This window comes from Triticum urartu, chromosome 4A (assembly GCF_056163025.1).
Source record: "Triticum urartu cultivar PI428250 chromosome 4A, HENAU_Tu73, whole genome shotgun sequence".
Classification (NCBI taxonomy): domain Eukaryota; kingdom Viridiplantae; phylum Streptophyta; class Magnoliopsida; order Poales; family Poaceae; genus Triticum; species Triticum urartu.
Window position 1 is genome coordinate 149,179,787 of NC_141876.1, and position 72,089 is coordinate 149,251,875.

At 45.4% G+C, this 72,089-nt stretch overlaps 1 protein-coding gene, 1 long non-coding RNA gene and 1 pseudogene across 2 annotated transcripts; 1 reads left to right on the forward strand and 2 right to left on the reverse strand.

The window, feature by feature from the left end:
• Positions 1 to 21,021: 21,021 nt before the first annotated feature.
• On the reverse strand, positions 21,022 to 21,157 carry LOC125532133 (small nucleolar RNA Z247; annotated as a pseudogene).
• Positions 21,158 to 22,401: 1,244 nt separating this feature from the next.
• LOC147975188 (putative leucine-rich repeat receptor-like protein kinase IMK3) lies at positions 22,402 to 25,239 on the reverse strand. Its single transcript, XM_087518031.1, has 2 exons — positions 23,329 to 25,239; positions 22,402 to 23,246 (listed from the first exon to the last, which is right to left on the reverse strand). Exons 1-2 carry the CDS (start codon positions 25,070 to 25,072, stop codon positions 22,630 to 22,632), a joined length of 2,361 nt encoding a protein of 786 aa, XP_087374157.1. The 5' UTR covers positions 25,073 to 25,239; the 3' UTR covers positions 22,402 to 22,629.
• Positions 25,240 to 35,676: 10,437 nt separating this feature from the next.
• LOC147975189 (uncharacterized) lies at positions 35,677 to 46,272 on the forward strand. The gene is made up of 2 exons (XR_015600573.1): positions 35,677 to 37,351; positions 38,621 to 46,272. It is a non-coding gene; the product is annotated as an uncharacterized LOC147975189 (long non-coding RNA).
• The last annotated feature ends 25,817 nt before the right edge of the window (positions 46,273 to 72,089 follow it).

The window sequence follows — 72,089 nt, forward strand, 5'->3', positions numbered from 1 at the left end:
ATTTAATTGACATTTATAATGCCTTCTAGCCGGATTGTAGATCGTTTGTCATGGCCGACCTTTTCGCTTCAGCCTCGGGACCTGACAGTCCGGAGTGTGTCCGAATTCCCATGCGGTTATATAAGAACCGGGGAATGCATGGAGACCAGGCGTAGGGGTCATTAGTGCGTGAACAGACAAGTGCCCGACTAGTTATGTTATATTACATGGTTAGTAAGAAACATCTTCCAGGGAGAATAGTTAGGTTAGGGGTTCCTTTCCTTGGGAGGCATGCCCTAAAGTGCATGCCCATTCTGCGAAAAAGACGCGGGAAAAAGCATCTGGGGGCGCATAAATAAATAAGTGAAAAGATCATCTTTTAGGTCACCGACCGAATATTCCCTTAAGAACGCTAGCTTTCGGCTTCACCCAGTCTGAGGTACACATCCGGCTGATCCGGCAGTAACAATCGCAGAGGTGCTCCCTTTACCGCATAGCCGAATAATCGGGAACGTAGGGGTAAGCACAGGAGCCAGGCAACCCAGCTTGGCCAAAACTTAAGTCATATCGATGCATATAATGGTGAAATAAAAGGTACATGCGGAAGTGTAACACATGTGTTGGGCATGAAGCCCGTATAAATAAGCTTCTGTTAAAAGAAGCCCCCAGGTTTAATGAGTGCGAATAGCACATCATTTGATGAGCCTTTAAAGGCTATAAGAGAAAGGAAGGGGAGAAGGAGAGAAATGTAAGACAGACAATATATAAAAAATGGATAGAGGAAGGAGACGAACACATAGTCCAGCGCTAGGCATAGAATCTTCGGAGACGTGCTGCGTTCCATGGGTTCGGCTCGAGTCGGTTATCCGATGCATCTCGCAGGCGGTACGCTCCACCAGTCAGGACTTGGTCAATTATGAAGGGACCTTCCCACTTGGGCTTGAGTTTGTCCTTTTCCTTGTCCGGCAGGCGTAGAACTAATTCGCCAACGTTGTAATTTTTGGCCCGTACTTCTCTGCTTTGGTATCTTCGAGCCTGCTGTTGATAGAATGCGGAACGGGCTTTTGCCACGTCACGCTCCTCCTCCAATGCGTCCAAACTGTCCTACCGATCGAGCTCGGCTTCTCTTTCTTCGTACATGCGCACTCGAGGTGAGTCATGAATTATGTCGCAAGGCAAAGCTGCCTCTGCGCCGTACACCATAAAGAATGGTGTGTATCCGGTGGTGCGATTCGCGTGGTCCGCAGCCCCGAGAGTACGGAGTCGAGCTCCTCTACCCAGTGCGTGTTAGATTCCTTGAGGGACCGCACTAATCTGGGTTTGATGCCGCTCATGATAAGACCATTTGCACGTTCGACCTGGCCGTTAGTTTGTGGGTGATAGACGGAAGCATAATCGAGCTTGATGCCCATGTTTTTGCACCAGAGTTTTACCTCGTCGACCGTAAAGTTCGTGCCGTTATCAGTGATGATGCTGTGGGGGACGCTGTAACGGTGTACAACCCCGGATATAAAGTCTATCACCGGTACGGATTCGGCCGTCTTAACAGGATTGGCTTCTATCCATTTGGTGAACTTATCCACCATGACCAGTAAGTATTTTTGCTTATGGGTTCCGCCTTTAAGGGGTCCAACCATGTCAAGCCCCCAGACCGCGAAGGGCCAAGTGATGGGGATAGTTTGGAGGGCGGTGGGTGGCATATGGCTTTGGTTTGCAAAGAGTTGGCAACCGACGCATCCTTGGACTAAGTCCTGGGCGTCTGCCCGGGCCGTCGGCCAATAAAAGCATGTACGAAAGGCCATGCTTACAAGGGACCGAGCAGCAGCGTGATGACCGCCGAGTCCGGCATGAATTTCAGCCAGGAGGTTCCGCCCTTCCTCTTCGGAGATGCACCTTTGAAGGACTCCGGTAGTGCTTTTCTTATAAAGCTCTCCCTCGTGGACTTTGTAGGCTTTGGATCGCCACACTATGCAGCGTGCCTCATTTTGGTCCTCGGGGAGTTCCTACCTAGTAAGTTAGGAGAGGAATGGTTCTGTCCACGGGGCGATGACGGCCATTATTACGTGGGCTGAAGGTGTTATTTCATTGGCAGAGCCTCCGATTGTGTCAGAATGTTTGGTGTCGGGTAGTGTGGTTGGGTCCGGGCTGTTATTGTTTGGCTCCCCTTCCATACTACGGATGGCTTGAATAGCCTTTCCAAGAAGATGTTGGGGGGACTACATCGCGTTTTGCGCCAATGCGTGCCAGGACATCTGCCGCCTGATTATTTTCCTGGGCTATATGGTGAAATTCAAGCCCTTCGAATCGAGCTGACATTTTTAGGACGGCGTTGCGGTAAGCTGCCATTTTTGGATCCTTGGCATCGAAGTCTCCATTTATTTGGGATATAGCGAGGTTCGAGTCCCCGCGCACCTCTAGGCATTGAATGCCCATGGATACTGCCATCTGGAGACCATGTAAAAGGGCCTCATATTCGGCTGCATTGTTGGAGTCTGTGTACATAATCTGGAGTACATATTGAACTGTGTCTCCTGTGGGGGACGTCAAAACGACGCCAGCCCCTAGTCCGGCCAACATCTTGGAGCCGTCGAAATGCATGATCGAATTTGAATATGTGTCGTACTCTTTAGGGAGTTCGGCCTCCGTCCATTCTGCGACGAAGTCGGCCAAAACTTGTGACTTGATGGCTCGCCGTGGCTTATAAGTTATGTCGAACGGGAGGAGCTCAATGGCCCATTTTGCAATCCGGCCCGTTGCATCATGGTTGTTTTATAATATCGTTAAGTGGTACTTCCGAGGCTACTGTTATTGAACACTCTTGAAAGTAGTGTCGTAGCTTCCGGGATGCCATGAATACCGCGTACGCAATCTTTTGACAATGCGGGTACCGTGATTTGCACGGAGTGAGGACAGTGGACACATAATAGACCGGATTTTGAAGGGGGGGTTTGTGCCCGTCCGTTTCTCGTTCGACGACGAGCACTGCGCTTACAACCTGATGTGTTGCTGCAGTGTACAATAGCATTGGTTCGCCAATGTTTGGCGCGGCCAGGACTGGGTTTGTTGCCAATATGGCTTTTATTTCGTCGAGTTCGGCCATGGCTGCATCCGTCCATTCAAAGTGTTCGGTGCGCCAAAGGAGGCGATAAAGGGGTAGGGCCTTTTCTCCCAAGTGGGAGATAAAGCGGCTTAGAGCCGCCACGCATCCGGTTAATTTTTGTATTTGTTTGAGTTCCTTTGGGATATCCAATTGTGACAGAGCTCGGATCTTGGCTGGATTTGCTTCAATTCCTCTACCGGATACAATGAAGCCCAAGAGCTTTCCGGCTGGAACGCCGAAAACGCATTTTTCTGGGTTGAGCTTGATGTCGTATGTTCGGAGGTTATCAAATGTGAGCCTCAAGTTGTCTACTAGAGATTCTACATGTCTTGTTTTGACGACCACATCATATACATATGCCTCCACTGTTTTGCCGATCTGGTTTGCCAGACATGTCTAAATCATGCGCTGATATGTTGCGCCGGCGTTTTTGAGCCCGAAGGGCATTGTGTTGAAGCAGAATGGGCCGTATGGTGTGATAAATGCCGTTGCGGCTTGGTCTGATTCTGCCATCTTGATTTGATGGTAGCCGGAATATGCGTCGAGGAAACACAACGAATTGTGTCCTGCAGTAGCATCGATAATTTGATCGATGTGGGGGAGGGGGAAGGGGTCCTTTGGGCAAGCCTTGTTAAGGTCTTTAAAATCAATGCACAGGCGCCAGGATTTGTCCTTCTTTGGTACCATCACCAGGTTTGCTAGCCAGTCCGGATGTTTTATGTCTTTGATGAATCCGGCCTCCAATAGCTTTGCTAGCTCCTCTCCCATGGCCTGTCTCTTAGGTTCGGAAAAACGCCAAAGAGCTTGTTTGACAGGTTTGAATCCTTTTAGGATATTTAAGCTGTGCTCGGCCAGCCTGCGTGGGATTCCTGGCATGTCTGAAGGGTGCCAGGCGAAAATGTCCCAGTTCTCTCGTAGGAACTCTCGCAGTGCGGCGTCTACATCAGGGTTTAACTGTGCCCCGATGGAAGCTGTTTTATTGGGGTCCGTTGGATGGACCTGGAATTTGACTATTTCGTCCGCCGGTTTAAAGGAGGTGGACTTGGATCTTTTGTCGAGTACCACATCGTCCCTATTCACCGTGGAGCGGAGCGCAGTCAGTTCCTCAGCCGCTAGGGCTTCGGATAGTGCCTCGAGGGCCAGTGCGGCTGTCTTGTTTTCCGCGCGGAGTGCTATGTCCGGATCACTAGCGAGAGTGATGATCCCGTTAGGCCCGGGCATCTTGAGCTTCATGTACCCGTAATGGGGTATTGCTTGGAAGATTGTAAACGCTTCCCGCCCTAGCAGGGCGTGATAACCGCTGCTGAACGGAGCCACATGGAACGTGACCTCTTCGGACCTGTAATTATCCGGCGTGCCGAACACCACATCTAGTGTGATTTTTCCTGTACAGCGCGATTCCCGACTGGGGATTATTCCTCTAAAGGTTGTGCTGCTTCGCTCAATGCGGTTCCAGTCTATTTCCATTTTTTGAAGGGTTTCCTCATAAATGAGGTTCAATCCGCTGCCGCCGTCCATGAGTACCTTGGTAAGACGAAAGCCGTCCACTATTGGACTGAGGACCAATGCGGCTGGTGCTCGGGCTGTTCGGAATTTAGGTTCATCACTGGCGTTAAAGGTAATAGCCGTGTCACTCCATGGGTTTATTGTTGCTACTTAGTAGATTTCGGCAAGGCTGCGGAGTGTCCTTTTTCGCATATTATTTGATGCGAAAGTCTTGAAGACTGTTAATACCGTATTGGTATCTCTGGGGTGGCTTTCTGTGGCCTCCGGAATTAGGAGATCTTCGCCAATTTTGGCCACCTGCCGGAGTATCCAACATGCTATAAGGCTGTGAGTTGGCGTGGCATCCTCTGTACTGTGAATTTTACAGGGTCCATTAAGCCATCCTTCCAGTACGGTTCCATGCTTTTTGGTGTTTGACCCGGGTGTCTGGCGATGATGCACCCTTTTATTTCGGACTGGGTTTGTATTCAGGGCCGGATCGTCCCAAAATTTTATTTCGGTTTTCCAGGCGCTTTCCATCGCACAGTACTTTTGTACAATGGACGCCAAGTCAGCGAAGCGTGTAATATCATAGCGACTTATGGCGTTGAGGATTCCCTTGTCCGTGCAATTATTGCAGAAGATTGAGATTGCGTCTTCCTCGTGGCAGTCCCTTATCCTGTTCCTAACCAGGAGGAATCTGGCCCAGTAATGATGTACTGTTTCTTCGGGCTCTTGCCTGATTTGGGATAGATCGCTTATGTTCGGGTGGGTGGGTGGAATTAAATCCGAAGCCTCACCCAATCTGAGTCTCAGAGGCCGAGGAATTTCCGAACTCGAAAATTTGGATTCCCGGATGTTGTCCAATGAACCAGCCCGTCGCCTGACTCTAAGTTCAGGTCTTGAGTGATATCCTCCCCTCCGCGGGTATCCGGCTTGGAGGGATCGGGAATCCGGACGTAGCTAGTCCTTAAGATAGATGAAGGGTCGCCGCACAGTCCCTCTACCACGGCAACGTGATGGGTGACTTGGGGAGAGTTAATCTCTCTCAGATCGGGTTTAGGCCCAATCTGGTCGTAATACGTAGCGACTCCGAGGGCGGCGATGCGATCCAAGAGCTCGTTTATGGAGGAGAGCTCCATTGGATCTAACTGCTCGGCGAGTTCCGAGCTGACATGAAGATTGTTTTCGATGGCTCGAGAGGTCATCGTCGGCGCAGAAGCCGAACAGGCGGTCATAAGAAAACCACCTAGCCAGAGGGTTTGGCCGACAGCCAAAGCTCCCTTAGAAACGGTGCCGTCTTTAAAGACGGGGCGAGGCATCCTTCCTGATGGCGACGACACAGAGGAACTCTCAATGAAAGCACCAATGTCGGTGTCAAAACCGGCGGATCTCGGGTAGGGGGTCCCGAACTGTGCGTCTAGGCCGGATGGTAACAGGAGGCAAGGGACACGAAGTTTTACCCAGGTTCGGGCCCTCTTGACGGAGGTAAAACCCTACGTCCTGCTTGATTAATATTGATGATATGGGTAGTACAAGAGTAGATCTACCACGAGATCGGAGAGGCTAAACCCTAGAAGCTAGCCTATGGTATGATTGTTGTGTCCTACGGACTAAAACCCTCCGGTTTATATAGACACCGGAGAGGGTTAGGGTTACATAGAGTCGGTTACAATGGTAGGAGATCTACATATCCGTATCGCCAAGCTTGCCTTCCACGCCAAGGAAAGTCCCTTCCGGACACGGGACGAAGTCTTCAATCTTGTATCTTCATAGTCCAGGAGTCCGGCTGAAGGTATAGTCCGGCTACCCGAACACCCCCTAATCCAGGACTCCCTCAGTGACCTTCTTTTCTCAAGCCTAAGCCCAGCCCAAAATTAAGACCGGAGCCCGACCCAAATGTTGTTTTTCGGTGCTCACATGTGTAAGCCTGGCCTAAACCCCGAAAGCAAGGCCTGAAACACTAAAAGGATAAGCCTGAGTCTGGCTCGAACTACCTTCCGGGCTACAAAATGAGGCCCGACCCAGACCTGCCTAGGTATTTCGGGTCGAGTCGTCGTGTCGGGCTGCCCATGCCCGAGACTGCTCTTAAGTACACAATGTTGCATGGGAAAATAGACAAAATGGGGCATAAAACATTTTATGTACCTTGGTGAACTATCTGATGTACATAAAGCAGGTACAGAAGTCACAGCCAAACCTATGAAAAAACATATGCTAAGTTTTTGAAACAAACAAGCAAGTGTCGATGGCTCCCCTATGCAACAAGAAAAGTTTTTGACCCAAAAAGTGATCGAGCGAATGAAATCTATAAAAGAGAAAGCTTACCAAGTTTTTTTCAAATAAACATCAACTTTATTAAATAGAAATAACTATTACATCGTAAATAAGAACAGATACAATATCATCCATAGGCTCGTCAAACCAATCCCTGGTCACAGAAAATTTCGCTAGCCTAGCAGGTTCATGAGTAACCTTATTTGTTTACCTAGTATAATGTTCAAACCTAGTAAGAGGAAAATCACATGCCGTAAAATAGCAATAATCAAACACTGCCGCCGCCGCTCCTACCAATTGTCCTCCATTCTTCTTTGTCTTCGTTACTTCCATATTTTCAGAGTTAACAACGAGATGATTGCAACCCGCCTTCTGTACAAGGACTAAGCCAAACCTTAGAGCCAACGGTTCAGCTGTTATTACATCAACACGCCAATCAATCCTCAATTTCCACCAACAATGAACCTTCCTTTGTCATCTCCGAGGACAGCCCCCGCCATGCCCCTAAGCAAATCATGATCAAAAGAAGCATCAACATTCAGCTTAACAAAAACCATAGGTGGTTTCCTCCATCCCCCCTATTTTACTAGTTGTCTTAGGGGAGTGGTACTAACATAGTTTGTCATTATAGTAGGATCCCCCATCGAAGTTTGGTGTGCATCTTGAGACTTCCCTTCATGAACCAGTTTACGTCTATCCCACCATAAATACCAAGTTGTTATAGCAATCAATTCACGTGCAATCTGGAGCAATACAGATAATTCTTGATTTGGCATAAGGAGTAAGAATTCAAATACCACCTCTCTCGCACGATCGACATCACAAGCTTTGTTGAACACCTCATACAATCCTAACTTGTCCCAAACCTCTTCTCCTTCGGGGATAGAAACAAGATGTGTTTTGTATCTTATGGCTCATTCGAGCATGATGCACAGATGGACGAAACTTTCATGTGCCCATTAGCAAGCGTAACACGACATGGGAGGGTTCCATGCATTGTTCGCCAAATTAATTTCTTTACCTTTGCCGGCAATATAATTTCCGGATCTTACTCCAAATAGGATTAACATTGGTTCTACCCATACCATTGGTCCCATGTTGTTGGTTCCATTTGTCTAAATAAGCCGATCAAACAATAAACAAAACATTTTTTCTGTATAACTCCAGACAATCAAATCCGACATATTATGCATCGGGAGGAGAATCATCAGTACCCTTTGAGCGTCAATTCGCCACAATGTTTGTCTCGGTCTTCATCCCAAGAATTTGTGGTTGGATCAATAAGATCAAAAACCTTTTGACAGAAGATTCCCACTTCTAGGAGTAATGATTTTCCTATTCGCACAATTCAGGATCCATGCATCTCTCCAAATATCAATATTTTGTTCATTTCCAACTCGCCAGATATAACCATTTATTAGAGAGTTAACACCCGCCATAATGCTTTGCCAAGTAAAAGAGGAACCCTTCTTTAGACTTGCATTCATTAAATCACCCTCCATGAAATGTTTAGCTCTCAAGATAGTAGCACATAAAGATTCAGGATTATCAAGCAGACGACATGCTTGCTTGGCTAACAAAGCCAGATTGAAACAATGTATATCTCTGAAGCCCAAGCCTCCTTGGTCTTTTGGGACACACATCTTCCACCACGCCATCCAATGAATCATCTTTAGATTGTCCTCTTCACCCCACCAAAATTGCGACATTGCATCAATGATTCCTTTGAATTCTTTTAGGAATTTTAAAGACATACATGGCATAAGTTGGGATAGCTTGTACAACAGATTTGAGCAAAATTTCCTTTCCTCTTGTAGAAAACATTTTTTCTTTACATCCACTAATTTCTATAACAATTCGATCAATCAAGAATTGGAAATAATCTCTTTCGTCCATACCCACATTTGCAGGCAAAACCAAATATTTGTCATTGAGGCCTTCGGTCATAATACTCAGAATTGTACAAATTTGCGCCTTGTCTCCCACTTTTGTATTGGGACTAAAAAATATACTAGACTTTTCAATGCTCACCATTTGCCCCGAGGCGGCACAATAAGAATCCAAAATGATTTCAATGCCTTCGCTTCCATAGCATTTACTTCCATAAGGATCAAAGAATCATCGACGAAAAGAAGGTTTGAAACTAATGGAGCATCTCTGCTAACCTTTATTCCAGAAATATTACCATTCTCATCCACATTAGCTAAGAGAGCAGTCAGCTCCTCCGTACATAACAAGAATAAGTATGGAGAGAGAGGATCTCCCTGCCTCAAACCTCTAGTAGGTTTAACACTCTTAGTATCTTCGGTATTAAAACGAACCTGGTACTTGATGTGGCTTGAAGCTACTTCAGTATTTCCCCAAAGAGGAAGGGATGATGCAGCACAGCGATGGTAGGTATTTCCCCCAGTGATGAAACCAAGATCATCAAACCTGTAGGAGAACCAAGCAACAATACGTAACCGACACCTACACACAAATAACAAATACTCGCAACCTGACGTATTAAAGGGGTTGTCAATCCCTTTCGGGTAACGGCACCAGAAATTGGCAAACGGACGTGAATAAATTGTAGTAGATTGATAGATCGAATGCCAAAAAAATAAATAAGAATAAATTGCAACAAGGTATTTTTGGTATTTTTGGTTTAATAGATCTGATAATAAAAGCAAAGGAAAATAGATCGCAAAGGCAAATAATATGAGAAAGGGACCCGGGGGCCGTAGGTTCCACTAGTGGCTTCTCTCGACAAAAATAGCAAACGGTGGGTAAACGAATTACTGTTGGGCAATTGATAGAACTTCAAATAATCATGACGATATCCAGGCAATGATCATTATATAGGCATCACATCCAAGATTAGTAGACCGACTCCTGCCTGCATCTACTACTATTACTCCACACATCGACCGCTATCCAGCATGCACCTAGTGTATTAAGTTCATGGAGAAACGGAGTAATGCAATAAGAACGATGGCATGATGTAGACAACATCTATTTATGTAGAAATAGACCCCATCATTTATCCTTAGTGGCAACGACACATACATGCCGGTTCCCCTTCTGTCATTGGGATCAAGCACCGTAAGATTGAACCCACTACAAAGCACCTCTTCCCATTGCAAGATAAATAGATCAAGTTGGCCAAACAAAACCCAAATATCGGAGAAGAAATACAAGGCTATAAGCAATCATGGATATAAGATATCAAAGAAACTCAAATAACTTGCATGGATAAAAAGAGATAGATCTGATCATAGACTCAAAGTTCATCGGATCCCAACAAACACACCACAAAAGAATTACATCATATGGATCTCCAAGAGACCATTGTATTGAGAATCAAACGAGAGAGAGGAAGCCATCTAGCTACTAACTACGGACCCAAAGGTCTACAAAGAACTACTCACGCATCATCGGAGAGGCACCAATGGAAGTTGTGAACCCCTCCGTGATGGTGTCTAGATTGGATCTGGTGGTTCTGGATTCTTCGGCGGCTGGAATTGATTTTCCTCGACTCCCCTAGGGTTTCTGGAGTATTGGGGTATTTATAGAGTAAAGAGGCGGTCCGAGGGGCACCCAAGGTGGGCACAACCCACCAGGGAGTGCCTGGGTCTCCAGGCGCGCCCTGGTGGGTTGTGCTCCCCTCGGAGCAGCCCCGGGTGCTTCTTTGGCCCATTGGTTGTCTTATAGTCCAAAAAATCCACAAAATATTTCGCTGCGTTTGGACTCCGTTTGGTATTGATTATCTGCGATGTAAAAAACATGCAAAAAAACAATAACTGGCACTTGGCACTATGTCAATAGTTTAGTACCAAAAAAACGATATAAAATGATTATAAAACATCCAAGATTGATAATATAACAGCATGGAACAATAAAAAATTAGAGATGTGTTGGAGACGTATCAACATCCCCAAGCTTAATTCTTGCTCGTCCTCGAGTAAGTAAATGATAAAAACAGAATTTTTGATGTGGAATGCTGCCTAACATGTCATCTCGTATTGTTTTCTTTATAGCATGGACATTTGGACTTTTATATTGTTCAAAGCAATAGTCTATTTTTGACATGATAACTTAAATACTCAAGCATATCAACAAGCAACCATGTCTTTCAAAATATCAATGCTAAAATAAGCTATCCCTAGCCCATCATGCTCAATCATTGATCCATTCATGAAATACACTTGCATATTAACTACACCCAATGCTCAAGTATGGTCATAGTGCCTCCTAGTTGGTGCCTTTATAAGAGAAGATGGAGACTCAAATTCAAAAATAAAAATTGCATAAAGTAAAAGAAAGGCCCTTCGCAGAGGGAAGTAGGGATTTGTAGAGGTGCCAAAGCTCAAAGCAAAAATTTAGAGATAAAAACATTTTGAGAGACATACTTTTCCCACCAACGAAAATGAATTAGAGTTCCCAACACTTTCCATGCTAGATATATCATAGGCGGTTCCCAAATAGAAATTAAATTGTATTCCTTTTTCCACCATACTTTCACTTTCCATGTCTAACCGTATCCACGGGTGCCTTCCACACCAACACTTTCCAAGGGATTTATTATTTGAAACATAAAGTAAATTCAATTTTCATTTTGGGATTGGGCATCCCTAATACCTTACCTTACTCTCGTGCAATGACAAGTGAATAAACACTCATCGTGAGAATAACACATCTAGCATGGAAAATATTAGCCACCCCTCACCGCCTCGCGAGTGGTACAAGCACACAAAAGAAAAATTTATTTTGAATATTAGAGATGGCACACATACAAATTTTCTTAGAACGATAAAAGAATACCACATATAGGTAGATATAGTGGACTCATGTGGCAAAACTGGTTTCAAGGATTTTGGATGCACAAGTAGTGATCATACTTAGTGCAAAATCAAGGCTAGCAAAAGATTGAGAAGCGACCAACCAAGAAACGAATAATCTCATAAGCGAGCATTAAGCATAATTAACACCGAATAATGCACCACAAGTAGGATGTAATTTCATTGCATGACTATTGACTTTCGTGCTTGCATAGGGAATCACAAACCTTAACACCAATATTCTTACTAAACACAATTACTCATCAACATGACTCACATATCACATCATCTTATCTCAAAACTATTATAAGGAATCAAGTTTATTTTTTCCAATGATCTTCATGAAAGTTTTTATTATATCCTTCTTGGATATCTATCACTTTGGAACTAATTTACATGTGTTGCTTTTGATAAGCTCAAACAAATATAAGTGAAGATCATGAGCATAATATTTCTTTCTCTCAAATTAATTTAAGTGAAGCAAGAGATAATTTCTTGAAAATTTTACTAACTAAAAAATAAATCTAAGTGAAGCGAGAGAGCATTTCTTCAAAAATACTAAAGCACACCGTGCTCAAAAAGATATAAGTGAAGCACTAGAGCAAATCTATAGCTCATAAAAATTAAAGTGAAGCATAGAGAGCAATTCTAACAAGTCATGGAATAATTTTGGCTCTCTCAAATAGGTGTGTCCAGCAAGGGATCAAGACTTAAAACACAAAATAAAACAAGCAAAGACTCATATCATACAAGACGCTCCAAGCAAAACACATAGTATGTGATGAATAAAAATATAGCTTCGAGTAAAATACCGATGGTCGTTAGAAGAAACAGGGGATGCCACTCGGGGCATCCCCCGCTTAGTTGCTTGGTCTCTTTGGATAATAGCTTGGATGTCGGGGCATACCCAATCTTAGGCTCTTCTTACTCCTTATTCCTTCATCCATCGTAAGATAACTTGGAAACTTCAATCACACAAAACTCAACAAAACCTTCGTGATATCCGTTAGTATAAGAAAGAAATTCACTACTATAAATGTTGTAGAAAACCAATTCATATTTTGTTCTTGCATTATATCTACCGTATTCCAACTTTTCTATGTCAAAAACTCATCAAAGAAAACCATAGAATCATCAAAACAAGCACACAACGCAAAGAAAACAGAATATGTCAAAAATAGAACAATCTATAGCAATCTGGATATTTCGAATACTTATGTAACTCCAAAAACTCTTAAAAATTAGGACGACCTGGACGATTTGTATATTAATCTTCTGCAAAAAGAATTGGTATTTCACTCTCTGGTTAGAAATGATAATTGTTTTCATGAGCGCAAAAGGTTTTGGTTTTCAGCAAGATCAAACAACTATCACCCAAGAAGATCCTAAAGGCTTTACTTGGCACAAACACTAATTAAAACACAAAAAACACAATCATAACAGTAGCATAATTGTGCTAACACTGAAAAATAAAAAGTAAAAAGCAAAAATAAATTTTATTCATTAGGTTGCCTCTCAACAAGCGCTATAGTTTTACACCCTTAGCTAGGCATAAAGCAAGGATCTAAGTTTTGTCATCCTTCTTCTTAATTACCTTAGAGGTGTTTTCATAATGGGGTTTTGTAAAAACAACATAAAACATATTGTCCACAGAAACTTTAGCACTATTAAGTTTCTCATTATCATAACCGCGTTGATTTCCGGCAACAATCCAAGAGTAATGTTGATTAACATTATTAAAAACTTGTTGAATTACATCTAGAATGGGGACTTCCTTTTTAAGATTCTCATCAAAGATTTTATTATCCCCAAGCAAATGTCTTAACGCATAATTACTACTGTAAAGAATTTCATCTATTACGGGCTTTTCACGATTCATTCCATAAAAATCAAAGATTTCCCTACCTTCCCGTATGATATAGTCAAACTCATTCATAAGAATGAGAGTGGCCAACTTTTTAGCCTTAGGATTTTTATAATGGGGAGCTCAAAAAAAATCTTTACAAAGTAGGATGGGTACGGATAAATTTACTTTCAAGTTTCAGAACTAGTGCTGAAATAGCTTCCGCATAAGATCTAGTACTTCTAAGTATAGGAGCATCATCAAGACATAGATTTCCCACATAATTCAAAAATTCTTGGATACGTTCCTTTCCCAAAACATTCCCTTGCCCAAGATAAAAGTTTTAGCATCCAGATTGCCTGAACGTCCAATCTTAGGAGTTAGGCCATCATCTGTTGGTGCCATATTGAAATCACTCATGATCGCCAGCAAAAGATAGATCTGACGAGAAAACGACGAACGAAAAGGAGGGCGAATAAAACATCAATTTTTGTGAAGTGGGCGAGGGAAAACAAGAGGCAAATAGAAAATAATATAAATTGCGAGGAGATGAGATTTGTGATTAGGAACCTGGTATATGTTGAAAATGTCTCCCCGGTAACGGCGCCAGAAATTCCTTTCGATGCAACTTGAAGCTATGTTGGTATTTTCCCCAAAGAGGAAGGGATGATGCGGCACAACGACGGTAGGTATTTCCCTTAGTGAAGAACCAAGCAACAATACGTAAACGACACATGCACACAAATAACAAATACTCGCAACCCGACGTATTAAAGGGGTTGTCAATCCCTTTCGGGTAACGGTGCCAGAAATTGGCAAACAGACGTGAATAAATTTTAGTAGATTGATAGATCAAATGCCAAATAAAATAAATAAGAATAATTTGCAGCAAGGTATTTTTGGTTTAATAGATCTGAAAATAAAAGCAAAGGAAAATAGATCTCAAAGACTAATAATATGAGAAAGAGACCCGAGGGCCGTAGGTTTCACTAGTGGCTTCTCTCGAGAAAAATAGCAAACGGTGGGTAAACGAATTACTGTTGGGCAATTGATAGAACTTCAAATAATCATGACGATATTCAAGCAATGATCATTATATAGGCATCACGTCCAAGATTAGTAGACCGACTCCTGCCTGCATCTACTACTATTACTCCACACATCGACCGCTATCTAGCATGCATGTAGTGTATTAAGTTCATGGAGAAACGGGGTAATGCAATAATAACGATGACATGATGTAGACAGGATCTATTTATGTAGAAATAGACCCCATCGTTTTATCCTTAGTAGCAACGATACATACGTGTCGGTTCCCCTTCTGTCACTGGGATCAAGCATCGTAAGATCGAACCTACTACAAAGCACCTCTTCCCATTGCAAGATAAATAGATCAAGTCGGCCAAACAAAACCCAAATATCGGAGAAGAAATACGAGGCTATAAGCAATCATGCATATAAGAGATTAAAAAAAACTCAAATAACTTTCATGGATAAAAAGAGATAGATTTGATCATAAACTCAAAGTTCATCGGATCCCAACAAACACATCGCAAAAGAATTACATCATATGGATCTCCAAGAGACCATTGTATTGAGAATCAAACGAGAGACAGGAAGTCATCTAGCTACTAACTACAGACTCGAAGGTCTACAAAGAACTATTGACGCATCATCGGAGAGGCACCAATGGAAGTGGTGAACCCCTCCGTGATGGTGTCTAGATTTGATATGGTGGTTCTGGACTCTATGGTGGCTGGAATTGATTTTTGTCGACTCCCCTAGGGTTTCTAGAATATTGGGGTATTTATAGAGTAAATAGGCGGTCCGGGGGGCACCCGAGGTGGGCACAACCCACAAGGGCGCGCCTGGGCCTCCAGGCGTGCCCTGGTGGGTTGTGCTCCCCTCGGAGAAGCCCCCAGGCGCTTCTTCGGCCCATTGGTTGTCTTCTGGTCCAAAAAAATCCATAAAAAGTTTCGCTGTGTTTGGACTCCGTTTGGTATTGATTATATGCGATGTAAAAAACATGCAAACACACCAACTGGCACTTGGCACTATGTCAATAGGTTAGTACCAAAAATGATATAAAATGACTATAAAATGATTATAAAACATCCAAGATTGATAATATAACAGCATGGAACAATCAGAAATTATAGACACGTTGGAGACGTATCAGTACTCCACCGAGGATACACATTGCATAGTTAAGTTTATCCAGTTCTCTTGAAATCAAAGTTTCAGCATAATTTCCTTCAGAAAAGACCACTCTACTCTGTCATATGCTTTGTGCATGCCCAGTTTGATGGCACACAGACCCTCTTTACCATTTATTTTTTTTCTTTATTGTATGGAAACACTCGTATGCCACTAAAATATTATATGTAATCATTCTTCCAGGTACAAATGCACTCTGAGTCGTGCTGATAATATCTGATAGGATTATCTTCAAACGAGCCGCAATCATTTTTGAATCTTATACACTACATTGCACAGACTGATTGGTCTAAACTCAGTTACCTTTTCTAGAGAATTAACCATTGGGATCATTGCAATTGTAGTATCATTCCATCCATCGGGTATAGTACAAGTATTCACCGCCTGGAGTTCCTCTTCGGTCAGGTCATCCCCCAACATAGACCAAAATATCTTTAAAAAATAGTGTCTAGGCCATCCGGACATGACACTTTTAAATCTCCAATATCAAATAGGGCCTTCCGAACCTCCTCTTCCGTATAAGGGGTGAGAAGAGCGTTATTCATTTCATCTGTGACTTTTCTTCTAACAAGAGATAGAACATCCGTGTTTGGTTGAGCAACTTCTGAGGTGAAAAGGTTAGAAAAATACTTCATAATGTGGTTCTTCATCTCTGTATCTTGCACCAAAACACCATTGTCATCAAGTATTTGTTTAAATCTGATTTCTTTTCTTTCTTTCCATTTGTTGCATTATGGAAAAAAGAAGTATTGCGATCATCATGTAACCATCAGAACTCCTCTTGCCCCAACAGATTTTCAATAAGGACAAGAATCTTCTTTTGTCGCACTTGAGAATCTGGCATTCATAGGAACCCGTGCAACTTTTCTAATTTTTTAGATTACTAATTCTTCTTTTCGGTCCTTTGAGTAAATTACAGTCCCAAATATGCAAATCCACGTTCACTGCCCATGTACGCTCAGCGAGAGAAAAAAAACACAAAGGATGCAAGATCAACTTTGAATTCATCGCACTCTTATGCATCAGTTTTGAAGTTTGTAATCTACTCTCTCTGTTCCATGCCTTCCATTTGTTAAAATATAGATGTATCTAGACATGTTTCAGTATATAGGTACATCCATTTTTGGACAAATGGAAGTCAAATATTTTAGAACGGAGAAAGTAGGACACACATATGAGATTGCGTGGGAAGCGTTGAACCCTTTGTCTCGGGCCGCATCTATATTTATAGGAAGTTTGCCGTGGCTTACAAGATTAGAATATCGCTAGGATTCTTCCAGATTACAACGAGAGAGAGATTACAACTTATGGGAGAAGAAAGGATAGCGGTAGAGATAGAAATAGATTAAACAGACAACTATTCCTTCTATCCTACGTATTCTAACATCCTCCCTCAAACCAAACCTAGGGCACCTTGTCTAGGTTTAGATTGTACTTGAACTCATTCAGTCTCCTCGTAGTCAGTGGTTTAGTGAAGCCATCAGCAAGTTGATCTCCTGTGGGAATAAACTTGATGTCAAGTAGCTTACGTTCTACTCTTTCTCTCACAAAGTGAAAATCAACCTCTATGTGTTTTGTTCGTGCATGAAAAACAGGATTTGCTGACAAATATGTTGCACCAATGTTGTCACACCATAATCTTGCAGCTTGTGGAGCCTTGATCCCTAGTTCATATAAAAGAGTCTGGATCCACATAATTTCAGCAGTTGCATTAGCAAGAGCCTTATATTCTGCTTCAGTACTAGATCGTGACACAGTAGCCTGTTTTCTTGCACTCCATGACACAAGGTTTGATCCCAGAAACACGGCAAATCCACCTGTGGACCTTCTATCATCAGCACACCCTGCCCAGTCTGCATCAGAGTATGCACTAACAAGCATAGATGGCGACTTAGTAATCTTGATTCCAAGTCCCATTGTAAATTTTAGATACCTCAAAATTCGTTTTACTGCTATCCAATGAACTGTACTTGGTGCATGCAAATACTGACATACCTTATTGACAGAGTATGATATATCCGGTCTAGTCAAAGTTAGATATTGCAATGCACCAACAACACTTCTATAATTAGTTGCATCATCTGCCCCGAGTAACTCTCCCCCTTCAACTGTAAGTTTCTCCGAAGTGGAAAGAGGTGTACTCACCGGTTTGCAGTGTTCTAGACCTACCCTTCTTAAAACATCCTTAGCATATTTCTCTTGTGTCAGAAGTATCCCATCCTTGATTGGTTTTACCTCTATACCAAGAAAATAGTGAAGATCACCCAAGTCCTCGAGTGCAAACTCCATGTTAAGATCACGAAGTAAACAAGTAGTAGCTTCTGAGCTGGAACTAGCAACAATTATATCATCAACATAGACCAGAACAATCATAGAAATGTTTCCTTTGTTATAAAAGAATAATGAGATATCTGCCTTGCTTGAAGTAAAACCAAGTTGTTGTAACTGAGTGCTCAACTTGGAATACCAGGCTCTTGGGGCCTGTTTCAAACCATATAAAGCTTTATCCAATTTACAAACATAATGAGGTGTGCTTTTGATCTCATACCCTGGTGGTTGCCGCATGAACACTTCTTCCTCAAGAACACCATGAAGAAACGCGTTCTGAACGTCTAGCTGACGTAAGCTCCATCCTCTGGAAATAGCAATAGACAATACAAGCCTAATAGTAGCTGCTTTAACTACAGGGCTAAAGGTATCTTCATAATCAATTCCAAACCTTTGCTTAAAACCTTTTGCAACTAATCTAGCCTTGTATCTATCTATACTTCCATCAGACTTTCTTTTGATTTTATAGACCCACTTGCAGTCAATAACATTCTTTCCTTTTTCTGGTGGAACTAGGTGCCATGTTTTATTTTTCATGAGTGCTTGATACTCATTATCCATAGCCCTTCTCCATTCTTTATGAGCAAGAGCTTCAGTTAAATGAGCAGGTTCCCCAGTACTAGCAAGAAAAGCACGTTTATGAAGATCATACCTTACTGTACCATCTTTGTACTCCTTGGGTTTAAACACTCCAGATTTTGATCTGGTATTGCGCTGAGAAATTTCAGATGTCATATGTGAAGGAGTAGTACCAATTTCTGTAGCACCAGAATCATCCGCAGAAGATCCCAGCAAATCTGCCTCTATTTCTGTGCCTGACGGCTCCTGATCTGAGACCTCCAGCGAGATCTGCGTCGCATCCGGCGCACCAGGCAGAGAGCTCCACGTGGCAACTCCTGGAGACGCGCGACCAGGCGTGCGGGCCGGCGCACTGTTGGCGGGCCCTTCGGCGGTCGGGCTGTCGGCCATAGGCTCGGCCTGCTCCCATGTGGCGCGTGGGGAGCGGCTGCGCTCCACACCATCCGCCCCTGTGGGCTCCGCAATGGGGCCGCGGTCGGCCACGGGCTCCGTGCTGGCCCTGTCACTCGGCGCTGCACGTCCAGGATCAACATCGGATCGCGCGCCCCTCCTGGACAGAGAATCGACCTGGGATCCGCTGCTGCTTTCTCTGTCCTTTTCTGCACACATAAAATCACAGCAAACCTTTGCATTTTTTTCATTAGTATCCATATTTTCTCCTGGACTAGTCACTTGATCATTTTCTATTAACTCTCCCCCGTGATCAGAATGTGTCAAAGGATCAGATAAGAGAGAGATTTTTGCACGAAGAAGTGCTCCCGCATTGGGATGCAACTTGGCAAAAGGAAAGATATTTTCATCAAAGATGACATCCCGAGATATATAGATACGTCCAGTTGAAATTTCTAGACACTTGTAACCTTTATGAAGATTACTATAGCCGATAAACACACATTGAGTAGAGCGAAACTCAAGTTTGTGATGATTGTATGGACGGAGATTAGGATAACATGCACATCCGAAGACTTTGAGGGAATTATAATCAGGTTTTTGGTGGAACAATCGTTCTAGAGGAGTAGTGTACCCAATGACTTTGCTAGGCAAACGATTGATGAGATAAGTGGCAGCAATGAACGCCTCATCCCAATATTTAAGAGGCATGGATGCGTGAGCAAGAAGAGACAGCCCTACTTCAACAATATGACGGTGTTTACGCTCGGCTGACCCGTTCTGTTGATGTGCATGTGGACAAGAAACATGATGTTCAATGCCTATATTTCGAAAGAAGGAGTTAAGTTTTTCATACTCTCCTCCCCAGTCACTTTGGACTGTAAGAATTTTCTTGTCAAATTGACGCTCAACAAGCTTTTGGAATTCTTGGAAGACAGTAAAAACTTCAGATTTGAACTTGAGCAAGTATATCCAAGTAAACTTGCTATAGTCATCAATGAAACTAACATAATATTTCTTTTGTCCAAAAGAATCTCGGGCATGGCCCCATACATCACTGAATATCAATTCTAAAGGAGCATGAGACACACTATATGACTTGGGATAGGGAAGTTGGTGACTCTTAGCACATTGACAAGCATCACAAACTGACTCTTTATTCTCACTACGAGACAATTGAAGATTGCCTTTATTTACGACTTGATCAACTATTTTGGATGAAGGATGTCCTAATCTTTGATGCCACCTCTCTAAGGATGGTTTGACGACGGAGTAGACTTGACAATGATGCTTGCGACTAAAAGCTCTTGATGTGATAGGATATAGGCCACCAACGCATCTACCGTGATGAAGGAGCTCCCTCGTTGCCCGATCCTTAATGAGAAAATAGTTGGGGTGATTTTCAAAGAAAACATTATTATCGGTTGTCAAACGAGACATGGAAGCAAGATTTTTGTTTGCTTGAGGGACATGAAGCACATCTCTTAAAAGAAGACCACGTTTAGAAGTAGGGAGATTAATAGAAGATTGACCAATATGAAGTATGTCCATACCTCCTCCACTTGCAGCAGTGTTTATTTGATCATTGCCATAGTATCTTTCTCTGTTTGCAAGCTTCTCTAGCTCGCTGGTAACGTGATCTGTGGCTCCGGAGTCAGCATACCAGATGGTGTCTCCTCCTTCTTCTTGTTCTCTGATTGCAGCAGCGACGTGGCGTTCTTCAGGCACAAAATCCTCATCATAACGATGCCAGCAGTCCTTCACTTCATGTCCTGGTTTCTTGCAGAGCTGACATCTTGGCCTGGAGTTGGAGTAGGAGGCACCCGAGGGGCGTGGGCCAGAGTTGTTGGCGCGCCCATGCCCGCTACTGTTGCTATTGCCGCGGCCACGCCCTTGCTGGTGACCACGGTGACCACGGCCTCGGCCTCCATTGCCACGACGACGGGTGAGATTATTAACTGAAGATTGGCGAGTATTGGTACCTTGCAGCAGATTCATACGGGCTTCGAAACTCAGCAGCTGATTGTAGAGTTCTTGGACAGTCACCGGCTCAACGCGTGCAGCCAGGGCTGAAATCACCGGATTGTAATCGATGTCCAGCCCTTTGAGCACGTAGGAGGTTATCTCCCCTTCAGAGAGAGGATCACCGGTGCAAGCGATCTCATCAGCAAAAGCCTTGATCTTCGCAAGGTACTCGGACATGCCCAAGTTTCCTTTGTGCAGGTTGGCGAGGGCGATGCGGGTGTTGACGATCTGAGCTTGCGTCTGGGCAGCAAAAGAGGCGTGGATGGCACTCCACACCTCGGCCGGCGTCTGAAGAGTAGCGACCTGCGCAAGAACCTCACGTGACAGAGATCCCATAAGGTATCCTTGTACCTGTTGCTGCTGGGCGTACCAGATCGACCGAGCGTAGTTGAAGACCTGCTCCTCCTTCCCGTCATTAGTGACGGTGATGGTAGCAGGGGGCGCCGGGCTTGTGGCGTCAAGGAAGTGTTCCATCTGTGCCCCCTTGATTTGGGGTAGCACGATGGCCTTCCAGAGGAGGAAATTCGTCCTCGTGAGCTTCTCTGATGGAGGTGAACCAAGGGAGGTGCTGCTGTTGAAGGTAGATGAGGATGCGAAAGTGGAAGGTGAGTTTTGGGTGGATAGGGTGCTCATGGTGGAACCGATCAGGGCAGTGGAGGTGGAGGCGATGGTGGAAGCAGCGGTGCTGGCATTGGTGCCTGCCATGGATTCTCCCTTGATGGTTCTCTCTTGGTCGGTGTCTGTGTTCTCTCTCGATCAACAGATCGATCTCAGGGGATAGCTAGACGTACGAGAGGAAGGGCTCTGATGACCATATGAGATTGCGTGGGAAGCGTTGAACCTTTTGTCTCGGGCCGCATCTATATTTATAGGAAGTTTGCCGTGGCTTACAAGATTGGAATATCGCTAGGATTCTTCCAGATTACAACAAGAGAGAGATTACAACTTATGGGAGAAGAAAAGATAGCGGTAGAGATAGAAACAGATTAAACAGACAACTATTCCTTCTATCCTACGTATTCTAACAACACACATACAACTGGTTCGAAGGAAATAAGGGTTCGATGTCGTGTTTCTCCGAGAACTGGGCTAAGGACACAGTGGTGTTTCCTTGCAGACCGAGGTTCAGACCCCTGTCGGGGGCGAATTTTCGTGATCCCACCCGGACGTGCTTCTTCTATAAAAATATATGTCTTGGGTGTTGGTGTTAGTGACCATGGATCTCTTTTTTATTTATGTCGTGTTTCTGCTGCACTGCTAGTGTGAAAACATCGTATGTACAGTCATTTCCTGTTTTTCTTAAAAATACGCCAAATTATCTGTTAGTTTAAAGTTGCTCATGGACTGGACAGGAGCTGTAAAAATCAAAGAGGAAGACCATTACCAAGTCCTTTCTCGCCATCCTTCGTATTCGAGTTGCAAATAAGACTTGCCTGCTATACAAACCAAACACTGATGGATAACAGTAGTACTACTTTTGCAATTAAATCAAAGAATTTCTTAAATGTCTCTCTCTGGGCTAAGCTAAAAATCGCATCATTTTCTTTCTTCTCCTGGTTTTCTCCGGTTGCTCTGCTCTGCTCTGCCTACTCATTGCTCGCAGAAGCCACGTGAGCTTCGTCGCCGGGTCCCTCCTGCCCAGGCCGGATCTGCTCAAGCTGCCGCAGCACCTCCCGTGCCTCGGGCCGGGCCGACGGCGACGGGTCGACGCACTGCAGCGCGAGCTTGAGCGTGTCCATGAGCTCGTCCCCGTCCGGCCCGGTGGTCGCGTCCCGCATCAGCTCGACGTCGAACACCTCGCTCGTCCATTCTTCCTTCACAATGGAGCTCACCCACTGCGGCAGGTCCATGCCGTTGGTCGTGTCGGCGGGCGACCTGCCGGTGAGGAGCTCGAGGATGATGACGCCGAGGCTGTAGATGTCGGTCTTGGCGCTCGCCTTCTTGAGCTTGGACAGCTCCGGCGCGCGGTAGCCCAGGGCGCCCGCGGCGGCGAGCACATTGGAGTTGGCCGCGGCCGTCATGAGGCGGGACAGCCCGATGTCGGCGATCTTGGGGCTGGACCCGTCCTCGAGAAGGACATTGCTGGCCGTGAGGTTGCCGTGGACGATGCTCGCGTCGTCGTGGAGGTAGGCCAGGCCGCGTGCCGTGCCCTTGGCGATCGTCATCCGCGTCGCCCACTCCACCGGCGTGTTCGGCGCGCGAGCTACAGTCAAATCAAACCAAATGTTCATGTCAGAACCAACGATTGCAGAGTGAAATTCAGCTCAAAGAATTAACAATCTCACCGTGCAAGAAGGCGGAGAGGCTGCCATTGGGCATGTAGTCGAAGACGAGAAGCTTCTCCCCCTTGGGGCCGAGGTAGTATGCCCTGAGAGGCAGCAGGTTGGGATGCCGGATCTTGCCGAGCGCCGCCGCCTCGGCCTCGAACTCCTTGTGGCCCTTGGTGATCTTCTCCCTCAGCCGCTTCACGGCCACCAGGCTGCCGTCCTCCAGCGTCGCCTTGTACACCGTCCCGTACGTGCTCTTCCCCATAATCTCCGCCGTCGCGCACAGCAGGTCGTCGGCGGTGAACGCCAGCGGCCCGTCGAAATGCACCAGTTTGCCGCCCACGTCGCCGCCGGATTCCGCCTCCGACGTTCCCGGCTTCTCGCCTCTCCCGGCCGCCGCTGCGGCGGCACCGGCACCGGCTTCCTTGCTGGACGACTGCTTCCCGCTCCGTGCTCCAGTGCTACCGCTCGACCTCTTCTTCCTTATCAAACAACAGAGCAGGAGACAGCAGAGGGACAGCAAGATGAGGATGCCGAGAACGATCCCCCCTATGATCAGTATGAGTTCCTTCTTTGTACGGCCGCCGCGGGGTCCGGTGGGCTCTTGCCCGGGTGATGCCGGCGCGGGGGACGGCGATGCCGGGCAGGGCGGCGAAGAAGCAGAGTAGCCGCAGAGCAGGATGTTTCCTGCGAAGGATGGGGGCCCAAACTTCTGTAGGAGCGAGGCCGGCACGGCGCCGGAGAGGTTGTTGTAGGAGACGTTGAAGGACTGGAGGGTGGTGGTGAGGTTGGCGAGGCTCTCCGGGATCTCTCCGGCGAGCGCGTTCCCGGAGAGGTCGAGCGCCTTGAGGTCGTGAAGCGAGCCGAGGTTGTCGGGAATGGAGCCGTTGAGGCTGTTGCCGGAGAGGTTGAGATCCTGCAGCTTGGTGAGCCCCGCGAGCGACTCCGGCACTGGCCCGTCGAGCGTGTTGTGCGCGAGGCTGAGGAAGACGAGCTGGTACGTCCCGGTGATGGCTTCTAATTTCCGCTCGTCGGAGGAGGCCGAGGACGGCGCCTTGGAGCCGCTCGCGAAGGCGTCAGGGATGCGGCCGGAGAGCATGTTGTAGGAGAGGTCGAGGAAGAGGAGGGACTGCGAGGCCGCGACCTCGGCCGGGATCTCGCCGGAGATGGAGTTGCGGCTGAGGTTGAGGCGGATGAGCTTGGTGGAGTTGGCGAGGGAGGCCGGGAGGAGGCCGGTGAGGCGGTTGTTGCTGGCGTCGAGGGACTGCAGCGCGACGCAGCGGCCGATCTCCGGCGGGACGGCGCCGGAGAAGCGGTTGTTGAACAGGTAGAGGCCGCGGAGGTCGGGGAGGAAGCCGAGGGCGGCGGGGATGGCGCCGGCGATGCCATTGTCGTGGATGCTGAGGCGGCGGAGGCCCGTGAGCTGGCCGACGCGGGCGGAGAGGCGGCCGCCGAGGCCGCGCCAGGGGAGCGTGATGGCGACGACGCTGCCGTTGACGCACTTGATGCCGGCCCAGTGGCCGGAGCAGGCGCCGATGCCGGTGTCGTTCCAGGAGCGGAGGAAGCCGTAGGGGTCGGAGAGGTCGTGTTTGATGGCCTGCAGGCCCTGGTAGTCGGCCTGGCTGATGATGACGCCGTCGCCGGCCGCGTGGTGGGCGGCGCTGGCCGTTGAGAGGAGGGTGCCCCAGCAGCAATGCAGGACGAGGAGGAGGAGTAGCCCGCGCCGGGCAGCCCGGGCCAGCGGCGGCGGCGGGGGCGGCATGTCTGTCGGCCGAATTGCTCACCAGAATATTCCGAATCAAGAGGAGGTTAGCTGTGGATGGAATGGGTTCGAGGAGGAGGAGGAAGAAGCTGCGAGTGTGGGAGTGGCGAGCGAGAGTGGTGAAGGAGAGGGGATTGGGGTACGGGAGGCAACGGCTAGTAAGACAGAGCAGAAAGGGGAGGCACGAGTCTCGTCCTCGCGAGTCGCAACGGCTAGTTCTGTTGGTCTCGATCTCGACTCTCGAGGCGAGCAACGGGTCTCTGCGGCGTGGGACCGGTTGGACTCGGTCAGGCGTGCTCGCGGGAATCCCGTGTGCGTCTGCCTCGGCCACAGAGACTGAGACAGAGGCAGGCTCCAGCCTCCAGGTGTTTGGTCACTCGGGCCCACAAGCGACACAGGTCGCACGCACCTCTGTTTGCTTCTGAGTGACCATGTGCATCGCAATGGAACGCCACCCGGCGGTCTGTGGAGTCGAGTGGGCTCACTCAAAAGCTCTAGGAGAGCGTGGATCTCACATCGCATCGCAGCCTTTGCGTCGTGGATTTCGTACCTAAAGAATGATGATGGACATCTGCAACTCTATACTTTTTATTGTGCGACCATACAACTCTACTGCATGTATGTAGATACATTTTCGTTTTGATGAGGGGTGTACGTTGATGCATGATATCAGTCATTATGCACATCCATCATCATCATCATCGCACGCACACCCCATGCAAAGTGTAATCTATAAACATGCACATCTACTCAACAAATGGTGCAATTGCCATTCATCCCAACGAGGCACTACAACTTGTCTAAGTAAAACTCTAATTATCTCATCTAATCCACAATTAGTAGTGGCAGAAATCAAATCTAGAAAGAATATAGAAAAACTCAAACAATTATGCAAATTGAAGGGCTTTTAACCATACTTGTTATTCATTTGCCTCTACAGTGCTTGCATATTAAGTGGCGGCATGGAGACCATGTGGCACACATGGTGAGCAACTCAAACTTGATGAAAACAAGTGGGGACCATGGAGGCATTTTCCACTTGCTCAACACCGGTCGACCGATGGTTGCAACAATCTTGATTCACGGCCCAATAGTGTGTGTGAGCGAAAATCTAGTTCACTTGGACTCAACATTCACCATGTGACGTTACTACTGTTCAATTAACCTCCAAAGCGTGTCTTTGATTTGATGTGTGTCCTGACGACCCGGACCTGGTAGGGTTTGTGTCTCTGCATCGAAACTGCAACTTGCCTTAGTCCTGGAGTGGTACTCTGAGAGTCACACTCTGGAAATCTATCATATACAAAATATAACCCCAAATAAATAACCATAACAAGTAACATTCAAATAAAGATGCAACATGAAAATAAAGGCCAATGCATGAACAACGTACTCCCTCCTTCCCAAAATATAAGGCGCGGTTTGACTTTTTTGGTCTTCGTTGCACAACTGTGACTATGATTTTCATCTATTGTATGTCTATAAAATTTATATAAATACTTATGAAATAAAATTGTTTTGCAAGACAAATACGACGATGCCATTTATACATGTTCAATCCATATACTTTGATATATATTAGTGGTCAAAGGCGTGCATCAAAAACCATAAAAAGTCAATCACGCCTTATATTTTGGAAAGGAGGGAGTAAGAAAATACCTTGACACATCTATTAGCAATCCCGACATAATATTCAGGTTATAAGGAGAGAATTAACCAAGGTTGCATGTATGGGTCTAAGGGTATGATCACATAGAGTTTGATTTCAAAAGTATTTGGAAACTAACCAACACAATGGCGGGAAGGGGTTTCCCTAGTTTGTACGGGGTGTGTTGTTGGAAAATATGCCCTAAAGGTAATAATATTGTATCATTATATTTTTATGTTCATAATTAATACTCCCTCTGTCCCATAATATAGGACATTTTTTTACTCTAGTGTAGTGTAAAAAAGTCCTACATTATAGGACGGAGGGAGTAGTTTATATTCTATGCTATAACTACTATGATCCTGTAATATGCGATTCAGTGGAATACTCTTATGCACGTGTAGAATGATAAACGGTAAAATTAGGTTCCTAGTCAACATTGGTTCAAGTGTTGTTGGTGATCATGTTTTTCGTATATTAGGACATAGTCAAGTACAACGATAGTCCGAAAACAATGAAAGTATGACGTTAGTAGAACGATCATATTGAATCTACACAAACTTGTTTGTTATATTTTAAGATAATATTGTCAGAAGTCAATTGTTATAACACGGAGTGTTAACATGTGATTTAGTTCCTTAGACCATGAGAGTATCATAGTCACTTCTTACCGTATGGTGGGCTTTGGGTTGCTCAAACGTCATCTCTAACACGATGATCATAATGACAACCTATAGGTTCATCAAAAAGTTTGACAATGGACTAGATAGCTTGATAGTGGGATTAGCTCCTCCGATGATGGAAAGATATTCTTAGGGCCCTCTCAGTGTGACAACATCCGTCATTGTCTGGCCAGACACAGGTGACTATGTCACGGGGATGCCAGAACATGTCAACGAGAAAGAAGAACAAAACCAGTAACGAGGAGACCGGTATAGTGAGTATGTGTATGACTCAAGAGGATACCAATAAATGTCACTTCGGGTTTTGTAAAGTATCACGAAGCAAAAGGAACAACACATGATAACCAAAGGTTCACTCCAATGTCATTCCTGTACACATAGGGATCAATATGGATGACCACGATTCCGCTATCGGTCACAAACTTAAGGTAATCACGATCTGCTAAGTGTTCATAGGATGGGAGTAACGAGAAAATATTTGTAAATAGTCTAATTAATATTCGAAATAGTTTCTAGAGAACCAGAAGCGTTTCGGGGTCATCGGACGGGTTTCCGAATTTATTGGGCAATACCGGGTATTACCGATAAATTATATATAGATGGAATTAGTTTCCAATGATGTTAAATTAATATTAAAAGACTAAATATGATTAGAAGGCTTTTATATTTATTTTAAATATCAACGGGCCTAAAAAGTGAAAAGCTCTCCCCCCTTCCCCGAGTGGAAGGAAAGCGCGGCGAACTATTTATCGCCTTAAGTGAGACTGATAATTCTCTCACGTAGAGCGAAAACAATATGGGGTCAGCCCAACAACACGGGATCAATCCATGGTCTCCCAGCTAACCATGCACGCTGGTAACCACTAGGCTCACCATGGTTTCATGATTACCTAGTTGGGTGCGGCCTATTTTAGGCCAATCGAGCTAATATTTTTACTTTTTTGGGTTTTTTTTTGTTTTTTTCTTTACTTTTAACCGGGTCTCTTCCTTTCTTACATGTTTTCACCAGTTTTGTTGTTTTTCTTTATTCTTCTCTAGGTTTTCATTGTTTTTTTTGCTTTTCTTTCTTTTTTTATTTATTTTCTTTCTTGGTTTTCATCACTTTTCTTTATATTTTTCATTCTTTTTGCATTTGTTTCTTTGCTATATTATTTTCTTTTTCTTTGACTTATTCTGTTTCTTTTCAGGTTTCATTTTTTTGTTTCCTTTAGTTTTTCATTCTACAATTTTTTGTATATCTCAACAATATTTTTCTAATACATATTTAACATTTTTCCAGTACAAAATTTAAAAAATTAATACATGGCAACATTTTTTCTAATACACACTTTAACATTTTTCAAATGCTTGGTTAACATTTTTCAAATGCTTGATTAGCTTTTTAAAAATACAAGACTAACATTTCTTAAATACTTGGTCTACATTTTTGCTATACACACTTTTAAACTTTTTTCAAATGCTTGATTAACTGTTTTCAAATAAAAAGATTTAACATTTTTTAATACATGTCAGTATTTTTTCTATATACATTTAACATTTTTCAAATGCTTGATTACTATTTTTTATATACATGATCAAATTTTTTCATCATTTTTAATAGATGGTGAACATTTTTCTATACACATTTAACATTTCCAAAATTCTTGTTTAACATTTTTCAAATACTAGTTCAACATTTTTTTTCAAATTATTGATTAACATTTTTATATACGTGATTCAGAAATTTCATCATTTTTTAATACATGATCAATAATTTTTCTATACACGTTCACCATTTTTCGAATGCCTGATTAATATTTTTCAAATACTTGTTGAACATTATCCGAATGCTTAATGAAGATTTTTTTCAAATACTTGTACAAAAAATTTCAAATAGTTGCTCAATATTTTATGAATGCTTGATTAACTTCTTTTCCAATACTTGTTCAACATTTTGAAATACTTTTTCAACATTATCCGAATGCTTGATTAACTTTTTTTAAGTGTTTGAGGAACATTTTCAAATAATTTTGTAGAGCATTTTTTGTAGTATATATATATATATAGAATATTTTAAAAGTAGAAACAAAAGCACAAAAATAAAGCGGAATGTGAAAATAGAAAAAAAGAAAAAAAAGAAAAATGTGGCATCACACGTGGATGGGCCGACCCACCTCGCTCCCGCCTTCAGCGAGTCAGAAGTTAGACTCGATGAAGGCGAGATATAAGGGCGCCTGTCGGTGTCAAAACCGGCGGATCTCGGGTAGGGTATCCCGAACTGTGCGTCTAAGGCGGATGGTAACAGGAGGCAGGAGACACAATGTTTTACCCAGGTTCGGGCCCTCTTGATGGAGGTAAAACCCTAAGTCCTGCTTGATTAATATTGATGATATGTGTAGTACAAGAGTAGATCTACCACAAGATCGGAGAGGCTAAAACCTAGAAGCTAGCCTATGGTATGATTGTATGTTGTCCTATGGACTAAAACCCTTCGGTTTATATAGACACCGGAGAGGTTAGGGTTACACAAGGTCGGTTACAAAGAAGGAGATACACATATCCGTATTGCCTAGCTTGCCTTCCATGCCAAGTAGAGTCCCATCCGGACACGAGACGAAGTTTTCAATCCTGTATCTTCATAGTCTAACAATTCGGCCAATGGAGATAGTCCGGCTGTCCGGAGACCCCCTAATCCAGGACTCGCACAGTAGCCCCTGAACCAGGCTTTCAATGACGACGAGTCCGGCGCGCATTATTGTCTTCGGCATTGCAAGGCGGGTTCCTCCTCCGAATATACCACGGAAGAATTTGAATATAAGGACAGTTTCCGACCCTGCAAAATAAGTTCCACATACCACCGTAGAGAGAATAATATTTCCACAAATCCAATTTGCTGACTTGTTTTGGCAACACGACATTATGTCATGGCCCGATGATTATTCGAACCGTTTCCTTTAACTAGCCCCGCACATAACGCGAGGCAGTTTTTTAACGCGTCTTGTCAAAGCAGAGATCGTGTCCCCTTATCACGGGATTCTCATCAATACAGGCGTGGGTAACCCAACCGCGCCATCGATTATGGTGCTTGGGGGATAAGCGAGTTTTACCAGGCTAGTGGGGACGCATAGTTTCGTCCGCCCATATAAAGGGATAAGGATTCACCTTTTCATCCACGCCTTCTTCCTCCTTTTCTCATCCATTTTCGCACACTCGAACTCCAGCGTCCAAGTCCGCACTTCCCACCTCAACCTTCTCCAACCGTGTCTGGAGCGGGAGGCAGGTGGATGGTCTCCTCCGTCACGGAGGGACACATCAAGAAGCTGAGGAGAGCCGGATACCTGCCCGACGACATCGCGCACCGGCTCCCAGATGAGGGGCAGCTCATCCCCACCCCCAGGCCCCATGAGAGGGTAGTGTTCCTTACCCATTTCCTTCGTGGACTGCAATTCCCTCTCCACCCATTCGTCCGGGGGCTCATGTTCTACTACGGCCTGGATTTCCACAATCTGGCCCCGAACTTCATCCTCAACATCTCGACGTTTATCGTCGTGTGCGAGGCCTTCCTCCGCATCAATCCCCACTTCGGCTTATGGCTGAAGACCTTCAATGTCAAGCCGAAGATAGTGGGCGGTTGCCAGGCGGAATGCAGAGGTGCCATGGTGGGCAAGATGCCCAACGTCACATGGCTCGAGGGTTCCTTCATGGAGACCATAAAGGGGTGGCAATCGGGGTGGTTCTACATCACCGAGCCGCGTGACCCTGCATGGGCAGCGGCCCCCGAGTTCCGATCTGGCATCCCCACGCGGCTCACCTCCTGGAAAGAGAAGGTCCTGTCCTAGGGTAGTTCGGGAGAACTGACCGGACTCCAAACATGTATTCAAAACATGGTGAACAAGAAGGTCAAACTCGTCAATGTAGTCCAGGTCATGCTCATCCGCCGGATCCTCCTGTGTCAACAACGGGCCTTCAACTTGTGGGAGTTTGACCCGGCCCAGCACCAAACTCTGAACAGGCTCTTCGATACAACACACGAGGATGCCTGGAAGGTGCTATTCAAGGGCGCCGAGGTTCCTCCTCCTACTACCGAGGATCGCGGATTCTGCGTGAAGCGCCAAGCCAGCGCGGTAAGCTATTTTATCTCTTACAAGATACTTGTTTTACATAGTTTGACTCTATGTGGGATCTAAGCTCCCGTTCCTTTGACAGGACTGGCAGGAAATGGCCGGACAGATCGACTGTCCGGCTCCTTTGCCCGAAGGCTGTTGACACCTGATTTTGGCAAGATACAGATCGCAATGAAGATGGTCTCGAGTGAATGAGTTTTCAGCATAAAAATATTCACGTCACCGAGTGGAACCACTTTGATGTTTCGGTTATATTCATTCGACTTTATCTTACGGACCGAAACTATACTCCGAGTGGCATAGTTCAATGTTCCGAGTGGTTTTTGGCCAATCATGTCTTCAAGATGACCTTGGATGAAGGAGCACTCTTAAGGAATTGTCTTCGTCTCGTCGAGGCAATCGATTTTGATATATAAATCATCTCAATCCGAGTTCATATGCAAAAGTTAGAGGCAATATACTGCAGACTGAACCTCAACGGAAATATGGCGCGAGGTGCCAGACACTTGTCTGATAGGTTGCGCGAGTAATTCGGCCATCAATACGGCCTTGAATCAAAAAACCTTCAACATGGAAAAGTTTCATCTCGTCGAGCCGATCGATTTTCATATATAATTCGTCTCAATCCAAGATCATATGAGGCCTGGAGAGACAAATCAAGATCGGGCTATGTTTTCAGTCGGAAATCCGAGTGAAAAATTTACCATCCGAGTGAAAGTTTACGGTCGAGTGAAAGTTTACGGTCGAGTGAAATTTTACGGTCGAATAAAAGTTTGCTGACCGGATGAACTTATTATTATCCAAGTGGAAATGTAGTCATCCGAGTGAAAATATGATCATCCGAGTGAAATTGTCGTCCAGGTGAAAATATTCCGAGTGAAAAGATTACCATCGGGACGAAAACTTGCCGATTGAATAAGATAGTGCCTTCCGAGTGGAAATATAGTCATCCGAGTGAATAAGATAGTGCCTTCCGAGTGGAAATATAGTCATCCAAGTGGAAATATAGTCATCCGAGTGAAAGATTGTCTTCCGAGTGAAAAAGTCCAATCGGACGATCCGAGTGAAAATATCTAATATCCGAGTGGATGAGCTCAAGTCCGAGTGAAATTGAACATGTGCTCGAAAGTTTATCAAAATGACCTTGGATGAAGAAGTGTTCAATACAGAAGTTGTGCGTATCATCAAGACAGTAAATTTTGATTTTGGAGTCATCATCATCAGAGATAATATATAGCCTACAAATTCAGTACGAGACTCGAATAATCCAGTCTACTGCAAAACCGAGTCCGACTGGAAGATAAAGATGACCTCGAAAAGTATTCAAGATTGCCTTATTTGAAAAAATAATCAACATGAGAGTTGTTCGTATCGTCGAGGCGCACAAGTTTGATATTTGGGCCGTCTCGATCGGAGATCATATGCAAGCCCGGCGGCCCGCGCAAGAAGGAAGATAGAGTTTGGGCCAGATTCAGACTGAATCCGAGTTGGAATAGAATTAGGACTCTAGGACGTGAATTGATGTAATTTTTCTTTTAAGGAAAGCCTAGATGAATCCTTTACTTGTACGGAAAGTCCAGCCGCCTCTTATATATGTTGGGGGTGACGGCCGATTGAACAACACACAATCGAACAAATCAATATACTACTTTTTCATCTATGTTTTATCTCTCCACCGTTTTTCTATCTCGTTCTTCGCTGTTCTTCGTGTTTGAGAGCTGCGAATCCCGAGGCTCTAGGGGCGAGCGAATCGACCTAGGGCAGCCCATAGCCGCTGCACTCCCTGACGGGGTCCCTCCCGTGGGTGTGGGGTTTTCGGGTCTGCAAAAGCGCCCGTCGACTGTCTTGCGTATCGCGCTGTCAGTCGGGTCTCCTTCGACGTGAGCTGCGGTGCATCACCCCCGGCATCGAGGGTACACGTGACGTGTTCATGTGTCAACAAAGGCCCAACAAACGCTCTCCTGACGGAGATGCTGACTCCGGCTCCTTACAAGGTGCCAAAGAAGACCACGAAGGCCAAGGGAACCCAAAAGAGTTCCCGACGCCAGGTGTTATCGGACTCATCGTCCGATGACTCTGCGGCACACTCCTCCCCCGAAGACGATGAGGAAGAAGAAGATGCTCCCCCTCCAGGTGGGGGAGACAAGAAAAGGAAGGCCTTCCCAACTGGGGGGGCCGAAGGGTCCAAGAAGGGAAGGACTCCCCTTCCGGACAGCTCCACCGCCGCCGCCGAAGGCGAAGACGAGTGGTTACCCAGGGCCAAGCCCCTGGGGAGGTCGTAAGTATTCGAGTACCAGAGTAACTCATAGCATCCTTTGTCGCACTACTTCCCCTAACACCGAATATGATTATGCAGGCCGCCACGAGCCAGTATCGATGTATCGTCGGACGGCTCCCTGGGCTCGTCGGACATGGATAGCGATCCAGTCCCAACCGCCACCTCCCCTCATCCTGCGGACGACGCCGAGGTGCTGTCTCACGAGGCACCGAGTCGAGGGGAGACAGTCCCGGAGGCGCCTCAAGGCGGCCTCCCGGACTCCGGGAGCCGATGTGACAAGGCCCCTGAGAGCTCCGAGTTCGCCCCTCAGCCGAACACCGCGCCGGAACCTCTAGTGGTTCCGGGCTCGGGCAGGCGGCCTCCTTCTAAGAGGGGCGAGATGCCTGTACCGGTGACCTCTGTCCATCCAGAGGTGCCGGATAGTCTGCTGGAAGCGCTTCGCAGCGCTTCCATCGACGAGGAGCACCACACTATCACGAGTGCGGTGATCCAGAAGGTTTAGTCCGACAAGAGCGGATTGACTGAAGCCTGTGCCAGCCTTCTAACAGGCTTTGAGGTAAGTGTTTGAAATATAGGAAAATATTACCGCATAGACAGTAGCCCATGATGCTCTGTTCGGTGTTCACAAAGAAAAGCCGAACAGAGGATCAAACAATATCGCAGGAGTCTAATATGAGTATGTCAATATGCGTATGCAGGCTTCGCTGCTGGCGTCCACCGCACTGACTGCGGAGGTCGCCGTACTGAAGCAGGACCTTAAAGGGTCCCAGGACGAGCTCGGTCTTGCCAAGAGGCAGCTTGAGGAGAACAAAGGTAAGTAGTACCTAGTCTGTGGATATGTATAAAAAGAGTGCGATTGCAAAATGACAGGATCATCGTGAATTTGCCAGGGGCCACGACCGAAGTGGCGACCCTAAAGCAAGTGCTGTCCAAGGCCGAAGATAAAGCGGCCAAGGAGCGCACCGAGCAAGAAAAGCAAGAGGCTCGGGTGGGCGAGGTGCAGCAAGAGTTCCAAGCTCTCGTGACGAAGCACGAGGCATTGGAGCTTGACTCGAAGACGCGAGAGTCTGAGCTTGCCGCGGCCCTCGAGAGCGCAAAAAGTGCCAAGGCCGAAGCCCAAAAGGCCCTCCAGGAGATCGACGCAATGAAGAAGATAGCGGCGGGTAAGGCATTCTATATGCAGAGCAAGCATGTAAAAGTGAATTACCGTTTACTTACCTGAATTTGGAGCTCTCCAGGAGCATTCGCAGATTTGCCCCGCAGCGTGTCGGATGCCGCACAGTTTTACCAGGCCGAGGAGGGAAGCTCAACAGAGAAGCTGTTCTGGTCTCAGTATACTGAGACCGAACACCCAATGTAACGCCCCGAGACCGATGTGCCAGGTGTCGTTCAATTATTCGTTGTTGTTGCCTTGCCTTTGCTTGCGTGTCATGCATTGCATATCATGTCATCATGCGCATTTCATTTGCATACGTGTTCGTCTCATGCATCCGAGCATTTTCCCCGTTGTCCGTTTTGCATTCCGGCGCTTCGTTCTCCTCCGGTGGTCTTTTCTACCTTTCTTTCATGTGTGGGGATTAAACATTTCCGGATTGAACCGAGACTTGCCAAGCGGCCTTGGTTTACTACCGGTAGACCGCCTATCAAGTTTCGTACCATTTGGACTTCGTTTGATACTCCAACGGTTAACCGAGGGACCGAGAAGGCCTCGTGTGTGTTGCAGCCCAACCCCCTTCCATTTTGGCCCAAAACCCACCTAACTCTGCTCCATCATCTAGAGCGTTCGATCACAATCGCGTGGCCAAAAACCGCACCTCATTTGGACTCTCCTAGCTCCCTCTACCTATAAATATGTGATCCCCTCCGAATTTTTCGCGCAGTCCAAACCCTAACCTTCGTCCACCTCGCGCCGCCGGACAATCTCGTCCGCGCCGGACATGTCCGCCGCCCTCAGCCACCTCAGTCCGACCAACCGGAGAGCACCACCTCACCGCCGCCAGCGCCCTCACCCACTCAGCTCGCGCCACCTCAGCGCGCCACCCTCTCTCTCCCCTCCCTCCACCGCGCCAGACCCGCGAGGCCCATCCACAGCCCGCCTCGCACCGCACCGGGCCCGAGCCGCCGCCGTGTGCACACAGCGCCGCCGTCTCGCTCTGGATCAGGAGGAGCCCGATCCCACAGCTGCCTCCGCCCCGAGCGCCTCCCCTCGTCGGACTTGCACCGCCGGCGACCACTAGCACCCGCCATCCCAAGGGAGCCGCCATGGACGAGCTCCACTTCGCCGGCTTCCGCTTCCCCGAGCGCCGCTGGCTACCTCCGTCACCGGATCTGGGATCCCCGTGGCCAGATCCGTCCATTCCCGCAGATCTCCGCCGTGCCCGCCTGCCGGAGTCCCCGCTGTCGCCTCGCCGTTGACCTAGGGCGCCGCCGCCCTGTTCCTGTTCGTGCGCCAGGCGCGAGGACGACGAGCGCCTCCGCCTCCTCCCCGCATGGGCCCAGCTCCAGCCGGCCCGAGTCCGGCCCAGCGCGCCGCCCCCGCCTGGCCTACCTCCTACGCGCCATGGGCCGCGCCTCCAAGCCCAGCCGTGCAAGGCTCCAGCTCCCGCCTCGGCCTGCCTCTCTCCTCCACCGGCCTGCTTCCCCTCCAGCTGGGCCAAGAGTCCATGGTGAGCTGCCCCCCCACGGTTCCTTAGTATTTTTTTTCTTCTGCTGGCCCAATCTGCTCCAGTTTCGGCCCGTGATGTGTTTTTTTCAGCGCCTGGGATTTTTTCTATTTATCCAGAGATTGCCAGTTTTGTAGAAAAGTCCCCCTAGTTCATGCATTTAATAACTCACTAACCGTGCATCGGATTAAAATGATTTATATATGAAACTTGCTCAGAATTTTGTGTAGGATAATAATATCCAACTTTCATCTAGGTTTAAAATATTTAAAATGATGTTTGATTAAATTTACTCCTATGCCATGCTAAAATGATTTAATTCATAACTTAATAACCGTAACTCCGAATTTAATAAATTATATATGTAAATGGGGTAGAAAAATGCCTAGTTAAACATGGTGACCTTTATTTGCATGTTAAATAACTCTAAAATTGTGTTTAGGGCAGAACAGTACCAAACCTTAAATTATGCATATGAGGATTTTTCGGAATTGTTGTTCGTTGCTTCCGGCCTCATTTAAACTTGCCTAGATAGGTAGTTTTGTTGTGCTTCACCTCTTGTCATGTTAATCAACATTTAATATTGTTGGGGTACATAAACGAGAGAGAACTAAATAATTGATGTGGTGTTTTGTCAATATGCATCCCGATGCATATTGAGCTCCACTTAATTTGTAGGATTGCTTGTGCACTTTGCCATGCCATGCCTCATTAAACCGGACATGCATCATACTTGTTTGCGCATCGTGCCATGTTTATGTGATGGTTGTTTACTATGTTGTTTGCTCTTTTCCGGTGTTGCTTCTTCGGGTTGGTTCCGATAACGTCGCGTTTGTGAGGATCCATTCGACTTCGTCCGTTTGTCTTCTTCATGGACTCGTTCTTCTTCCTTGCGGGATTTCAGGCAAGATGATCATACCCTCGAAATCACTACTATCTTTGCTTGCTTAGTTGCTCGCTCTTTTGCTATGCCTATGCTGCGATACCTACCACTTGCTTATCATGCTTCCTACTTTGTTGAACCAAGCCTCTAACCCACCTTGTCCTAGCAAACCGTTGATTGGCTATATTACCGCTTTGCTTAGCCCCTTTTATAGCGTTGTTAGTTGCAGGTGAAGATTGAAGTTTGTTCCCTTTTGGAACATGGAGATGTTGTTCCTTGTTGGAACATGTTTACTTGTTGGAATATCACTTTATATCTTATTTAATTAATGCATCTATATACTTGGTAAAGGGTGGAAGGCTCGGCCTTATGCCTGGTGTTTTGTTCCACTCTTGCCGCCCTAGTTTTCCGTCATATCGGTGTTATGTTCCCTGATTTTGCGTCCCTTACGCGGTTGGGCTATAATGGGAACCCCTTGACAGTTCGCCTTAAGTAAAGCTCTTCCAGCAATGCCCAACATTGGTTTTACCATTTGCCACCTAGCCTTTTCTTTTCCCTTGGGAGTCGCGCTCCTGAGGGTCATCATTATTTTACCCCCCCGGGCCAGTGCTCCTCTGAGTGTTGGTCCAACTTGTCAGCCGCCGGTGGCTACTAGGGGCAACTCTGGGCTGGCCTACCGGAAGTTTAGACAATCCGGTGTGCCCTGAGAAAGAGATATGTGCAAGTCCTATCGGGATTTGTCGGCACATTCGGGCGGTGTTGCTGGTTTAGTTTTACCCTGTCGAAATGCCTTGTTGTACCGGGATACCGAGTCTGATCGGAACGTCTCAGGTGGAGGTCTATTTCTTCGTTGACCGTGAGAGCTTGTCATGGGCTAAGTTGGGACACCCCTGCAGGGATTTGAACTTTCGAAAGCCGTGCCCGCGGTTATGGGCAGATGGGAATTTGTTGATGTCCGGTTGTAGATAACTTGAACCTTAACTTAATTAAAATGAATCAACTGCGTGTGTAACCGTGATGGTCTCTCTCCGGTGGAGTCCGGGAAGTGAACACGGTTGTTGGAGTTATGCTTGATGTAGGTAGTCTAGGATCACTTCTTGATCATACTTTTATCGACCGTGTTTTGCCTTCTCTTATCGCTCTCATTTGCGTATGTTAGCCACCATATATGCTAGTCGCTTGCTGCAGCTCCACCTCATACCTTGACCTTACCCATAAGCTTAAATAGTCTTGATCGCGAGGGTGCGAGATTGCTGAGTCCCTGTGGCTCATAGATACTTCCAAAACCAGCTTGCAGGTGCCGATGAGTCCGTGCAGATGACGCAACCAAGCTCAGGAGGAGCTCGATGAAGATCTTGTCCTTTTGTGTTGTTTCGTTTCAGTCGATCAGTAGTGGAGCCCAGTTGGGGTCGATCGGGGACCGTGTCGCATTTGGGGTTCTTCTTTTATTTTGGTTCCGTAGTCGGACCATGAGTGTATTTGATTGATGTAATGTTTATTCATGTAATTGTGTGAAGTGGCGATTGTAAGCCAACTATGTATCTCTTTCCCTTATTAAATTACATGGGTTGTGTGAAGATTACCTCACTTGCGACATTGCTTTCAATGCGGTTATGCCTCTAAGTCGTGCTTCGACACGTGGGAGATATAGCCGCATCGAGGGCATTACAAGTTGGTAATCAGAGCCTTCCCCGACCTTAGGAGCCCCATTGCTTGATCGTTTTTAGCGGACGAGTTGAGTCTAGAAAAATGTTTTGAGTCATTTAGGAACTATATATCGGAGAGTTTAGGAATTCTTTTTACTTCCCAGTCTCCTCATCGCTCTGGTAAGGTATCCTGACATAGAGTTTTGACTCTTCTCTTCTCAAATTTCACCAAAAAAAATTTTAGGATCACGCGGGTATCTTGGAATCGTTCCGATGTTTTTATGATGAGAACATTGTCTTGGTGCCTCCTGTCAGGGGTTTAGTGGAAGTGTCCCGGGGAGTTGAGCTCCGAGGTGTTGTCGTCATAATTTTATCGTTGCAGTTCTGGAATACCTGAGTTTAGTACACCGACATCGAAAATCTCTTTTATGCAGTTCGTTGGTGAGATAACCTCGACGCCACCCAGTACTGGGGCAGGAGTTCGGGAGTATCGCCATAACTTGTATAACGGATGCTTTTCGAAGGTTGAGGTAGATGATTTCCGAAGGTTTCTTGGTTATGTGTTGAAGGATGGATACAGCTGGATGTAGGATTTGTTAGTTTGGGTGAGATATTATGCTTCCCCTGTATCCCCAACACCTGATTGCATAACCGGAAAGGTTCGGGAGTTTCATAGGTGGGAATTCAAGTAGCTCTTAGGATATCTTTCCAACAGATGTATGATATGAAATTGGGGTTCGACGTCTAGTGGTCCGCCTATTCACGGTCGGTTTTACAGTGGTCTCGTTGTGTCTTAAAGAGTCCTTGGCTATGCCGACTCGGGGACTCTTCGTACGTCATGTGCACTGCCTTGTACATGATGGTGCTGTACGATCGAGCCCGTGTAGGCCCCACCACGAAAACTTCGGACGAAATCTCTATCATATGTTTGTTCCGGCTTATTCCGCAAGCCAATTCTTTGTTTTTGTTTTGAGTTGTGGTATTCGAGTTGCTTCGAAGTCAAGTGTTGATTCCATACATTTCCTAAATGGTGTTCTCATACTTCTATGTGAATACTAATCCTTCTTGATCATCGAGTTTGTCATTTCAATTTCTTTTCACCGGTGTGCTTCTCTTCAAGTGGATCCGATCATTTCAACATCCGCAAGATTCAATCCCAGTTCTTCTCAACGGTGTCTGTTTCATCCGTCTCCAAGTTGCCTTTGTTTTTCCCACCCTCCCTCCCTTGTTTCTTCGAGGACCCAGATTTCTTATTCAAGTATCCATTTTATTGATGGAAAGCCTCTCCATTCCTTTTCCGTCAATCTTCTTATCCGGTGATTCTCATGAAGATCTTAACGGAGCTTCAAGTTCGTCACTCTTCACTCGTCTTCTTCTCCGGTGGAACCAATTCAAGTTGTTGGTGTTGATCATATCCCTTTCCTCATTTCAAGGTTTTCTCATGCCGGTGCAATTCTTAATCGTTAACCTCTCGCCATCCTATTGTCCCGGAGTGCTCAAGTTTTCTCAAAAGGCTCGTCTTGTCATTTAAGATCCTTTCAAGCTCTTTCGAGATTGTTATCTCATTCATGTCATTTAATTCAACCGGTGCTTTCTCTCTTTTGAATCGTTCAACAGTGTTTCTTTTGAGTGGGCCCTAACCCATAGGTCTTTTCCCAGGATCTTACCTGACTCTTCTAATTTCTACCGGAGTTATTCTCAAATCCATTTTGAAGTTTGACGTAAGAATGAATTATCATCAGTCAAATGTACTTCTCCAAGATCTGTTAAATTCTTTTCATCGTTGGCTCAACCTTTCCATTCTTCATTCTGGAGTGTCTAAAATAATTCTTGGTGATGTTTCTCGTCGTCATTCTCGGAGATTTTGAAGACCGAAGAAGAGTTTCTCTTTAATCTTGCTCCATTCTTTTCAAGATTCGTGATTCTAGCTTGTTGCCTTCCTCTCATAGTTGCTTTCGATTGTGAGAATTCTTTCACCCATCCGGAGATATTCAAGAGTCTTCTCAGTATGATTATCCGGAGTCCATCAATTCAGGTTTATTCATTCTCAGCTTTCAGCTCTCTTACTCTAAGTCATACCAGTGTTTAAATCAAGGATTCTCTAATCAGCTCGTAATCTCTTCATTCTCATGGATCTAAATCCTCACAAGCATCTTCATTTAATTGCTAATTCTTCCCGGTGTTCCTTTACCTTTCCTTCGGTCATTCTAATTCTGACGGTGGTTCGTTCAAGATTTCTTTTCCTTATCAATTTATTCGTTATTTCAATTCTACCGGTGGTTCATTGAAGACCTTCTCAAGTTTGCGCTGTCCTTGCTACGAGAATAAGTAGTATGCCAAATCCGTTGTTTGTCATCAATCTAAATTGGTGATGGATAAGCATAATGTAATTCTTATTCTTGTTTCATCCAAGTGGTTAATTCCCTATTCCGGAGGCTCATCAAATTCTTGTTTCCATTTGTTCATCTTTCTTTACCGGAGTGCCAAGTTTTCTCTTTATCTCGTTGCTAAGCTTCATCTAATCATTGCAAGGCTTCAACCTTACTCTTCTCATCTTCCTTTCCGTTTGATCATTCTTTTGTTACCGGAGTTCATCATGAAGGTTCTACATGATGGTTCATCAAGGATTTAATTCTTTCTCGAAGTGTTCATCGAGATTCTTTTCAAAGGAGCTCAAGCTTTCTTCATCTTGTTATCCGGAGTGCATTTCTGTCTACCGTATCTTTGGAGGTGGTATTATGCCATTCTTGATAATTTGAATTCTTGTTTCTTGATTCACATGTTGTCATGAATGAGATATTTCAAATCCATCAATCTCGTCATTGGAGTTATCTTGGGTTATATTTCACCTTAGGCTTTCCCTGAGGATGGTTGTTATTATGGTGCTTATAAATGATCCAAGTTTCTTCATTTATCCTCCCGGTGATATAAGTTTCTTGTCTCCTTGTTCATGTCAATCCAATCTAGTGCATCCGTCAGTGGCAGAATTTCACCTCATATTGTTTGAGTTGTATTCCTTAAGCCCATATCAGCTTATTATTTTCGTTGTTGGTTTTCCAACAACTCCATTCTAGCATTTGTTGTAAGCGTGCTCCCTCGAGATCTTGTTTCCCTTCGTTCATCCCACTCTATTCTTACTTTTGTTCCGGAGGCTTTGTGATGTTGCTCTGTTCAAATCATCATCTTGTTTGTCAAGACCATGTTCTTTTCGTGCCTATTCATTTAACCGGAGTGTCGTGCCCTCTTTTCAAGTTCTATCTCCTTATCAAGTTCTTATTCAATTATTTTCATTTCAACCGGAGTGCTACCCGAATCGGTTCTTTCTTGTCCCTCTTTTCTAACGGAGTGTTTTCGACTTTGTTCTCCTTCGTTGTATTCTTTTCTCAAATTTGTTCAACCTCTCAAGATTCGTGGTTTCTCTCGTTTGTCAGAGAAGCAACTTAGTTTTACCTTTTCTCTCTTCTCTTCCGTTTTCCCTCCGGTGCCATTCTAGATCTCGGGACGAGATCCTCTCGTAGTGGTGGAGTGTTGTAACGCCCCGAGACCGATGTGCCAGGTGTCGTTCAGTTATTCGCTGTTGTTGCCTTGCCTTTGCTTGCGTGTCATGCATTGCATATCATGTCATCATGCGCATTTCATTTGCATACGTGTTCGTCTCACGCATCCGAGCATTTTCCCCGTTGTCCGTTTTGCATTCCGGCGCTTCGTTCTCCTCCGGTGGTCTTTTCTACCTTTCTTTCATGTGTGGGGATTAAACATTTCCGGATTGGACCGAGACTTTCCAAGCGGCCTTGGTTTACTACCGGTAGACCGCCTGTCAAGTTTCGTACCATTTGGACTTCGTTTGATACTCCAACGGTTAACCGAGGGACCGAGAAGGCCTCGTGTGTGTTGCAGCCCAACACCCTTCCATTTTGTCCCAAAACCCACCTAACTCTGCTCCATCATCTAGAGCGTTCGATCACGATCGCATGGCCGAAAACCGCACCTCATTTGGACTCTCCTAGCTCCCTCTACCTATAAATATGTGATCCCCTCCGAATTTTTTGCGCAGTCCAAACCCTAACCTTCGTCCACCTCGCGCCGCCGGACAATCTCGTCCGCGCCGGACATGTCCGCCGCCCTCAGCCACCTCACTCCGACCAACCGGAGAGCGCCACCTCACCGCCGCCAGCGCCCTCACCCACTCAGCTCGCGCCACCTCAGCGCGCCACCCTCTCTCTCCTCTCCCTCCACCGCGCCAGACCCGCGAGGCCCATCCACAGCCCGCCTCGCACCGCACCGGGCCCGAGCCGCCGCCGTGTGCACACAGCGCCGCCGTCTCGCTCTGGATCGGGAGGAGCCCGATCCCGCAGCTGCCTCTGCCTCGAGCGCCTCCCCTCGCCGGACTTGCACCGCCGGCGACCACTAGCACCCGCCATCCCAAGGGAGCCGCCATGGACGAGCTCCACTTCGCCGGCTTCCGCTTCCCCGAGCGCCGCCGGCTACCTCCGTCACCGGATCTGGGATCCCCGTGGCCAGATCCGTCCATTCCCGCAGATCTCCGCCATGCCCGCCTGCCGGAGTCCCCGCTGCCGCCTCGCCGTTGACCTAGGGTGCCGCCGCCCTGTTCCTGTTCGTGCGCCAGGCGTGAGGACGACGAGCGCCTCCGCCTCCTCCCCGCATGGGCCCAGCTCCAGCCGGCCCGAGTCCGGCCCAGCGCGCCGCCCCCGCCTGGCCTGCCTCCTACGCGCCATGGGCCGCGCCTCCAAGCCCAGCCGTGCCAGGCTCCAGCTCCCGCCTCGGCCTGCCTCTCTCCTCCACCGGCCTGCTTCCCCTCCAGCTGGGCCAAGAGTCCATGGTGAGCTGCCCCCCCCGCGGTTCCTAAGTATTTTTTTTCTTCTGCTGGCCCAATCTGCTCCAGTTTCGGCCCGTGATGTGTTTTTTTCAGCGCCTGGGATTTTTCCTATTTATCCAGAGATTGCCAGTTTTGCAGAAAAGTCCCCCTAGTTCATGCATTTAATAACTCACTAACCGTGCATCGGATTAAAATGATTTATATATGAAACTTGCTCAGAATTTAGTGTAGGATAATAATATCCAACTTTCATCTAGGTTTAAAATATTTAAAATGATGTTTGATTAAATTTACTCCTATGCCATGCTAAAATGATCTAATTCATAACTTAATAACCGTAACTCCGAATTTAATAAATTATATATGTAAATGGGGTAGAAAAATGCCTAGTTTAACATGGTGACATTTATTTGCATGTTAAACAACTCTAAAATTGTGTTTAGGGCAGAACAGTACCAAACCTTAAATTATGCATATGAGGATTTTCCGGAATTGTTGTTCGTTGCTTCCGGCCTCATTTAAACTTGCCTAGATAGGTAGTTTTGTTGTGCTTCACCTCTTGCCATGTTAATCAACATTTAATATTGTTGGGGTACATAAACGAGAGAGAACTAAATAATTGATGTGGTGTTTTGTCAATATGCATCCCGATGCATATTGAGCTCCACTTAATTTGTAGGATTGCTTGTGCACTTTGCCATGCCATGCCTCATTAAACCGGACATGCATCATACTTGTTTGCGCATCGTGCCATGTTTATGTGATGGTTGTTTACTATGTTGTTTGCTCTTTTCCGGTGTTGCTTCTTTGGGTTGGTTCCGATAACGTCGCGTTTGTGAGGATCTGTTCGACTTCGTCCGTTTGTCTTCTTCATGGACTCGTTCTTCTTCCTTGCGGGATTTCAGGCAAGATGATCATACCCTCGAAATCACTACTATCTTTGCTTGCTTAGTTGCTCGCTCTTTTGCTATGCCTATGCTGCGATACCTACCACTTGCTTATCATGCCTCCTACTTTGTTGAACCAAGCCTCTAACCCACCTTGTCCTAGCAAACCGTTGATTGGCTATGTTACCGCTTTGCTCAGCCCCTCTTATAGCGTTGTTAGTTGCAGATGAAGATTGAAGTTTGTTCCCTTTTGGAGCATGGAGATGTTGTTCCTTGTTGGAACATGTTTACTTGTTGGGATATCACTTTATATCTTATTTAATTAATGCATCTATATACTTGGTAAAGGGTGGAAGGCTCGGCCTTATGCCTGGTGTTTTGTTCCACTCTTGCCGCCCTAGTTTTCCATCATATCGGTGTTATGTTCCCGGATTTTGCGTCCCTTACGCGGTTGGGCTATAATGGGAACCCCTTGACAGTTCGCCTTAAGTAAAGCTCTTCCAGCAATGCCCAACATTGGTTTTACCATTTGCCACCTAGCCTTTTCTTTTCCCTTGGGAGTCGCGCTCCTGAGGGTCATCATTATTTTACCCCCTCGGGCCAGTGCTCCTCTGAGTGTTGGTCCAACTTGTCAGCCGCCGGTGGCTACCAGGGGCAACTCTGGGCTGGCCTACCGGAAGTTTAGACAATCCGGTGTGCCCTGAGAAAGAGATGTGCAGCTCCTATCGGGATTTGTCGGCACATTTCGACGGTGTTGCTGGTTTAGTTTTACCCTGTCGAAATGTCTTGTTGTACCGGGATACCGAGTCTGATCAGAACGTCTCGGGTGGAGGTCTATTTCTTCGTTGACCGTGAGAGCTTGTCATGGGCTAAGTTGGGACACCCCTGCAGGGATTTGAACTTTCGAAATCCGTGCCCGCGGTTATGGGCAGATGGGAATTTGTTGATGTCCGGTTGTAGATAACTTGAACCTTAACTTAATTAAAATGAATCAACTGCGTGTGTAACCGTGATGGTCTCTTTCCGGCGGAGTCTGGGAAGTGAACACGGTTGTTGGAGTTATGCTTGACGTAGGTAGTCTAGGATCACTTCTTGATCATACTTTTATCGACCGTGTTTTGCCTTCTCTTCTCGCTCTCATTTGCGTATGTTAGCCACCATATATGCTAGTCGCTTGCTGCAGCTCCACCTCATACCTTGACCTTACCCATAAGCTTAAATAGTCTTGATCGCGAGGGTGCGAGATTGCTGAGTCCCTGTGGCTCACAGATACTTCCAAAACCAGCTTGCAGGTGCCGATGAGTCCGTGCAGATGACGCAACCAAGCTCAGGAGGAGCTCGATGAAGATCTTGTCCTTTTGTGTTGTTTCGTTTCAGTCGATCAGTAGTGGAGCCCAGTTGGGGTCGATCGGGGACCGTGTCGCATTTGGGGTTCTTCTTTTATTTTGGTTCCGTAGTCGGACCATGAGTGTATTTGATTGATGTAATGTTTATTCATGTAATTGTGTGAAGTGGCGATTGTAAGCCAACTATGTATCTCTTTCCCTTATTAAATTACATGGGTTGTGTGAAGATTACCTCACTTGCGACATTGCTCTCAATGCGGTTATGCCTCTAAGTCGTGCTTCGACACGTGGGAGATATAGCCGCATCGAGGGCGTTACACCCGATGCCTCTGAGCGACCAGCTAAAGCAGCTGGTCGAGCTGCACAAGGCGGCCGAACAGGCCATGAAGGGCCTTATAGTCTGGCTGTGGCCTGGCGACGCCCTTCCGAGCAGCTAGTTTGGCCTGGTGAGGCGGCTTGTGGATGCCTGCCCACGGCTGGAGGTCGTCAAGCGGTTCGTCTGCATCGAAGGTGCACACCAGGCTTTGGCCCGTGTGAAGGTGCAGTGGGCCAAGCTAGACGCTGTGAAGATGATCAAGGAAGGGCCGCCGCAAGGCAAGGAGCATCGCACCCCCGAAATTTATTATGAGGGTGTCCTGAAGGGTGCCCGTCTTGTAGCGGACGAATGTTCAAAGGATGTAATATTTGAGTAAACTTGCTCGTGTGATCCTGTATGATGAAAACTTGTTTCATATGCGCTATGCAACGCTTGTGTGAATTTAAAATATTACCTTATGTTTGGCTGTTTATCCAATCTGAGAGATGGCTAGTCCTCGGCTTCTGCCCCCCATGCCACGAGTGCTGGGGTGTTTGGGATAAACCTGAGCACTCTTGTTCCCATGTTTGGGTCCTTCGAGGGAGGTGCCCAGCACAATGAACAAGGCAACCGGACTAATAATGCTTTATCACTCTCACTTAGCCATAGAATTCTATAATTTTAAATTTCGGCGAAGCCCCTGGTATTCAGAAGGCCGAGTTCGGGGCGCGATACACGCCTTTAAGCCGGACAGGGCCGGCCCCTTGCTCTAAGCGGCATAAGTCTTTAGGGACTCGAAAACCTTGCCGAACAGCGACCAGTCTCTCGCTTTATCGTGACAGTCAGTTTTAGCTTTCTCTACTGAGGTGCTTTAGCCCAGCAGAACCGGGGCACAATCGCAGTAGTTCTCCTAGCACTACCTTAGCCGATAGAGTGGAACGTAAGGTACCAAAACATAGGAGCCGTGCAAACCCAACATTTGACCAAAGACATGATTCGGAGCTGATGCATATAATGCTATAAGTTCGGGGTGCCGCACTTGTGAAAGTGTTCGGACTTTTCACACCATATTGTGGGGTACGTAAGCCCCTGGTGTATTTGCTGTATCAAAGTGTACGGTTGCAAGGCGTCATTAATGACACACACACACACACACACATATATATATATAACGAGAATGCAATAATAGTCGTAATGTTATGCATTGTTTATTCAAAAAGGTGCGTTTAAAGCAGAATGATACAGATGGTGCGATAAGCAAAGAGTAGGACTATGTCCCTTCCAAGGGCAAGCTGAGGAATAGTATTAAATCAAATATTTCGCTCGTTATTGTAATCCACCTGGGAATCCCGTGGTGTGACGTAGCTTTCTGCCTCCTTGGTTGCTGCATTTGTGCTCGACAATAGTGCTGCCGGGCAGGGTTTCCAGAGATTAAGGTCCTGCAAAATAGAAAAATAACCAAACGGGAAGCCCCTAGTGCGGTTTAAGCCGCGTCTTGGGGCGTGCCGCAGTTGTGCCCCCTCCCCACCTGTGCCCATGGTATTTTTAATGCGTAATTGTGTACGCGTGGCACGAGTTTCGCCGTTTGGCTGGGACTGGGGTGGGGGCCGCATTGCTACGCGAGCTCAGATCGCGCCAGGCGGTCTAGTTGCCGATTGCTCCGAGCGCGCTTGAAGGTGTCCGGGTCTTGAAACGCCGAACTGGTGGATTGCCTTGAGAGGCTGCTTTGCGCTTCTGCTGCGAGGGTCGCGGTGTGCTCCTCCGTTCGGAGAGAGCGCTCTGTGTTTCCATTTACTGTAATAACCCCGCGAGGTCCTGGCATCTTGAGCTTGAGGTATGCATAATGCCGTACCGCATTGAATCTCGCAAATGCGGTTCGCCCGAGCAGTGCATGATAACCACTGCGGAACGGGACCATATCGGAGATTAACTCTTCGCTTCGGAAGTTATCCGGGGATCCGAAGACCACTTCCAGTGTAATTGAGCCTGTGCAATGGGCCTCTATGCCTGGAATGACGCCCTTAAAGGTCGTTTTTGTGGGTTTGATCCTTGAGGGGTCTATACCCATTTTGCGCACTGTGTCTTGATAAAGCAGGTTCAGACTGCTGCCGCCATCCATAAGGACTTGAGTGAGGTGAAATCCGTCAATGATTGGGTCCAGAACCAGTGCGGCGAATCCGCCATGACGGATACTAGTGGGATGGTCCCTGCGATCGAAAGTGACCGGATAGGAGGACCATGGGTTGAACTTTGGGGCGACTGGTTCCAACGCATATACGTCCCTGAGCGCATGCTTCCGCTCCCTCTTGGGGATGTGGGTTGCGTATATCATGTTCACCATCCGCACTTGTGGGGGAAACCTCTTCTGTCATCCGGTGTGTGGCTGCCGGGGCTCCTCCTCGTCATCGCTATGTGGCCCCTTGTCCTTGTTTTCAGCAATTAACTTGCCGGCCTGCTTGAACACCCAACAATCCCTGTTGGTGTGTTTGGCTGGCTTTTCTGGGGTGCCGTGTATTTGACATGAGCGATCGAGTATACGGTCCAAGCTGGACGGACCCGGCGTACTTTGTTTGAATGGCTTTTCCGCTGACCGGGTTTAGAGCCTTTGAATCCGGCATTGACTGCCGTATCCTCGGTATAATCACTGTTAATACGGCGCTTATGTTTGTTGCGACGTGACCTGCTATTGCCGTCCTTGGTATCCAAAGTACCATGGTTCTTTGATATGTTATTACTGCGAGCCAGCCAACTGTCTTCTCCCGCATAAAAGCGGGTCATGAGTGTCGTGAGGGCTGCCATAGATTTCGGCTTTTCCTGACCAAGGTGCCGGGCTAGCCATTCGTCGCGGATGTTGTGTTTGAAAGCCGCTAGGGCCTCTGCATCCGGACAGTCGACGATTTGATTTTTCTTTGTTAGGAACCGAGTCAAGAATTGCCTGGCCGATTCTTCTGGCTGCTGAATTATGTGGCTCAAGTCATCGGCATCTGGTGGCCGCACATAAGTGCCCTGAAAGTTGTCGAGGAATGCGGCTTCCAGATCTTCCCAACAGCTAATGGACTCTGCTGGCAAGCTGTTAAGCCAATGCCATGCTGGTCCCTTGAGCTTTAGTGGGAGGTATTTGATGGCGTGTAAGTCATCACCGCGGGCCATGTGGATGTGGAGGAGGAAATCCTCGATCCATACTGCGGGATCTGTTGTGACATTGTATGATTCAATATTCACAGGTTTGAAACCTTCTGGGATTTGATGATCCATTACTTCGTCTATGAAGCATAAGGGGTGTGCGGCACCTCTGTATTGGGCTATATCGCGACGCAGCTTGAATGGGTCTTGCCCGCTGTGTTCGGCCCGGCCGGATTTACTTTTACTGTATCCGGCGTGACGTTTATCGTCTCGCATAGTGGGGCACCCTCGTGATCCGTAAATCGATCTTGCATGCTTTGCTTTGTCCTCCAATATGTCTCGCAGGTCTAGTGTATCTCCCCATGCCTTTATATTTGAATGGCGCCGGGGTGCAGGCTGAGTTTTTGGCTGGAATGCCTCTCTATCGCGGCCACGAGGTGGCCGATCAGCCACGTCATACGCTTCTTTCTCCAGTCGAGGTAGCAACCTACATTTTGGGTAACTCTTGGAGGGGCGCTCGAGTTTGTATTCCTCGGCCGCGAGGACTTCAGTCCATCTGTCAGCTAGCAGATCTTGATCAGCTTGAAGTTGCTGCTGCTTTTTCTTAAGGCTATTTGCCATGGCTATAAGCCGGCGTTTGAAACGCTCTTGTTTGACGGGATCCTCTGGCACGGCGAATTCGTCGTCGCCGAGGCTTGCCTCGTCTTCGGAGGGGGGAATGTAATTATCATCCTCCGCCTCTCCATCTGCCGCTCTCTCAGGAGGGCTAGCTCCTCCATCCTCCTGCTCTAAATCTTGCTGGAGGGGATTGTTGTTGTCTTCGGCACTATCCGGAGTGTTATTATCTCTTGTGCCGGTATCACTACTTTTTCTTTGGCGGGACTTAGAGCGGCGCCGCTGACGTTGGCGCTTGGGTTGCTTCTTGGAGGGGTCATCCTCCGCTATCTCGTCGCCATTTCCTTCTTTGGGTGTATCCACCATGTATATATCGTATGATGAGGTGGCTGTCCAGTGCCCTATGGGCAGTGGTTCCTCTTCGTCTCCCGCATCGTTGTCCATACCGTCGATGTCTTCGGAGTCGAAGTCGAGCATGTCGGTTAAGTCATCGACAGTGGCTACTAAGTGGGTGGTGGGTGGGCCGCGAATTTCTTCGTCGTCCGCATCCCAGTCCTGCCGGACATAGTTCGACCAGGATCCTCCTGACAAGGAGAGAGACCTTAATGAGTTCAGTATGTCGCCAAAGGGCGAGTGCTGAAAAATATCCGCGGAGGTAAACTCCATGATCGGCGCCCAATCAGATTTGATAGGAACGGGCGCAGGCGGCTCGGAGTCCGTGGCCGGAGAAGGATCCGGCAATTTAACAACACGGCTCCCGTGCAAGGTAAGGTCGATGTTTGGCTCGATCGCCGCTGAGGGTAAGGCCTCCGTGGCGTGGTCCATCCACCCGTCCATGGATGGCGCAACTGGCTCCGAATTGAGGGTCGGAGCGGCTGCCTGTGCGATCTCCTGAACACTATCCGATGGTAGAGCTAAATCGTACTCATCGTGACCGCGTGACGCACAAGGCAGAGGCTCGAATCCGTCGAAGATCAAGTCTCCACGGATATCGGCTGTGTAGTTTAAGCTTCCAAACCTGACCTGGTGGCCAGGGGCATAACTTTCAATATGCTCCAGATGGCCAAGCGAATTGGCCCGTAGTGCAAAGCCGCCGAACACGAAGATCTGTCCGGGGAGAAAAGTCTCACCCTGGACTGCATCGCTATCTGTAGGATCGGAAGTATGTCTAGAGGGGGGGGGTGATTAGACTACTTGACCAAATAAAAACTTAACCTTTTCCCAATTTTAGTTCTTGGCAGATTTTAGCTATTTTAGGACAAGTCAAGCAATCATCACACAATTCAAGCAAGCATGCAAAGTATATTGGCAGCGGAAAGTAAAGCATGCAACTTGCAAGAATGTCAAGGGAAGGGTTTGGAGAATTCAAACGCAATTGGAGACACGGATGTTTTTCCCGTGGTTCGGATAGGTGGTGCTATCCTACATCCACGTTGATGGAGACTTCAACCCACGAAGGGTAACGGTCGCGCGAGTCCACGGAGGGCTCAACCCACGAAGGGTCCACGAAGAAGAAACCTTGTCTATCCCACCATGGCCATCGCCCACGAAGGACTTGCCTCACTAGCGGTAGATCTTCATGAAGTAGGCGATCTCCTTGCCCTTACAAACTCCTTGGTTCAACTCCACAATCTTGTCGGAGGCTCCCAAGTGACACCTAGCCAATCTAGGAGACACCACTCTCCAAGAAGTAACAAATGGTGTGTTGATGATGAACTCCTTGCTCTTGTGCTTCAAATGATAGTCTCCCCAACACTCAACTCTCTCTCATAGGATTTGGATCTGGTGGAAAGAAGGTTTGAGTGGAAAGCAACTTGGGGAAGGCTAGAGATCAAGATTCATATGGTAGGAATGGAATATCTTGGTCTCAACACATGAGTAGGTAGTTCTCTCTCAGAAATAGGATGCTGGAAGTGTAGGTTTAGTCTGATGGCTCTCTCTACGAATGAAGAGGAGGTGGAGGGGTATTTATAGCTTCCACACGAAATCCAACCGTTACACACAATTTACCAATCTCGGTGGGACCGAATCAACAAACTCGGTCGGACCGAAATAGTAAACCCAGTGACCGTTAGAGATTTTCCGTGGGACCGACTGGATCAACTCGGTGGGACCGATGTGCTAGGGTTAGGGTAAATCCAAAACTCGGTTTGACCGATTACTCAAGCTCGGTGGGACCGATTTGGGTAATAAGCGAAACAGAGAGTTGGCCAAGCAAACTCGGTGGGACCGATTGCACATCTCGGTGGGACCAAAGATATTGGAACAGGTAACAGAGAGTTTGCAAGCCCATCTCGGTGAGACCGAGATCCCATCGGTGAGACCGAAATGATTAGGGTTTCTGGCAGTGGCTGTGACAAGTGAAACTCGGTGGCGCCGGATAGAAAGAATCGGTAGGACCGAGTTTGGCTTAGGGTTTAGGTCATATGTGGATATGGGAAGTAGCTGAGGATTTTGGAGCATATCATTAAGCACTTGAGCAAGAGGCTCATTAAGCAACACCTCATCCCTCCTTGATAGTATTGGCTTTTCCTATGGACTCAATGTGATCTTGGATCACTAAAATGTAAAATGAAGAGTCTTGAGCTTTAAGCTTTAGCATATCCTTTGTCCTTAGCATCTTGGAGAACTTCCCACAACCTTTAGTCCATGCCACTCCATTGTTGAACTTATCTGAAACATACTAGATAGAAACGTTAGTCCAACAAGAGATATGTTGTCATTAATTACCAAAACCACCTAGGGAGCACTTGTGCTTTCAATCTCCCCCTTTTTGGTAATTGATGGCAACATACATCAAAGCTTTCGATAAAGATATAAAGAACAACAAGTAAAGATTTGGAAGGACATGTAACAAGCATAGGCTCCCCCTACATGTATGCACTCATGTGAATATGAAATATAGAGGCATGTGAGAGCATAACCATGATTGAGTAGGCAATGTGTTACATGTATCTTGGCCATATGCATCAGAGCAAAAGATTATCAAGGAAAATACCTTCATGCTCATGAGTCCTTCTTGCAAACAGTATGTACATAAGCAAGAATTCCTCATTCTCATGATTTTGATGCATACACTTACCTTATAGTCTTTGGTTGACTTAGGATGGAATGAACCTGCACAAACAAAGTTAGATAACACAGGTACATCCACTAGCCAGAGCAAACAAAAGAAACCACAAGAAAACCAAGACTGGGATGACATGTAGAGAGTGAGTACTAGGTACCACATTGGAATAGACATGTCCCCAAGAGTAAAGATATGCAATGAATTTGACTGATTTCTTTCCCTTAGGTGTCTTGCTCCCCCTGAATCTTACATGGGATATTGGGAGAAGATAGGGAATAGAAAATCAGAGCTGACAGATACAAATGGATAGAACTTAATGCAAACATGTCTTTCCCCGAAAAAGACATGTGACATCTCTCCTCTTGAACATCAAACATCTGGGATCCTTGAGTATTCTCTCCCCCTGGAAATCTCTTTCTCTCTTGTAGGTTTGGTCCTTGAGACTTTCTCTCCCCCTTGAGCTTTGATGTGATCTCTCTCTCCCCCTTTGACATCAATTTCCAAGAAGGGCTTTCTGGAATCCGTCGTATAGGTTTGGTCCTTGAGACTCAGCATAAAGCAATGGATAAATCTGTGATGCTTGTAGAGGACAAGATTCATTGAGTAGAGCTAGATCAGAAGAAATACAGAACAAGTGGCAAACTTTTTTTCTTGTTGCGAAGTCGGTGGCACCGAGTGGCATGTTTCGGTGGTACCGAAAATATTCGGTTGGACCGAAAATTACAAGTCGGTGAAACCGAGTTCACACAGAGAAAAACACTTGTCATCTCAGCTCACTAGACATGTAGGATCTCACAAAGATTTGCAATGAATTACCTGAAGGATTTGCAAGGAATTGAATGCAGAAAAAAGCAGAACAAAAACAGAAAGGGAAGAAACTGAAAGATCTAGATGAAGTTTTTTTTGTTTTTGAAAAAGAGAAAGAAAATAAACATGCATGAGACAAATGCAATAACATAGAAAAGAACACAAGAGAACTTCATCTAGAGATGGGCGGTGACATAGTCACCTATGTTAGAGTATATTGACTTAGGAGTCAAGTGAGAGCACTTGATCATAGGTCATACTCATCGTTTAAGCTCAAAATGGGGTTACCATTTTTCGTTTAAGCATCTTGATGTATTCATGTCTTGTTGAGTTGCTTTGACTCATGTCTTTGAGTAAAGCTTCTCTAAGATGGAATAACATACCTTGGGTGGTGGTGTGGTTCTTGCTCATGTAGTTGAACTTGTGTGGGTGCTCAAGGTTGATGTAGCTCATCAAGAGTTGGGAGCACCACTTGGAGTTAGAGTTCATCTACCTACATGGGTTAGTTCTTGCAAGGAAGAGCACTTGTGTATCCAAAAATGACAATCATGAAGCTCAACATAGAATTTGTCAAAGGATATGTTTGAATGGTTTTGTGCTTCCTCGTCTTCAACCACCATTGTATAGAGACTTGGTGATGTAGAGATTGCTCAAGATGTGAGTGAGTCGCAATCTCATGGAATTAGATTCAACCAAACACCTACATGGGTTAGACAACATGCAAGGTACAAATATATCCAAGACATAAGATAGTCATCATAAGAGATATATCATGGATTAGTCATAAGCTCATGTCTTGCATGTATCCAATGGAGTTCCTACTCCAAGTTCGAAGCATCAATGATGTTCAATTCTCCTCTCAACCTACAAAATACTTTCTCATCAAGAGGTTTAGTAAATATATCCGCTAATTGCTTATCGGTGCAAACATGCTTAAGATCAATGTCACCCTTAGCAACATGGTCTCGAATGAAATGACGACGAACCTCAATGTTCTTAGTTCGAGAATGTTGTACAGGATTATGACCAATTTTGATAGCACTTTCATTGTCACAAAGCAGTGGAACATGTTTCACATAGATCCCATAATCTTTAAGAGTTTGGGTCATCCAAAGTAATTGAGCACAACATGAACCAGCGGCAATGTATTCCGCTTCGGCGGTGGATAAGGATACCGAGTTCTGTTTCTTGGAAGACCAAGACACAAGAGATCTACCAAGAAATTGACAAGTACCCGAAGTAGACTTTCTATCAACCTTGTCCCCGGCATAATCCGAGTCGGAATAGCCAACAAGATCAAAAGAAGACCTCTTAGGATACCAAATGCCAAAGTTTGATGTATGAATTAAGTATCTCACTATCCTTTTCATGGCCTTAAGATGACATTCTTTAGGAGCAGCTTGATATCGTGCACACATGCACACACTTAGCATAATATCGGGACGTGAAGCACATAGGTATAGCAATGAACCAATCATAGAGCGATAAACCTTTTGATCAACCGGTTCACCATCTTTGGTCAAATCATTATGTCCACTAGTAGGCATGGGTGTAGACATACCTTTGCATTCTTGCATATTGAACTTCTTGAATAAGTCCTTGGTGTACTTCGTTTGAGAGACAAATGTACCTTCCTTAGTTTGCTTGATTTGCAAACCAAGAAAGAATTTGAGTTCACTCATCATAGACATCTCAAACTTCTCTAACATTAGCTTTCCAAACTTTTCACTAAAGAGAGGGTTAGTTGAACCAAATATGATATCATCAACATAAATTTGGCATACAAATAGTTCTCCATTAACCCTTTTAGTAAAAAGAGTAGAATCAATTTTACCAATTTCAAAACCACTTGCAATAAGGAACTTGGTCAAGCATTTATACCATGCTCTAGGAGCTTGTTTAAGACCATAAAGAGCTTTGTGAAGTTTGTAAACATGATTTGGTTTCTTAGGATTGATAAAGCCAGGAGGTTATTTGACATAAACTTCCTCCTCTATTTCAACATTTAGAAAGGCACTTTTAATGTCCATTTGGTACAAGGTGATGTTATGGTGATTAGCATAGGCAAGTAAGATGCGAATGGACTCAAGTCTAGCAACGGGAGCATATGTCTCACCATAGTCCATACCTTCGACTTGTGTGTACCCTTGGGCGACGAGACGTGCTTTGTTGCGAACCACTTGTCCATCTTCATCTTGCTTGTTGCGAAACACCCATTTGGTACCAATGATGTTGTGGTTATTGTCGGGCTTCTCAACCAATGTCCAAACTTGGTTTCTCTCAAAGTTGTGTAGCTCTTCATGCATAGCGTTTATCCAATCCGGATCTTCCAATGCTTCTTCAACCTTCATAGGTTCAAGGCTAGAGATGAATGAATAATTTTCACAAAAGTTAGCTAAACGAGTCTTTGAGCGAGTGATTCTCCCGGTTTGTATATCATTTAAGATTTGCTCGATGGGATGATCTTTGGCAATTCTTGCTCAAACTCGTGAGAGATTTTGCTTGGGTCTTCGTTGAACATCTTCTTCATCTTGTTCTTCTTCTTGGCCTTCTTCATTGTTGACGTTGTCGTTCTCTTGCCGTGGTGGAGAAGGAGGTTGTAGATGTTCGTCTTGATGTACTTCCTCATATTCTTCATCTTGGTGTGTCCCACTTGTGGATGCTTCCGTGTCGATTCTTGGTTCACCTTGTCGTGAAGTAGAAGCTTCCACTTGGACAGATGAAGTACTCTCCTTCACCTCCGTTGGACGAACTTTGCCAATGGACAAGTCTTGGATTGCTTCTGAAGGGTCTTTATCTCCTACATAAATTGGCAATTGCTCTACTTGCGAGCCATTAGATTCATCAAACTTCACATCTACCGTCTCTTCAACCTTTCGGGTGAAATTGTTGTAGACACGGTAAGTGTGAGAGTTTGAGCCGTAACCAAGTAGAAACCCTTCATGAGATTTAGGAGCAAACTTTGAACGACGATGCTTGTCAAGAATGTAGCACTTTGAGCCGAATACTCAAAAGTATCCAACTTGGGGTTTGTTACCGGTGAGGAGCTCGTATGCCGTCTTGCCGAGTAGCTTGTGAAGATACAAGCGATTTGTTGCATGACAAGCTGTCTCAATTGCTTCTGCCCAAAAGTGCTTCAGCGTCTTGTATTCATCAAGCATCGTTCTTGCCATTTCGATGAGCGTCCGGTTCTTCCTCTCAACAACTCCATTTTGTTGAGGTGTGTATGTAGCCGAGAACTCGTGTGAAATCCCTTCTTCGTCAAGAAAGGTGTCCACATTTGCGTTCTTGAACTCCGTTCCATTGTCACTCCGAACCTTCTTGATCTTCACGTCAAACTGATTTTGGGCCTTCCTAGCGAAGTTTTTGAAGATCTTCTGGACCTGCGACTTGTCATTAAGAAAGAACACCCACGTAAATCTTGAAAAATCATCAACTATAACTAGACCAAAAGAATTTCCACCGAGACTCTTGTAGGCGTTGGGACCAAAAAGATCCATATGAAGTAGCTTGAGTGGCCTCCTTGTGGTCATGATGTTCTTCATGGGATGCCTTCCTCCAACCTGTTTACCTGCTTGACAAGCACTGCAAAGTCTATCCTTATCAAATATGACATCGTTAACTCCAAGGATATGATTTCCTTTAATAAGCTTGTCAAGGTTTCTCATACCAACGTGACCTAGTCGTCTATGCCACAACCAACCTTTTGAGGATTTAGCAATAAAGCAAGTTTTAGGTTGTGCCTTTTTAGAGAAATCGACAATGTAAAGATCACCTCTACGCATACCGGTAAAGACCATTTTATGATTGTCTCGACGAAACACTTGGCAATCTACCTCAGTAAATAGGACATTCAAACCGAAATCAGCAAGTCTAGAAACTGAAAGTAAGTTGTAGCCAAGAGATTCAACGAGCATGACATTTTGAATGGAACTATCATGTGAGATGGCCACCTTACCAAGGCCAACCACTTTACCCTTTGAATTATCACCAAAGGTGACATATTTTCGAGGGCCGTCATTTTCAGCAAGCTCACGGAACATCTCTTCATCTCCGGTCATATGATCAGTACATCCACTATCAAGAACCCATTCCTTTCCCCTTGACGCATATCCCCGAAGATTTGCCATAAGACCAAAATGTCTCATTGCATCATCAAGATCGAAGTCACTATCATCATCATCATCATCATCATCATCATAGTATCCATGTTCACCATGATCTTGTGACTCATTATTTCCTAGAGAGGGTAATTCATTAGATAAATGATCATGAAAGTGGTCACTTTTATGAATTCTTATAGCTTCGGATATAATATCACTAATGATTCCAACATCTCCTTTAGCTCGCTTGAGATTGGCAAGCTCAAATAGACAATCAACTAAGATCACTAGAGTTCATCTTACTCAGGGCAATAGATTTATGGAGAATTTCATCCAAATTTTTCAAGGAATGGTCGGGAAATCGTTCCTCAAGAAATTTCCATATAGTATAGGCACAATTAAGAGTAGGCAAACTAGCAATCAAATTTTTGGGCAATCCTCTAATGATGAGCTCAATAGTTCTAAGATTGCGAATCATGTCAATATCTTTATCTAGGGTAGGATGCAAAGGATCAATATGAGGTGCACAAGGACTAGCAATATACTTGTTCAAATGATATTGATTGAAAATTACAAGCATCTCATTTTTCCACTCATGAAAATACTCTCCATCAAGAATAGGCACTCTATGTCTAAGACTCCCTAAAGTAGACACATCCATCTTCCTCCAATGGTGATTGAACCAAGGCAATGGAGACCAAAGCTCTTATACCACTTGTAGGATCGGAAGTATGTCTAGAGGGGGGGGGGGGTGATTAGACTACTTGACCAAATAAAAACTTAACCTTTTCCCAATTTTAGTTCTTGGCAGATTTTAGCTATTTTAGGACAAGTCAAGCAATCATCACACAATTCAAGCAAGCATGCAAAGTATATTGGCAGCGGAAAGTAAAGCATGCAACTTGCAAGAATGTAAAGGGAAGGGTTTGGAGAATCCAAACGCAATTGGAGACACGGATGTTTTTCCCGTGGTTCGGATAGGTGGTGCTATCCTACATCCACGTTGATGGAGACTTCAACCCACGAAGGGTAACGATCGCGCGAGTCCACGGAGGGCTCAACCCACGAAGGGTCCACGAAGAAGCAACCTTGTCTATCCCACCATGGCCATCGCCCACGAAGGACTTGCCTCACTAGCGGTAGATCTTCATGAAGTAGGCGATCTCCTTGCCCTTACAAACTCCTTGGTTCAACTCCACAATCTTGTCGGAGGCTCCCAAGTGACACCTAGCCAATCTAGGAGACACCACTCTCCAAGAAGTAACAAATGGTGTGTTGATGATGAACTCCTTGCTCTTGTGCTTCAAATGATAGTCTCCCCAACACTCAAATCTCTCTCATAGGATTTGGATCTGGTGGAAAGAAGGTTTGAGTGGAAAGCAACTTGGGGAAGGCTAGAGATCAAGATTCATATGGTAGGAATGGAATATCTTGGTCTCAACACATGAGTAGGTAGTTCTCGCTCAGAAATAGGATGCTGGAAGTGTAGGTTTAGTCTGATGGCTCTCTCTACGAATGAAGAGGAGGTGGAGGGGTATTTATAGCCTCCACACGAAATCCAACCGTTACACACAATTTACCAATCTCGGTGGGACCGAATCAACAAACTCGGTCAGACCGAAATAGTAAACCTAGTGACCGTTAGAGATTTTCGGTGGGACCGACTGGATCAACTCGGTGGGACCGATGTGCTAAGGTTAGGGTAAATCCAAAACTCGGTTTGACCGATTACTCAAGCTCGGTGGGACCGATTTGGGTAATAAGCGAAATAGAGAGTTGGCCAAGCAAACTCGGTGGGACCGATTGCACATCTCGGTGGGACCGAAGATATTGCAACAGGTAACAGAGAGTTTGCAAGCCCATCTCGGTGAGACCGAGATCCCATCGGTGAGACCGGAATGATTAGGGTTTCTGGCAGTGGCTATGACAAGTGAAACTCGGTGGTGCCGGATAGAAAGAATCGGTAGGACCGAGTTTGGCTTAGGGTTTAGGTCATATGTGGATATGGGAAGTAGCTGAGGATTTTGGAGCATATCATTAAGCACTGGAGAAAGAGGCTCATTAAGCAACACCTCATCCCTCCTTGATAGTATTGGCTTTTCCTATGGACTCAATGTGATCTTGGATCACTAAAATGTAAAATGAAGAGTCTTGAGCTTTAAGCTTTAGCCAATCCTTTGTCCTTAGCATCTTGGAGAACTTCCCACAACCTTTAGTCCATGCCACTCCATTGTTGAACTTATCTGAAACATACTAGATAGAAACGTTAGTCCAACAAGAGATATGTTGTCATTAATTACCAAAACCACCTGGGGAGCACTTGTGCTTTCACTATCGATGATAGTAGGAGCCATCAAGCCTAACGGCGACGACACAGAGGAACTCTCAATGAAAGCACCAATGCCGGTGTCAAAACCGGCGGATCTCGGGTAGGGGGTCCCGAACTGTGCGTCTAAGGTGGATGGTAACAGGAGGCAGGGGACACAATGTTTTACCTAGGTTCGGGACCTCTTGATGGATGTAATACCCTACATCCTGCTTGATTAATATTGATGATATGGGTAGTGCAAGAGTAGATCTACCACGAGATCGGAGAGGCTAAACCCTAGAAGCTAGCCTATGGTATGATTGTATGTTGTCCTACGGACTAAAACCCTCCGGTTTATATAGACACCAGAGAGGTTAGGGTTACATAAGGTCGGTTACAAAGGAGGATATACACATATCTGTATTGCCTAGCTTGCCTTCCACACCAAGTAGAGTCCCATCCGGACACGAGATGAAGTCTTCAATCCTGTATCTTCATAGTCTTACAATCCGGCCAATGGAGATAGTCCGGCTGTCTGGAGACCCCCTAATCCAGGACTCCCACAACGCCCGAAGGAAATGAGGAGGCCGAATTGGAGGGGGTGTCCCCCTCCTTGGCGGCCGGGAGGGAATGTCCCTTCCCCCCTTGTGGTGCCTCCTCCCTTCTCCTCCAACCTATATATACCAGAGGATTTTTGTCTTTGAACATACAACTTTGGGAGCGTCCTCTCCTTCTCTAATTCTAGTTTAGTTGGTCCTAGTTGATCAATTAGAGCTTGACCTAGATCCTCTAATCCTCCTCATAATTAGAAGCGCAGTGCAGTTCTATTTCCTCTCTCTAATTCTTCGGCGACGATTAGCTCTCGACGGCGAAGCGCTGCCGCATCGTGAAGACCGCATGCGTGCAACTCATAGAGAGGTCGTGATTTCGGTCTTCCGTTCGAGGGACAGTTCATGGGCGGTTCGCGTGGTCGTTCATCTACGGTTTGAGGGACTCCAAGTATGATCTACACCAACTCGTCTTCTACCGCTACAACCCGGAGACGATGTCGATCTGATCCAAACCGTTCATCGCATCTGCATACTGTTTCTAGGTGATCGTAGGGCGATTCTTTTTGTTTTCTACTATATTTCCCAACAGTGGCATCATGAGCGGTTCTTTGAGTAGATTCAAGTTTTGACATAGGCCACATGTGGATATGAGGGTTTGATGTTCTTGCTATGCTTCCCTCAAGTGTTGCTTTAGTTCAGTTCATTGATGACATGATGTAGCTTTTCACAAAGTTCTGACAATCGACCGACTCTGGTTGTCAACGATCTGCTAACAGTTCTTTGGGATTCATCATAGTCAAGAATAGTGAACCATCGCAAACACAAGAGGGCAATGAAGATGTTCGATCTTCTAGGGTCACGCGTATTGACTAAGTTTAGTGTGGGGCAAGAGATTTTAATTTAGTCTCTTCCCTCACACACCCCGAAAGTTAATCTAGCAACAAGAATTATCGCCTTAATGGCGGGCGTAGGTAGTTAGTGTTATCCGGAAACCCTAGAAGCCACGTAATTAAAATTTGTCAAACCGATTACAGGACATCTAACTTGGTTTTGCAGGTTGCATGTAATGTGGTATAGCCTTCGTCATGATAATAAGTTTATACATGAGATGGTTATATGTTGTAATATTAAGTGGCATGTGCATCACAATATGGCATGATGGCTGGAGTCATGGGATTGCCACTTTAATGTAGTAGATGTACAGACAGCCTACAAGTTACGGGTGATGGTGGCAAGCGTGCACAAAAGACCCCGATGTGGAGAAGGTGTACCAGGCGCAGGGTGGAGGTGTCGAAAAAATCTCATCCCAAGGCAGCGTTTTCTAAAATTGGTGTCACGACAACGTTTTTGAAATGGTCGCCACACTAACGATTTCTGAAATTGCCACAACAACAACGTTTTTGGAACGACTACCACGACAATGATTTTTCTGCCGCCATGACAATGCTTTGATTGAAGATTCAGGAAGACCGTGAAGACTTCTCGACATCTAGGGCTATACCATATCATATCATATTATTGTGAATTTCCTGAGATGTTTATCCCTTTGTTGTTTCCATCCTTTGATTGTGTAGTAATCAATTATTAAGGTGATCTCTCACAGTAAATATCAAGTTAAAAGGTGCTCTTCCCAGTTTTGCAACCGTTTATAACACGTAGCTTTCCGGAGTGTGTTGATACGTCTATTTTGCATCATGTTTTCCTACTGTTATTTATGATGTTTTTATTCATAATAATTCTTTTTGGAGTAATTCTAATGCCTTTTCTTTCATAATATGCAGGGTATACACAAAGAGGGAGAATTCCGGTAGCTGGAAATCTGGACCAGGAAAAGCTACGCCAGGCCACCTATTATGCACAACTCCAAACAAGCTGAAACTTCACGGAGATTTTTTTATCAAATATATGATGAATATTGGAGCAACTAACTACTAGAGGGGGCCCACCAGGTGGGCACAACCCACCTGGGTGCGCCAGGGAGCCCAAGAGCGCCCTCGTGGGTTGTGCTCACCTAGGCCCACCTCCGGTGCCCATCTTATGGTATATAAGTCATTTTGACGTAGAAAAAATAAGGAGAGGACTTTCGGGACGGAACGCCGCCATCTCAAGGCGGAACTTGGGCAGGAGCACTTTTGCCCTCAGGTGGAGCGATTCCGCCAGGGGAACTTCCCTTCTGGAGGGGGAAATCATCGTCATCATCATCACCAACAACTCTCCCATGTTGGGGAGGGCAATCTCCATCAACATCTTCAACAGCACCATCTCATCTCAAACCCTAGTTCATCTCTTGTGTTCAATCTTGTTACTCGAACTATAGATTGGTGCTTGTGAGTGACCAGTAGTGTTGATTACATCTTGTAGTTGATTACCATATGGTTTATTTGGTGGAAGATTATATGTTCAGATCCAATATGCTATTTAATACCCCTATGATCTTGAGCATGATTATCATTTGCGAGTAGTTACTTTTGTTCTTGAGGTCACGGGAGAAATCATGTTGCAAGTAATCATGTGAACTTGATATGTGTTCGATATTTTGATAGTATGTATGTTGTGATTCCCTTAGTGGTGTCATGTGAACGTCAACTACATGACACTTCACCATATTTGGGCCTAAGGGAATGCATTGTGGAGTAGCAATTAGATGATGGGTTGCGAGAGTGACACAAGCTTAAACCCCAGTTTATGCGCTATTCCGTAAGGGACCAATTGGATCCAAAAGTTTAATGCTATGGTTAGAATTTATTCTTAATACTTTTCTCGTAGTTGCGAATGCTTGCGGGAGGGTTAATCATAAGTAGGAGGTTTGTTCAAGTAAGAACAACACCTAAGCACCGGTCCATCCACATATCAAATTATCAAAGTACCAAATATGAATTAAACCAACATGATGAAAGTGACTAGATGAAAATCCCGTGTACCCTCAAGAACGCTTTGCTTATCATAAGAAACCATTTTGTCCTGTCCTTTGCCTCAAAAGGATTGGCTACCTTGCTTCACTTTTGTTAATACTATCGTTACTTGCCCGTTACAAATTATCTTGCTATCAATCTACTAGTTACTTACAATTCCAGCACTTGCAGACATTACCTTACTGTAAACTACTTGTCATTTCCTTCTGCTCCTCGTTAGGTTCGACACTCTTACTTATAGAAAAGAGCTACAATTGATCCCCTATGGTCATCAAGGCTATTTTTTGGCGCCATTGCCGGGGAGTGAAGCGCCTTTGGTAAGTGAAATTTGGTAAGGGAACATTTATATAGGGTGCTGAAATTTATTGTCACTTGTTACTATGGAAAACAATCCTTTGAGGGGTTTGTTCGGGGTATCCTCACCTCGACTGGAACCACAATTAGCTACCCTTCAACCTACTGCACCTACTGAAAATATTGAATATGAAATTCCTTCGGGTATGCTAGAACAACTGCTAGCTAATCCTTGTGCAGGAGATGGAACTGAACATCTTGATATGCACTTGATATATCTAGAACAAATTTGTGGATTGTTCAAGCTTGCTGGTTTACCCAGGGATGAAGTTATGAAAAAGGTTTTCCCTTTATCTTTGAAGGTAAAATCATCGGCATGGTATAGGCTATGCGATGATATTGGATCTTGGAATTGGAATCGTTTGAAATTGGAGTTCCACCAAAAATTTTATCCTAAGCATCTAGTTCATCGTGATCGGAATTATATATATAATTTTTGGCCTCGTGAAGGATAAAGTATCACTCTAGCTTGGGGAAGGCTTAAGTAAATTTTATATTCATGCCCCAATCATGAGCTCTCAAAAGAAATTATTATCCATAACTTTTATGCTCGGCTTTCTCGTAATGATCAAACCATGCTCGATACTTCTTGTGTTGGTTCTTTTATGAAGAAGACTATTGTGTTCCGGTGGGATCTTTTGGAAAGAATTAAATGCAACTCTGAAGATTGGGAACTCGACGAAGGTAAAAATTCAGGTATTAAGCTTAAGTATGGTTGTGCTAAATCTTTTATGAATACCGATGCTTTTCAAAAGTTTAGAACTAAATATGGACTTGACTCTGAGATAGTAGCCTCCTTCTGTGAATCATTTGCTACTTGTGTTGATCACCCTAAAGAGAAGTGGTTTAAATATCACCTACCTATTAAAGAAGAAATTAAAGAACCGGTACCAATTAAGGAAGAAACCATAATTTATAATGTTGATCCAGTTGTTCCTTCTGCTTATATTGAGAAACCACCTTTCCCTGATAGGATAAAGGAACATGCTAAAGTTTCAACTATGGTTAACAAAATCTATATTAGAATACCTAAACCTAATGAACAAATCAAAGTAGAACCTAGTAATTGTTATGGTTAAAGATCTCTTTGAAGAAGATATGGATGGACATGTTATTTACTTCTGCGAAGAAGCTGCTAGAATTGCCAAACCTAATAAAAAGTATAAACATAGACCTGTTGTTAGCATGCCTGTTTTCTTAGTTAAAATAGGAGATCATTGTTATCATGGTTTATGTGACATAGGTGCTAGCGTGAGTGCTATTCCTTACACCTTATATCAAGAAATTATGAATGACATAGCTCCTGTAGAGATAGAATACATAGATCTTACTACTAAACTTGCTAATAGAGACACTATATCACCAATTGGGATTGTTAGAGAAGTTGAAGTCTTGTGTGGGAAAATAAAATACCCTACTTATTTTCTTGTTCTTGGTTCCCCACAAGATGACTTTTGTCCCATTATAACAGTGATCTTTCTTGAACATCGTTAATGCCAGAATAGACTGTGGGAAACAAACTGTTGGTGTTAGTTTTGGTGATTAGTCTCATGAGTTTAATTTTTCCAAGTTTAGTAGAAAGCTTCATGAAAAAGAATTGCCTAGTAAGGACGAAATAATTGGTCTTGCTTCTATTGCTGTACCACCTACTGATCCTTTAGAACAATATTTGCTAGACCATGAAAATGATTTACATATGCATGAAAGAAATGAAATAGATAAGATTTTGTTTGAACAACGTCATCTGCTTAAACACAATTTGCCTATTGAAACTCTAGGAGGTCATCATCCCCCTAAAGGTGGTCCTGTGTTTGAATTAAAACAATTGCCAGACACTTTGAAATGTGCTTATCTTGATGAAAAGAAGATATATCCTGTTATTATTAGTGCTAACCTTTCAGAACATGAAGAAGAAAGATTATTGAAAGTTCTAAGGAAGCACCGAGCTGCTATTGGATATACTCTTGATGATTTAAAGGGCATTAGTCCCACTCTATTTCAGCACAAAATTAATATGGAACCTGATGCTAAACCCGTTGTTGATCACCAACGTCGGTTAAATCCGAAAATGAAGGAAGTGGTAAGAACGGAAATCTCATTTCCTTCTAGAAGCAGGTATAATCTATCCCATAGATGGGTAAGTCTTGTTCATCGTGTCCCTAAGAAAGGAGGTACAACTATTGTTCCTAATGATAAGAATGAACTTATTCCACAAAGAATTGTTACAGGCTATAGAATGGTAATTGATTTTAGAAAATTAAACAAAGCAACTTGGAAAGATCATTACCCTTTGCCTTTTATTGCTCAAATGCTTGAAAGATTATCTAAGCACACACATTTTTGCTTCCTTGATGGATATTCTGGTTTTTCACAAATACCTGTCTCTTAACTTGATCAAGAAAATACCACTTTTACTTGTCCCTTTGGAACCTATGCTTATAGACGCATGCCTTTCGATTTATGTAATGCACCTCCTACCTTTCAATGATGTATGACTGCTATATTTGTGAAAAGATTGTTGAGGTTTTCATGGATGACTTCTCTTTTTATGGGAAGTCTTTTGATGATTGTTTAAGCAATTTTGATCGAGTTTTGCAGAGATGTGAACAAACAAATCGTGTCTTGAATTGGGAGAAGTGCCACTTTATGGTTAATGAAGGCATTGTCTTGGGTCATAAAATTTCTAAAAGAGGTATTGAAGTGGACAAAGCTAAGGTTGATGCAATTGAGAAAATGCCATGTCCTAAAGATATAAAAGGTATCCGTAGTTTCTTAGGTCATGCTGGTTTCTATAGGAGATTTATCAAAGACTTCTCTAAAATTTCTAGGCCTCTTGCGAATTTTTTGCAAAAGGATATTCCTTTTGTTTTTGATGATGATTGTTTAGAAGCCTTTGAAACACTCAAGAAAGCCTTAATTTCTGCACCTATTGTTCAACCACCTGATTGGAACCCGCATTTTGAAATTATGTGTGATGCTAGTGATTATGCTGTTGGTGTTGTTCTACGACAAAGAGTTGATAAGAAACTGAATGTTATTCATTATGCTAGTAGAACTCTAGACAGTGCTCAAAGAAACTATGCAACTACTAAAAAAGAATTCTTAGCAGTGATGTTTGCTTGTGACAAATTTAGACCTTATATTGTTGATTCCAAAGTAATTGTTCACGCCAATCGTCCTACTATTAAATATCTTATGGAAAAGAAAGATGCCAAACCTAGACTTATTCGATGGGTTCTCTTGTTACAAGAATTTGATTTACATATCACTGATAGAAAAGGAGTTTAGAACCCCGTAGCTGATAATTTATCTAGGCTTGAAAATGTGCCTGATGACCCACTACCCATTGATTATAGTTTTCCTGATGAGCAGTTAGTTGCAATAAATGTTGCTCATAATACTCCTTGGCATGCCGACTATGCTAATTACATTGTTGCTAAATATTTACCACCTAGCTTTTATATACCAACAAAAGAAAAAAAATTCTTCTATGATTTGAGACATTACTTTTGGGATGACCCACATCTTCATAAAGAAGGAGTAGATGGTATTATTAGACGTTGTGTACCTGAGCATGAACAGGGACAAATCCTACGGAAATGTCACTCCGAAGCTTATGGAGGGCATCATGTGTAACACCCCGTATGTAACATGCCATATTTGTATTCAAACTATTGCCATTTTTGGCACTAAGTTATGATATTTCCTCGTTGTCAGGTTTTTGTCTTCGTGTTGTTTTGTCTTTGTCATGCATCTCATATCATGTCATCATGTGCATTGCATTTGTATACGTGTTCGTCTCATGCATCCGAGCATTTTCCCTGTTGTCCGTTTTGCATTCCGACGCTCCTATGTCCTCAGGTGTCCCTTTCTACCTCTTTTCATGTGTGGGTGTTAAACGTTTTTGGTTTGGACGGAGACTTGCCAAGCGGCCTTGGTTTACTACCGGTAGACCGCCTGTCAAGTTTCGTGCCATTTGGACTTTGTTTGATACTCGAACGGTTAACCGAGGGACCGAAAAGGCCTCGTGTGTGTTGCAGCCCAACACCCCTCCAAAGTGGCCCAAAACCCACCTAAACCTCCTCCATCATCTAGATCGTTCGATCACGATCGCGTGGCCGAAAACCATGCTCAATTTGGAGCCTCCTAACTCCCTCTACCTCTATATATAGGTCCCTCCACGAAATTTCCGGTTCCATCCACCCCTAAACCCTAGCCTCGCCCATCTCCGCGCCGGACATGTTCGATTCCGGCCGGACAATCCGCCGCCGCCACCCACGCCCTACTAGGACGCGCCACATGTCACTGCCGGGTCTCCTCCGCCACCGGCCCGCTCGGCCTGCGGGAAGCCCTCCGAGCCCATCCGCGCGCCGCCGCTTCCACGCGCCTGCCGCCGCCCTCTTCCTCCCGCGAGCCGCCCGGGCCGCCTCGCCTCGCCACCTCGTCGCCGGCGCCAACCTCCGCTGCCCTTCACCGCCCCGGGCCGGCGCCGCTCCGCTCCTCCCCGGCCCGCCTCGTCGCCGGCGAGAGAAGCTGCGCTACCGCCCTCCTCCGTCTCCGGCCGCCGGATCCAAGGTCGGCGACTCCCTGCGGCGAGCTCCTTCCAAGTCCGGCAAGTCCCGCTCCGGCCAGCTACAGTGATCTCCGGCGGACCTCGTCATCCGTGCAAATCGAGATCCAGATCTGAGATCCGAGACGGTTGACTTTTGCCCCAAACTCTAATATTTTGTGCATTTTTCATCGCATCGTATCTCTGTAACCGTGGCTCCGTTTCGGGCGTGTAGCATATCGAAATGTTCGCCTCAACGAGTACTTCATTTCATCTCATTGCATCATGTTCATTTGAGCCCATCTTCATGCCCTAAATGCTGTTAGAAGAGTGTTAGTTTCTGTTAGTTTCAGATTCATATCAGTAATCGGACATTTGTCATTTTTTCCATGATTGTTGTGTGCCTCCTATGAACTTGAGCCCTACATGAGTTTTGAAGTATGCCATGCCATATTTACATGGGTGTATGCCATGTATTTTTGTGATCTCTGTGGTGACTAGCACAAGCATGCAAAGTAGCCCTAGTAATGTTGCTGATTTCAGGGACTTAGAAACATTCTAAGTCTTTGCCCTGTCATTATTTTCATGCCATGTGTTCTTGTTGCTACAGAGTGATCCATGCCTCTTTTGAGCATGATCAGTAAGGATGTTTTGTAGGTATTGTGGTGCTCTATCCATCCATGTCTTTGTTTGCAATTATGGAGCACCCTAGCTTGAGCCAATCGAGCTCTACTTTTGCTATAAAATGTTCCTGGCAGAATGTTTACATGTTAAGCATTTTTGACGAGGTTGTTGTAGTTGATCCATGCATGCTATGTTGTTGTTCTTGCCATGTTTATCTTCCATGCCATGTCTACTTGCTGGGTGTATGCTTAGTTTGTCATGCAATGCCTTATAGTGAGTGCATCGAGCTCGTAAACATGCCTACTTGTTATCCGGTTTGCCATGTTCTAGTTTTTCACTAAGTCTGAATCTGCTAACGATAATTGCTGTGTTCACATGGTTGCCATTGTATTTTCTGATCCCTTTTGGCTTATGGTCAGTAAGGGACTTTTGTTGTTTTCTTTGAGTAGCTTCATGCCATGCGTTGCTTTGCCATGATATGTTCCTGTAGCATGTTGTTACCTTGCTCTAAACATTGCTTCCTGATGTTAAATTCCTGACATGTTATTTTCACTAAGTCTGTAACCTGATATCTTTTGCACTTTTTCCATGCTTGTTTGAACCTGCTATTGAGTGAATTAGCCGTAGCTCAGTGTTCGTCAAGCATCTTGAGTGGATCCCTGCCATGTATTTTGGTGTTATGTTAGAGTGATGTAGCATGTTGTTCTTATTGCATTTAGGAGGCCTCGTGATGTTAATCGCAGATCGGTGCCATATTTGTTTTGCTTGTCATTTCCAAACCGTGCATCCGATTCCGGTGAACTTTATATCGATTATGACCGAAATCAGCTCCTCTTTCCAGTGGCACTCTTTCTTTTCCAAGTTGAGTCCAGGTTCAATCATTCCTTTCCGAATCATGCATATGCATCGCATATCGCATCCCGCATATCATGACATGTTTCACATCATGTTGTTTGTGCATTGCACGTGGTTGATTGTGTCTCCCTTTGCTTGTTGTTCTTGCTTGGGTAGAGCCGGGAGACGAGTACGTGATCGAGGAGCCCGTTGAGTACTTTTACGAGGATCAAGCTAATGTCAACTCGAAGAACTTTGCAGGCAAGATGACCATACCCTTGAAATCACTTCTATCGTTGCTTGCTAGATGCTCGCTCTTTTGCTATGCCTATGCTATGATACCTACCACTTGCTTTCATGCCTCCCATATTGCCATGTTAAACCTCTAACCCACCTTGTCCTAACAAACCGTTGTTTGGCTATGTTACCGCTTTGCTCAGCCCCTCTTATAGCGTTGCTAGTTGCAGGTGAAGATTGGAGTTTGTTCCTTGTTGGAACATGTTTATTGTTGGGATATCATTATTATATCTTGTCTATGTCAATGCATCTATACACTTGGTAAAGGGTGGAAGGCTCGGCCTTATGCCTGGTGTTTTGTTCCACTCTTGCCGCCCTAGTTTCCATCATACCGGTGTTATGTTCCTTGATTTTGCATTCCTTACATGGTTGGGTTATAATGGGAACCCCTTGACAGTTCGCCTTGAATAAAACTCCTCCAGCAATGCCCAACCTTGGTTTTACCATTTGCCACCTAGCCTCTTTTTCCCTTGGGTTTCCGGAGCCCGAGGGTCATCTTTATTTAAACCCCCTGGGCCAGTGCTCCTCTGAGTGTTGGTCCGAACCGAGTAGATTGCGGGGCCACCTCGGGGTAACTTGAGGGTTTGTTTTACTCGTAGGATGTCTCATCTGAGTGTGCCCTGAGAGCGAGATATGTGCAGCTCCTATTGGGATTTGTCGGCACATTCGGGCGGCTTTGCTGGTTTAGTTTTACCATTGTTGAGATGTCTTGTAACCGGGATTCTGAGTCTAATCAGATTGTCTTGGGAGAAAGAATATCCTTCGTTGACCGTGAGAGCTTGTGCTGGGCTAAGTTGGGACACCCCTGCAGGGATTTGATCTTTCAAAAGCCGTGCCCGTGGTTATGGGCAGATGGGAATTTGTTAATGTCCGGTTGTTGAAAACCTGAAACTTAACTTAATTAAAATGAATCAACAGAGTGTGTGGCCGTGATGGTCTATTTTCGGCGGAGTCCGGGAAGAGAACATGGTCTCGTGTTATGCTTGAACGTAGGTTGTTCTAGGATCACTTCTTGATCATAGTTGTTCAACCATGCCTTTGCCTTCTCTTCTCGCTCTCATTTGCGTATGTTAGCCACCATATATGCTAGTCGCTTGCTGCAGCTCCACATCATACCTTTTACCCTTCCTACAAGCTTAAATAGTCTTGATCGCGAGGGTGTGAGATTGCTGAGTCCCCGTGAGTCACAATTTACTTCCAAAACCAGATGCAGGGACCGATGATACCGCCCCAGGTGATTCGACTGAGCTCAAGTGGGAGTTCATGAGGACTCAGGACGATACTACGTTTCCTTTCTAGACGATCAGTAGTGGTGCCTAGTTGGGGCGATCGGGGACTTTGCCGCATTTGGGGTTGTTCTTTATTTTGGTTCCATAGTCGGACCTTGAGTGTATCTGGATGAATGTAATGATATTTATGCTATTTAGTGACGTGGTGAGTGCAAGCCAACTATGTACTCCTTTTCCTTATTCATTACATGGGTTGTTGTGACGATTACCACACTTACGACATTTCTTACAATGCGGTTATGCCTCTAAGTCGTGCTTCGACACGTGGGAGATATAGCCGCATCATGGGCGTTACAAGTCGAGCGAGTAAAT

What these genes read in the sequence shown, in the direction of transcription:
- LOC147975188 (XM_087518031.1), bottom strand. Translation starts at nt 25,072, where the DNA reads ATGCCGCCCCCGCCGCCGCCGCTGGCCCGGGCTGCCCGGCGCGGGCTA. An exon ending in CCTCTCCGCCTTCTTGCACG is followed by an intron (nt 23,247 to 23,328) that starts GTGAGATTGTTA and finishes ATTTGACTGTAG; the next exon opens with CTCGCGCGCCGAACACGCCG.